Here is a 71,548-nt window from a genome sequence, read left to right as displayed (position 1 = left end):
TTAATCTTTGAGAGTCACCAACCCACCTGTGGACTTTAACCACATATAAAAGTCAATTTTCAACTTTCATCTGCCTTTGTGTAGGAGATTCAGAACCTCAACAGGTTCTGAACAGTGCAAACACAGACCCAAGCTCCCACGTGTGCGGTAGCCAAGCCCAGACTAGAGCCCAGGCCTTCCACCTCTGCAGTCAGGCCCTACCCCTGCCTAGCCTGCTCTGTGGCTAGATAAGACCAGATATTAAGCCTCTACCTCCCCACAACCAGCATGCCAGGCAAAGCTGACTGGCTGCAAGCTTTGCCTTCAGATCAGCCGTTTTCACTCCACATACACTCTTCTATGGTTTATTATCTCTCAGTGGCTTTTCATCCCCACAGGCATTCCTGAAACATCTGCAAATAGTAGCAACTTGGAAAACAAGTAGTGAGTCTATTGGTACTATCTTTTCTTCAATATTAACTGGTTTACAGGCAGCCTAAACTGATTGTGTTGCATTGGTCTTGAACACCAAGACAAGAGTATTTTAGTTGGCCCCAAGCTCTTTGAGGGCAAGAACTGTGTCTGATTTATTGGTGAGACCCTAGTGCCAAGGTTGACATCTGGCTTATAGTAGGATAACAAAACAAGAGGTTGTCCGAAACTCACACAAAATTTTGAAATTGAAGCTGGGGAGAACTGGGTGAGAATCCTTAAACAGAAGCTTACAAAGTTACCTAATCTCTATGGGCCTCAATTATTCTCATACAAAATAAAACAGGCAGCCAGGCGCGGTGGCTCACGCCTGTAATCACAGCACTTTGGGAGGCCGAGGCGGGCAGATCATGAGGTGAGGCGTTCGAGACCAGCCTAACCAACATGATGAAACCCCCATCTCTACTAAAAATGCAACAATTAGCCAGGCGTGGTGGCACACACCTGTAATCCCAGCTACTCAGGAGTCTGAGGCAGGAGAATCGCTTGAACCTGGGAGGCGGAGGTTGCAGTGAGCCAAGATCAGACCACTACACTCCAGCCTGGATGACAGAGTGAGACTCCGTTTCTAAATAAATAAATAAATAAAATAAAATAATACAGGCCAGGTGCAGTGGCTCACACCTATAATATCAGCACTTTAGGAGGCCTAGGCAGATGACTGCTTGAAGCCAGGAGTTTGAGACTAGCCTGGGAAACAAAGTGAGACTCTGTCTCTACTAAAAATTGAAAAATTAGCCAGGCCTGGTGACACGCACCTGTAGTCCCAGCTACTTGGAAGGCTGAGGTTGGGGGATCCCTTGAGTCCAAGAGTTCGAGGTTACAATGAGCTATGATTGTGCCCACTGTGCTCCAGCCTGGGCAACAGACCAAGACCCTGCCTCTTAAAAATAAAATAAATAGGCTGGGCGTGGTGGCTCATGCCTGTAATCCCAGCACTTCGGGAGGCTGAGGCGTTTGAGACCAGCCTGACCAACATGGTGAAACCCTGTCTCTACTAAATACAAAATTAGCCGGGCATGGTGGCGTGTGCCTGTAATCCCAGTTACTCAGGAGGCTGAGGCAGGAGAATCACTTGAACCCAGGAAGCGGAGGTTGCAGTGAGCCAAGATCACACCACTGCACTCCAGCCTGGGCAACAGAGCAAGACTCCATCTCAAAAAATAATAATAATAAAATAAAATAAACAGGCCAGGTGCGGTGGCTTACGCCTGTAATCCCAGCACTTTGGGAGGCAGATCGCCTGAGGTCAGGAGTTCAAGACCAGCCAAGACCAGTTCAAGCATAGCCAACGTGGTGAAAACCCGTCTCTACTAAAAAATATGAAAATTAGCTGGGTGGGGTGGCAGGCACTTATAGTCCCAGCTACCTGGGTGAGGCAGGGAGAACTGCTTGAACCCAGGAGGTGGAGGCTGCAGTGAGCCAAGATTGCACCACCACACTCCAGCCTGGGCAACAGAGTGAGACTCCATCTCAAAAATAAATAAATAAAAATAAAAAAATAAAAGTAAATAAAGGCCAGGCACAATGGCTCACGCCTGTCATCCCAGCACTTTGGGAGGTCGAGATGGGTGGATTGCCTGAGCTCAGGAGTTCGAGACCAGCCTGGGCAACACGGTAAAAGTCCATCTCTACTAAAATACAAAAACTTAGCCAGGTGTGGCAGCATGCGCCTGTAGTTCCAGCTACTCAGGAGGCTGAGGCAGGAGAATCGCTTGAACCCAGGAGGTGGTGGTTGCACAGTGAGCCGAGATTGCGCCACTGCACTCCAGCTTGCGAGACAGAGCAAGACTCCATCTCCAAAAAAAAAAAAAAAAAAGTACATAAAATAAAATAATACAAATACCACCTACCTTATAGAATTGCTATGAGAACAGAATGAGATAACAATGTATATGGAGCACCAGGCAAAGTCATAGCCCTGACAATAACCATGTCCCCCATCAATGTTAATGCAATGAGAGGATGAAGTCAAAGTCAGATTGGTTCTTTTCTAGGAGACGAGCAAGAAATAAAGAAAAAGAAGCAACGAATGCAATTACCCAGCCTGTGAGTGGTCAGTGTTTCTTTTGCTACTTGTTGTCTGAGCTTACAGTCTTGTTTTAAAGCTGGTCCTGCCTCATCTCCCAGCTTTTGCTTCATCTCTCAGTGAAGTCATAACTCTGGGCTGACTCTGTCTGTCTATTGACACAGGAGAGCCTGTGAGTCACAAATTCAACAGGATGACTTTGCTGCAGGGTGATTGACTGGAAAATGTTCCCTCATCTGAAAAAATCTTTTTTTCAAGCAAATGGACATGCTTATTTTTGCAGCATGGAGTGCAGGCTCTTTATTTATTTGATATTGGTTTCTTGACATTCAAGTTGACCAAGGGAGGGCTCACGATACTCACGTTTTGCCTTGTGAAGTGATATATACTTTCCCCCCTCCTTCCCCTTCTCCCTTCCTGCTGACTATTATATCTAAAACAAACAGTCCCAGCACAATAGTTAGATTGCACTTGAATTTGGTGTTTACTTGACATTTACACACTGGCCATGCTGGACAGCTCAGTCATTCCAGAACATGGCCCGGCCAGCAAGGATTGTGTTCTACTTGTGCTCAACCCTGAGCAGGACAAGATCCTGAGACAGCTAGACAGCGTCTTGAGAAAGTGTTTTTGCTGACTCTTATGCCTGAATTACTCTTACACCTGAGTAAGTGTATGTTAGGGGAGAAGAGGGTATCAGAATGTCTTCAGTCTTACCAAAAAATCTCTCCCTTACCCACGCGGGGCAGACTGGTGGTACTCATACCACTCTGCCTCTTCTTAAATCCAACTGGAACACTGCCCAGTGCTAAATCTCCTCGGGACTGGTTGGAGATTACTAATTTGATCAATTTCATCTCCAGTTCTTTCATTTCCTCCTCTGTGTAATAGAATTAATAATACTTTAGGCCAGGCACAGTGAATCACGCCTGTGATCTCAGCACTTTGGGAGGCTGAGGTAGAAGGATTGCTTGAGACCAGGAGTTTGAGACCAGCCTGGGCAACACTGTGAGACCCCATCTCTACAAAAAACTTTTTAAAAGTAGCCGGGCTTAATGGTGGCTTCCTGAAGCCCTAGTTGCTCAGGAAGCTGAAGGGGGAGGATCACTTGAGCCTAGGTATTTGACGTTGTGGTGAGCTATGATCATGCCACTGCACTCCAGCCTAGGCAATGGAGACCTTGACTCTAAAAATTAATAAAATAATAATAATAATACCACCTACTTTGCAGGATTATTTTGGGTATAACATATGCAAAGTATATGGGGAAGGTTCAGGCTTTTTTTTTTTTTTTTTTTTGGAGAAAGATTCTCCCTTTCTCCCCCGGGCTGGGGTGCGGGGGCTGGATTGCAGCCCCCTCCAACCTCCGCCCCCCGTGATCACGCCCTCCCCCTACCTCAGCCTCCTGAGTAGCTGGATTACAGGAAAGTACCACCCCATCTCTATTAAAAATACAAAAAATTAGCCGGGTGTGGTGGTGGGTACCTGTAATCCAGCTACTCAGGAGGCTGAGGTAGGAGAATGGCTTGAACCCAGCAGGCAGAGGTTGCAGTGAGACGAGATTGTGCCATTGCACTCCAGCCTGGGTGACAGAGCAAGACTCTGTTTTAAAAAAAAAAAAAATGTTGGTTGTCACCCTCTTCTGAGGTCCATGCTTCTGGTTTCGAAAGGTAGATGGGCTCATAAAAGTAAAGTGTCAGGGCAGGGAGCAGTGGCTCACGCCAGTAATCCCAGCACTTTGGGAAGCTGAAGCGGGTGGATCACCTGAGGTCAGGAGTTCGAGACTAGCCTGGACAACATGGCGAAACCCCGTCTCTACTAAAAACACAAAAATTAGCTGGGCATGGTAGTGGGCACCTGTAATCCTAACTACTTGGGAGGCTGAGGCAGAAGAATCGTTAGAACCCGGTGAGCTGAGATCATGCCATTGCACCCCAGCCTGGGCGATAAGAGCGAAACTCTGTCTAAAAAAAAAAAAAAGAAGTGATGTGTCAGGGGTTCCTGCGTCATTGCTGTCTGATGCAGAGAAGGAGGCTTGGACTTGGCTAGGAGTTAGGATATGTGTTTTCTCATCCCAGCTCTGCCAATGTGTGGCATGGGCAAGTTACCTCTGTTCCTTAGGCCCCTTTCATATGTGCAAAGTGGGGGCTTCCAATTATATTCTAATAATGTACAATTTCCATATCTTCAGAGTTCTGAGGAAGTGCAAACTAACTGCCATGAAAGTTTCACCAGCCAAAAGCTGATTATGTAGATGCCAACATTTGAAAGATTAAGATCATAATATTCAGTACTGGTTAGTATGTAAGGAAACCAACATGTTGATATCTTGCTGATGAGAATGTAAACTGATGTACATTTTTTGAGGAACAATCTGAAATGGTTGAAATTTATTGTAAATCAATTTCTATGAATTGAGCCTAAGGAAATAAGTGAATAAGAGTACACATGGAAATTCTGTAGTAATGAAAAGTTGGAAACAATCTAAATGTCCATCAAAAGGAGATTGGGCTGGGTGTGGTGGCACATTACTGTAATCCCAGCACTTTGAGAGGCCAAGGTGGGAGGATCCCTTGAGCTCAGGAGTTCCAGACCGGTGTGGGCAACATAGTGAGAACTCATCTCTACAAAAAGTAATGAGCCAGATGTGATGCAAGAACCTGTGGTCCCAGCTACTCAGGAGATTGAGGTGGGAGCATCACTTGAACCTGGGACGTCGAGGCAGCAGTGAGCCATGAGCATGCCACTATAGTCCAACCCAGGCAACGAGGCAAGTCCCTATGCAAATAAGTAAATAAATAAATTTTATTATTTTCACATATGTATAAAAAATATGAAGACTTATACAACAAATTGAATTGTGGTCATATCTGGGGAGCCAGTCTGTATATTTTATTTAAAATACATGTGTATTGATTTATTGATTTATTTTTTTGAGACAGAGTCTCACTCTATCACCAAGGCTGGAGTGCAGTGGCTTGGTCTCGGTTCACTGCAACCTCTGTTGCCCGGGTTCAAGCAATTCTCCTGCTTCAGCCTCCCAAATAGCTGAGATTACAGGAACCCACCACCACGCCCAGCTAATTTCTGCATTTTTAGTAGAGACGAGATTTCGCCCGCCATCTTGGCCAGGCTGGTCTCAAACCCCTGACCTCAGGATCCACCCGCCTCGGCCTCCTAAAGTGCTGGGATTACAGGTGTGAGCCACCACACCCGGCCATATTGATTTATTTTTAAAAAGTAAGCATGCATTTTTGAAACCAGAAAAAAAAATGTACCTTTAAAAAATGAAATAATAGGCCGGGCGCAGTGGCTCAAGCCTGTAATCCCAGCACTTTGGGAGGCCGAGGTTGACAGATCACTATAGCTCAGGAGCTCGAGACCAGCCTGGGCAGCATATAGTGAAACCCCATCTCTGCTAAAACAAAATGCAAAAATTAGCTGGGAGCAGTGGCACACGCCTGTAATCCCAGGTACTTGGGAAGCTGAGGCAGAAGAATTGCTTGAACCCCGGAGGCAGAGGTTGCAGTGAGCCAAGATCGCGCCACTGCACTCCAGCCTAGGCGACATAGTGAGACTCCGTCTCAAAGAAAAAAAAAAATTAGCCAGGCATGGTGGTGCGTGCCTGTAATTCCAGCTATGAGCGAAGCTGAGGCAGGAGAATTGCTTGAACCTGGAAGGTGGAGGTTGCAGTGAGCTGAGCTCATGCCACTGCACTCTAGCCTGGGCTACAGAGTGAGACTCCATCTCAAAAAAAAAAAAATATATATATATATATATAAATATATATAAATAAATATAAATATATATTAAAATAAATATATATATATATATACACACACACACACAAGCAGTCAGACAATCCATTCATCCACCCATACGTACAGACAGACCCAAGACTCCTCACTAGCCCTGTGCAGCTGGGTGACTGCTTTTCCCCAGTCTGGACAGAAGGTTAGAGGCTTACTCTCTGGGGAACTTGATCCAGGTGCTCTGAACTCAGAGAAGCCAGGCACAGCTGAGGATAGGCTACTTACAGAGCAGTCATACAGCAGGCCTCCTCCTCTGGGTGGCCTCCGAGACGCTGGCTGACTCCCTTGCTTAGCTGCACAATCCTGGGCTGGGTTTAACCACTCTATACTGCAGTTTATTTGGTTGTTTTGATTGTATTTTTGTTTCTATTTATTTATTTATTTTTTGAGATGGAGTCTCCCTCTGTCACCCAGGCTGAAGTGCAGAGGCAAGACCTTGGCTCAATGCAGCCTCCGCCTTCAGGTTCAAGCGATTCTCTGCCTCAATCCCAAGTAGCTGGGATTACAGGTGCACGCCATCATGCCCGGCTAATTTTGTTTCATTTTGTTTCAGAAAAAGTTTTGCTCTTGTTGCTCAGGCTGGAGTGCAGTGGCGCGATCTCGGCTCACTGCAACCTTGGCCTCCTGCGTTCAAGCGATTCTCCTACCTCAGCCTCCCGAGTTGCTGGGATTACAGGTGCCCGCCACCACGCCCGGCTAATTTTTTGTATTTTTAGTAGAGACAGGGTTTCATCATGTTGATCAGGCTGGTCGCAAACTCCTGACCTCAGGTGATCCGCCCACCTTGGCCTTCCAAAGTACTGGGATTACAGGCATGAGCTACCATGCCCAGCCAATACTGCAGTTTTTTAAAAACTGTAAAATGGTGTTTATGTATTAAACAAGCATGTATTGAGCACCTATTATGTGCCAGCAAACTGTATTAGTCAGTTACTTCCTGATGACAGGTCAAAAAAAAGAGTAAGTCAGCCAGGTGCAGTGGATCATGCCTATAACCCCAGCACTTTGGGAGGCTGAGGCAGGAGGATTGCTTGAGCCCAGGAGTTCAAGACCAACCTGGGCAACATAGTGAGACCCTGTCTCTACAAAAAAATTTAAAAATTAGCTGGGCATGATAGTACATGCCTGTGGTCCCAGCTACTACAGAAGGTGACATAGGCGGATTGTTTGAGCCAGGGAGTTCAAGGCTGCAGTGAGCCATCATTGCGCCACTGCACTCCAGCCTGGGTAACAGAGCAAGACCTTATCCCAAACAACAAAACAAAAACTTATGATTAAAAAGAAAGTAATGGCTGGGCACAGTGGCTAACACCTGTAATGCCAACACTTTGGGAGTCTGAGGCGGGGGGATCACCTGAGGTCAGGAGTTTGAGACCAGCCTGGCCAACATGGTGAAACACCATCTCTACTAAAAATACAAAAATTAGCCAGGCATGGTGGCATGTGCCTGTAATCTCAGCTACCCAGGAGGCTGAGGCAGGAGACTCACTGGAACCCGAGGGGCAGAGGCTGCAGTGAGCCGATATTGCGCCACTGTACTCCAGCCTGGGCGACAGAGCCAGACTCCGTCTCAAAAAAAAAAAAAAGTATTAGCCGGGCAGGGTGGTGCATCCTGTAGTCCCGGCTACTCAGGAGGCTGAGGCAGGAGAACCCCTTGAACCTGGGAGGCAGAGGTTGCAGTGAGCCGAGATCATGCCACTGCACTCCAGCCCGGGCGACGGAGTGAGACTCTGTCTCAAAATAATAATAAATAAAATGACATAAAAAATAAAAAGAAAGTCACACAACTGTGATGTATCAGTTTTTAAAAGAAACACACAAAAAGAGTAAGTCAGGCAGCGTCTCTGCCCCCCTGATGCCTGCATTCTAGCAACAATGGCAGCACCAACCTCAGAGAAGTAATGTGAAGACAAGTGACTTACTGCATGAAACTACTTATCACAGTTACCCGGTACAGAGCAATGATGTTAATGAATTTGAAGGTCCCTGCTCCCTCCTTTTCCTGGAGCGAGAACCCAGCAGACCCTTTCAGTACCCTTCTAGGAAAGACAAGGTTAGAACTTTGCTAACATTGTCAACGACTATAGAATTCTTCAGTGCTGAATTTGACTTTGAAATTACCTTTCGTCCAACCTAACTCTTGACTGGCTTATGAAGGGTCAAGGTCACTGTCTTTAGCGATTTGACAGAGCTACAAAAGGCCTTTGCAAGTCATGGAGTGACCCTAGGAAGTGAGATTCCCAAGTTAATGTATACCTTCCCTACTTAAAACAGTGTCTTTGTGAGATTTTAGGTGAGCCTGGTCTTTGGTTGTGCATCTGTAGTGACACTGAAATATTTGTGGAAAGAAAATACTGTGACAAAGCATTTCACTCTTCAAACCAAGATATTATATCATCTTCCAGTGCTGAATACTGCAGGACCAATTTGAAGTTATCAAAAGGGGATTAACTATGTAAGGTTTCACTGGTAGAGAGGACACACTAACATTAATGCCAGTATCTCACTTAATGTTCACACTAGCCTGGTGAGGCAGGTACCTTCGTAGACCCATTTTACAGACAAGAAAAGTACAGTGCAACTAGATAATGTAGCTTGTCCAAGGTCATCTGGCTAGTAAGATGCAACTCAGGCCTGGAGTCCAAACTCTCACGTGGCAGATCCCACCTAAGTCCCCAGAGTCTCTGCACTACTCATTCCCTGTCATTTCTTCTCCCACAGCCCAGTGAATTCTGCCAAGTTCTCCTCCTTAATTGAGTTATGGCAAAATGGCTCTAAGAATTAAAGCCAGACAATGACACTCTAATCTGCACTCAGATAGACCAAAGATATTGTCTTGTCTTTAAAGCAACCCAAATAAGCTTCTTTTCAAATGGAAAACTGAGTGTGCTGAATGAAACATCAGAACATTGAAATTCAACACTTTGCCCTGAGAACTTTGTTGGGTAAATGTAGCAACCAGAAAAATTCATCACTAACTGACACCATAGACCAAGTTCACTCTTTGACTAAATTACCTTTTTTATTATCAATGATAATGCTGGGAATTCTTCTAAGATTAGGCAACTATTCCAGGTGCTTCCCCCTTTAAGAAGCTTCTGGTCATCCTTGGATATAAGAGGAGTTTGTGTCTAGATGTTAGTTTGAAATAAGGCATCACACACTGTATGAGATATTTAGTTGCTGCCAGAACATTTGCTTGGCTTTTTTTTTTCCCCCACATTGGCACTTGCTAGCCCCCTTCCCACCAGCCAGGACATTGAAATTTATTAACGAACACAATGTTTGTGGAAAAAAAAAAAGTCAGCTACAGGGTAATCAAATGCATTGCTAATTTTTTAAAACATCATTTCCCTGGTTCAAAGTACATAATTTCAATTGGCAAAAATAAGCTCCCCTCTTGTCCAGCCCACAAACTAGAAGAAAATTAAACACAGAATTGTTTGTTTCTTATTTACAGTTCTCAGGGTGTGAAGCATTCATTTTTATACCTTCAACATTCCTACATTTTCCATAAAACAAAAAAGTTCCCTCCAATCCAATCTAAACCTAGGGACTTTGTTTTCCTCAGAAGAACTATATTGTCTTAGTCTAAGAATCTGAGGCACTGAGGCTTTTAAATAAAGGAAGTAGAATCTTGTTTCTCTTCAGAGATAATTCTTCCCTCAAGGGAAGCAGGCAGGAAGAAGTACTTTTATTTTTTCATTAAAATTAATACTTTTAAAATTTGCTAGTTCATTTACTTTTAAATGTGTTTCAAATGCATATAGTATTGGAGTTGCGCTGTATGAAGACGGTAAATGCTAGCCTGTAATTTCTTTTGTTAAGGGAAATATTACTGAGATGCTCCTCACTCTTACAAAATATTTCTTTTTTTTTTTTTTTTTTTTGAGGTGGAGTCTTGCTCTGTTACCCAGGCTGGAGTGCAGTGGTGCGATCTTGGCTCACTGCAACCTCTGCCTCCCCGGTTCAAGCAGTTCTCTTGACTCAGCTTCCCAAGTAGCTGGGACTACAGGCATGCGCCACCACGCCTAGCTAATTTTTGTATTTTTTAGTAGAGGCGGGGTTTCACTATATGTTGGCCAGGCTGGTCTCCAACTCCTGACCTTGTGATCCACCCACCTCAGCCTCCCAAAGTGTTGAGATTACAGGCGTGAGTCATTAAAAATATTTCTCTCTACTTAAACATTTAAAAATAAGCAACCTGGCTGGGCGTAGTGGCTCATGCCTGTAATCCCAGCACTTTGGGAGGCCGAGGCAGGTGGATCATGTGGAGATCGAGACCATCCTGGCTAACACGGTGAAACCCCATCTCTACTAGAAATACAAAAACAAAATTAGCTAGGCATGGTGGCGGGGGACTGTAGTCCCAGCTACTCGGGAGGCTGAGGCAGGAGAATGGCGTGAACCGGGGAGACACAGCTTGCAGTGAGCTGAGATTTCGCCACTGCACTCCAGACTGCGCGACAGAGTGAGACTCCATCTCAAAAAAAAAAAAAAAAGAGGGATTTTTTTTTGTGTGTGTGTGTGTCCTTTTTAATATCTCAGAACAAGCTGAGGACATTGAAGAGCTGAATTTAATATACTGCAGTCAGCATACTTCAAAAGTCTTGAAGATAATTTCATTAATTTTAGATTTTCTTTTTAAATAGCTTAAAGGATGTATTGGGCCTAAGTTTTTTGAGCTAAGAATGTAACTTCAGTGATCAAACCTAAGGGTTCACAAAAAAGATTCTAATGAAATTTCTGAGAATTGATTTTTAAATGTCTGTGATTCATTTTCTGCTCTAAAAATTTCAATGCTTAAGGTTTGGGTTTTGAAAGGCAATGAATTTGGCTGCAGAAAAGAGTGGACTCTTTCTCCATTTGGTTTTGGTTTGGATTTTGGTTATTTTTGTTTGTGTTTTCAAGTTTGTTTTATTATAATGCCTTGGCCAGCACTGTTCTATTACTTTGTCCAACTGTTTTTGAGAGTACAGAGTTACGAAGGATTTTATTTCCTTCATAACTGTCTTTGAAAAGTTTTCCTTCATAGAACTTTTCAAAGAAAGAGATGAAGTGGTGAAGAAAGAGAAGGGATGGAAAATGAAGTACCAAACCAGTGACCTCTCAGAGAGAAACGCTATTGACAAGGACCGGGTCCCCCCACTCCCTGCCTCCACCCCATTAATAGTTTGCCAAGTCAGTTTTGCTCTCTTCATTCATTCCACAATTAATGGTCATTGGGCATTTGTCCTGAAGATGCCACAGGGGAACAGGAGCTACAAACAACCAGATCATGCAAGTCCACTGGGTAAACATCATAGCAGTCATCACACAGCTTTGTTAGAGCTTGGAGAAAAAAGGACTGGCTTAAAAGGGAACTCGTAGACCAAGGAACAATTAACGGGGACTTTTTGGAGTTTGGGTATGATGAGGGCCCTGAGGGGAGAAAGGGCATTTCAGACAGGAAAAACAGCTGATGAAAATACACATCCTGTATTCAGGGATTTGAGAGAACATCCAGTTAAGAGTTTAGAGAGGGTGAGGTCAGTCTCTAGAGAAGATTCTGGAAAGTTTGTCTAGGGCCAGAGTAGTAAGTGTTGGGTACATCAAGCCAAACAGTTTGGTTTTATTCCTCTAGGCAAAGCAGAGCTGTTTAAAGATTGGCTGGTGAGGAGGTGAGTAGAGACAGAACTGTGGTGGTATGTGAACAAAATGGATTAGATCTAGCTGGAGAATGCCAGTGGGGCTCTGAAGGAGGAGACAAGAGGACTGTTTGGAGTGTACAGACATAATTAAAAGCTGTAAATGAGGCTGGGCACAGTGGCTTACATGTGTAATCCCAGCACTTTGAGAGGTCAAGGTGGGTGGATGGCTTGAACACAACAGTTTGAGACCAGCCCGGCCAACATGACGAAATCTCTATCAAAAAAAAAAAAAGGATCAGTGTTGCACGATACTCGCTACTCGGGAGGCTAAGGTGGGAGGATCGCTTGAGCCCAGGCGGTGGAGGTTGCAGTGAGCCAAGATAGTGCCATTGCACTCCAGCCTGGGCAGTAGAATGAGACCCTGTCTCAAAACAACAACAACAACAACAACAAAGCTGTAAATAAGGCGAGCTTAAAGCAAAGCAGCATGAGAGTAGTAAAAAGATAGTGGAGATATTGAGGAATGGAAATGGATGAGTTCTGCGGATGTCTGGATGCTCAGGTCAAAGACAATGAGGGAGGAGATGAAGAAAATCCAGGTTTCTATCTTAGAAACTGGGGAGAGAATGATGAAATTTTAAGTCTGTGTGTGTTGTGGTTCTTGATAAGAAAGGGGATTAATGAGTCTACAGTTGATTGCTGAAAGATGAGCTTCCTGCTAATAGATTATTCAAAAAGAAAAAGTACATTAAATCTGCATTATTCATTCATTCAGCAAACACTTACAAGGCATTAGCATGTGCTAGGTAGGCACTATAAGACCTGGGGATACAGCAGTGAACAAAACAATAGCCTCAGCCTCATCATGTTTATGATACCCTGGGGAATACTGGTGATAGTAATAGCTACTATGTATTGAGTGTTAAGTCTGTGCTAAATACTTTACTTTAGATTATCTGATTTGATCCTCGTCACTCTAAGAAGTAGGCATTATTAATAACCCCGTTTTACAGAAGAGGAAACAGGCAAAGTGCAAAGTGAGGTCAGTAACTTGCCCAGCTAGAAAGCAGGGGAGTCATGTTGGGAAACACAGGGTCAAAGCCCACTTTCCTGACCTCTAAAGTCTACACAAGACAGAGGGTAAAAAGAGGCTGGTGTTCACAAGGAGATGAGCATGGAGGCTGAGAAAAGCTTTGCCACCTTGTGAAAGTTGCAAACTCCTTTTAGTTATTTATTAGCAGGGATTTCATTTCAAAGCAATTCGGGTACTCAAAATCATCTCATTTTCACCTTTTTAAAAAGCAGTTTTTCAGGCCGGACGCAGTGGCTCATGCCTGTAATCCCAGCACTTTGGGAGGCGGAGGTGGGTGGATCACCTGAGCTCAGGAGTTCGAGACCACCCTGGCCAACATAGTGAAACCCCATCTCTACTAAAATACAAAAAATTAGCTGGGTATGGTGGCACGTGCCTATAGTCTCAGCTACTCTGGAGCTTGAGGCACGAGAATTGCTTAAGCCCTGGAGGTGGAGGTTGCAGTGAGCCAAGATCACGCCACCGCACTCCAGCTTGGGCTACAGAGTGAGATTCCGTCTCAAAAAAAGGAAAAAAAAAAGCAGTTTTTCTTGAGTCTTGCGGCAGTTATGCAGAGACACCCAGCCAGGGTGCAGCCAGGTCAAGGGGTGCTCTATGTGTCCAGACCCCATGCCCAGTTACGGGTCCTGAATCTTTCATCTGAAACATGGATGCAGCTTCTTCAGTCTATCGCACCCTTCCATGGCTCCACATTAATCCCCTAGTACTAATGGTGTTCATCACATCTTCTGCCAACTAATGCAGTTTGTGCTGGAAAAAAAATTATTTTATAACTCCAAGGATATTAATAATTAACTTCCAGTTCACAAAACTAGTAATATCAGTTTGCTGAAATAAAGTCACCAGTGAGTGTTTAATTCTTCTTTAAAGGGTGTCTTCTATTATTATTATTCTACAGTGCAATTTAGTCATCAAAGGTTTACTCAGCCTCATGTTTATAAATTATATAGGGCAAGGATTTAACTCTTCTGGCCCTACCTGTTCTGAAGACAGGGAGGGCCATAACCTTGTTGTCATACAGGGCACCTGCCTTGAAAGACTATTTGTGAACCTGAAGTTCCTTGCTTCTTTTAGAACTAACTCTGGGGTGAATATAGAGATTCCCCTTTATGACGCAATCAGAGGAATAACCAGAGTTGCCTGCCACCAAGAGAGACTGGCTTTTATCCTTCAGAAGGCCGGTTGGAAACAAGTTCATCTTTTTCAATGGAGTTTCAGAATCTTGTCTTGATTATATGACATAATAATAGTGGCTTTCCACTTCATCTGTGCAATATTGTTTTTTCATTGTGGTGGTTACGGATAGTTTTTTTGAGGGGGAAGGGCTACTGCCTTAGAGAAATGAAAGTAGAGCAGAAATAATCTAGTGTGCTCCCTACCTAAGTTGGAAATTCCAAGTCCTGACCCACATGTTTACATCCCAAGGGAGATGGCTGCCAATCAAGGGCTCATCCACTGATTATCCCGGGTAAGGGACTTTGGCTTTCCTGAAAAAGTGGTGAGTTTTCCATGCAGCCCTCAAATCACAGCGTCCCAAGATGTTGCCATCACAATTAAAGGAGTAGGGGAGGAGGTGGCAGTTGTCTTCCTTTTTTGGTTCTTCCGTTTGAAAAGGGCTTAAAGTAAAAATCAGAGTTAAAGTAACTGGCCTGATCCTATGGGGGTGGGGTTGAACCCCTCGAGGCCATGGGAAGGGGGACCTCAGTCTCCCTGCCAAAACACTCCCCTCCCCCAGCTGCAGCCCTGGCAGCCCTTGGCCAGAGCCAAACTAGAGGATGGAAGTCACACTCAAGGGTGTCCGACTCTGGATCTTAGAGGGATTCCTGGCGTTGGCAGGGAGGGCCTAGTCAATTCATTCTGGGCGAGATGCATTCCAAGAATGCTTCTGTGGTTGGCGAGGAGTGGAAAAATCAGGTATCACAAATATTCTGAGGAAACCTAATAGGTACCAGAATCGCAGGGTTCAAACAGGTGACAACGACAAAGGACGTTGGCAACTAGAACTCAAAAAGGGGTGAGCGCACTCTCTGCCCGGTGCCCGAGCTTCCATCCCTTTCCCCAGTCTCCCCTCCCTTTTCTTTCCTAGGTTAACACCAGGCTAAGCGCCAGCGTTCACCGGTGAGGGGGCTCCGTGGAGAGGGGGGCGGAGCCCCGCGCCGCGCGCCCGAATCCAAAGTAAACACCTCGCCAAGCCTACGTTTAGAAAGTGATACCGAACACCACATTCACGTTTAAAAAAAAAATACTGTTTGCTGAGAAGATGAGAGCAAAACATTTCCCAGCTGGAAAATTACTGATCACAAACCAAGGGGAATGGGGGTGGGGGGGGCAGCGTTATAAGACTGAAGATCGCCGTTTCCTATTCCCTTCCCGGTGGGCGAGGACGCCTGCGGCGGGCTCGGTGTGCACTTTTCGGGAGCTAGGATCCTGGCACATAGTCACTTCCCAGCGAAGTCGGGGGGCCTGACCTACCCGGAGCCTGAGCCGAAGGAACGAGTTGTCCTTTGACCTTTACTGGCCATTTCACCTCTTTATGACTCAGTTTCTCATCCATAAAGCGGAAAGGAGAGTGCGTGGCTTGAAAAGTGTTTCGAGGCCGGGCGCAGTGGCTCACGCCTGTAATCCCAGCACTTTGGGAGGCCGAGGCGGGCGGATCACTTGAGGTCAGGGGTTCGAGACCTGCCTGGCCCACATGGTGAAACTCCGTCTCTACGAAAAACAACAAAAATTAGCCGGGGTCGTAGCGCACGCCTGTAATCCCCGCTACTCGGGAGGCTGAGGCAGGAGAATCGCTTGAACCCAGGAGGAGGATGTTGCAGTGAGCTGAGATAGTGCCACTGCATTCCAGCCTGGGTGATAGAGCGAGAGTGTCCAAAAAGAAAAAGAAAGGAAAGAGAAAGAAGAAAGAAAGAGGGGGAGGAGGGGGGGGAGAGAGAGAGAGAGAGAGAGAGAGAGAGAGAGAGAGAGAGAGAGAAAGAAAGAGTGCTTCGAGACGGCTGGTTGAAAAGTGTCTCCGCGCCTCACAGTCCCTCTTCTCTCCCTCACTCCTTTGAGTAAATCTTGAGCCCTTTCATTCCCTTTCTCGCTTTTTAAAGTATCAAAACCATAACTCCCCACTCTTGCCTCTTTCTGCCTGTTCCCGGCGGAACACTCCTCTGGCCTTCTCCTGAGGCTCCCAGTTCACGCTGCACAGTGCTGGGCACCCGCTTCCTCTCCACACCCCTAGCGCCCCCCACCCCCCGGCAGAAGGGACCGCGAGGAACCGTGCGAGGTCAGGCCGAGCGCCGGCACGGGCACTGGCGCTGCGCGGCGAGAGCGGACTCCAGCAAGCGCAGGGAGGCAGGGGGAGACCGAGGGCTGGATGAGTCACGCGGATAATCGCGCTCTTCTCCAGCGCGCAGACAGCGCGGCAAGCGCGTATGCGAGCAGGGGTGGGGACGCGTGACCGTCCCGCCCGCTGACCCCACCAGTCTTCGCGGGCTTCGAACCCACGGAGCCGACAATGGCGGTGAGTACTGCCCTGGTCGCGCAGAGACCGAACCTGCGCCCGGTTCCTCGCGCCCAGCTCTGGGGCGGACGCCGCCGCCGCCGACACCACTGCCGCCGGCGTCAGCTCGGCTCCAGCCCGCCAGCTGCCCGGCTGGCGTCACGGCCCGGCCCGGCCCCGCCCGCGCCCCTCCTTCCCCTCCCCCGCCCCCACGTGCGCCGAGTTTGTTGATTTAGCTGCCATAGCAACCATGGAGGGGAGCCTCGGGGGGGCGGAGAGAAGAAAGGGAGGGGCGGGGCATGGGAGAAGGCGGAGGAAAAGGCTGTTAGCGAAGAAGTTATAAGTAAGGAGCGCGCGCCGGCGGCCGGCAGTTCCCCGACCAGAGAGAGCGAACGTGTCTGCGGGCGCGCGGGGAGCAGAGGCGGTGGCGGGCGGCGGCGGCGGCACCGGGAGCCGCCGAGTGACCCTCCCCGCCCCTCTGGCCCCCCACCCTCGCACCCGCCCGTGGCCCGCGCCCATGGCCGCGCGCGTTCCACACAACTCCCCGGACTCCGCGCCCTGCGCCGCCAACCAGTTCGCAGCTCCGCGCCACCGCAGCCAGTCTCACCTGGCGGCACCATCCGCCCACCGCCCCGGCCACAGCCCCTGCGCCCACGGCAGCACTCAAGGCGACCGCGACAGCGGTGGGGGACGCTGCTGAGTGGAAGAGAGCGCAGGCCGGCCACCGGACCTACTTACTCGCCTTGCTGATTGTCTGTTTTTGAGTTTACAACTTTTCCAAGAACTTTTGTATACAAAGGAACTTTTTAAAAAGGACGCTTCCAATTTATATTTAACCCAAAGAAGAAGGATCTCGGCCAATTTGGGGTTCTCGGTTTTGGCTTCGTTTCTTCTCTACGTTGACTTTGGGGTTCGGGTGCCCCAGCTGCTTCGGGCTCCCGAGGACCTTTCTGGGCCCCCGAATTAATGAGGTAGGTGAGGCGCGCGGCGCTGGGAGCAGGGAGGGGTGAGGACCGGTGGGACGCGCCGGAACGACGGCCGAAAGCCGCCCCTGACTCTGTCTCTGCGCCCTGCCCGGCTCGCAGGCAGCCACCTGGCGAGTCTGACATGGCTGTCAGCGACGCGCTGCTCCCATCTTTCTCCACATTCGCGTCTGGCCCGGCGGGAAGGGAGAAGACACTGCGTCAAGCAGGTGCCCCGAATAACGTGAGTATCGTATCACCCCGGGCCGCCGGGAACGCCCGGTGGGTTTCCGTGGGTGTGGTGGGGGCGGGCGGAGCTCCGGGGTCACTAAGCCACTGAACGAGGGTAAGGAGCGGCCCTCGCGCGGACTCCGCAGCCTTCCCGGGATAGCTTCCGTGCCCTTGGCTCAGCTGTACATGCCCGTGGTGCGAGCACTGCGGAGCCGCCTGGGGCGCAAGCCGGGTCTTCACCAGTCCCCGGGCGCCCTGTCGGTAGGGCGGGCGCGCGCAGGCCACCAGGCGGGAGGTGGCCGCATCCCCAGACACTGGCTGGGCCAGAGTGAGTTTAGCGCGTAGGCGGCCCCGTGGCTAGAGCGCACCGAGAGAGCCTCGGTGTGCCAATTCCGGGGACGTCCACGGGACTTGGCGGGGGAGGGACCAGCCGTGGCGCTCGCTCACACGCAATTGGGCAGACAGGACATAACGCCCGCGATACAGACGCATCACCTCTTCTCCGACCCGGGTGTGGGCCGAGATTGCAGCCCTGGCGCCCTGGGTTCCCGGGTGATTGCTGCCTGACCAGTCCCCATGTCTGGGCGGTGCAGTCGCGTGTGGCCCGCCAGCACGTCAGTATGTCGGGTGGCAACAGGGGACCACCACTGACGGGCCTCTCCCGCCCTGTCCCCTCAGCGCTGGCGGGAGGAGCTCTCCCACATGAAGCGACTTCCCCCGGTGCTTCCCGGCCGCCCGTATGACCTGGCGGCGGCGACCGTGGCCACAGACTTGGAGAGCGGCGTAGCCGGTGCGGCTTGCGGCGGTAGCAACCTGGCGCCCCTACCTCGGAGAGAGACCGAGGAGTTCAACGATCTCCTGGACCTGGACTTTATCCTCTCCAATTCGCTGACCCATCCTCCGGAGTCAGTGGCCGCCACCGTGTCCTCGTCAGCGTCAGCCTCTTCCTCTTCGTCCCCGTCGAGCAGCGGCCCTGCCAGCGCGCCCTCCACCTGCAGCTTCACCTATCCGATCCGGGCCGGGAGCGACCCGGGCGTGGCGCCGGGCGGCACGGGCGGAGGCCTCCTCTATGGGAGGGAGTCCGCTCCCCCTCCGACGGCTCCCTTCAACCTGGCGGACATCAACGACGTGAGCCCCTCGGGCGGCTTCGTGGCCGAGCTCCTGCGGCCAGAATTGGACCCGGTGTACATTCCGCCGCAGCAGCCGCCGCCGCCAGGTGGCGGGCTGATGGGCAAGTTCGTGCTGAAGGCGTCGCTGAGCGCCCCTGGCAGCGAGTACGGCAGCCCGTCGGTCATCAGCGTCAGCAAAGGCAGCCCTGACGGCAGCCACCCGGTGGTGGTGGCGCCCTACAACGGTGGGCCGCCGCGAACGTGCCCCAAGATTAAGCAGGAGGCGGTCTCCTCGTGCACCCACTTGGGCGCTGGACCCCCTCTCAGCAATGGCCACCGGCCGGCTGCACACGACTTCCCCCTGGGGCGGCAGCTCCCCAGCAGGACTACCCCGACCCTGGGTCTTGAGGAAGTGCTAAGCAGCAGGGACTGTCACCCGGCCCTGCCGCTTCCCCCCGGCTTCCATCCCCACCCGGGGCCCAATTACCCATCCTTCCTGCCCGACCAGATGCAGCCTCAAGTCCCGCCGCTCCATTACCAAGGTCAGTCCCGGGGATTTATAGCTCGGGCTGGGGAGCCCTGTGTGTGCTGGCCCCTTGGGGCACAGGGGATGATGCTCACCCCACCTTCTCCACCCCTAGAGCTCATGCCACCCGGTTCCTGCATGCCGGAGGAGCCCAAGCCAAAGAGGGGAAGACGATCGTGGCCCCGGAAAAGGACCGCCACCCACACTTGTGATTACGCGGGCTGCGGCAAAACCTACACAAAGAGTTCCCATCTCAAGGCACACCTGCGAACCCACACAGGTAGGGGGACAAACTGCGGAAGGAAGGGGTTAGCTTCCAGCCCTATGGGGCTACCAGTGGACACTCCTCAGTGCTTCCTTGGCTTCCCAGGGCAGTCTATCACCTTGATCTCTGGGATCACTGGGGAGGACAGCAAACCGGCGCCAACTTTTCTTCCCAGGAGCCTTTTGCTTGATGGATGGTATCTGTGCTTGAATGTGCAATTTTGTTTGGCCTTTAAAAGGCAGAGATTCCCCGCGGTCTGTGGGCCTCTCCTAGCTTGGGCATTGTAATCAAGAAATTATACTTTGCTATGCAAAAGCATGATGGCTTTTTTTTAAACTAGGTTTTTAATGTTACCTTCCCAGGTTCACCCTCCCTTTCTATTATTTTGAATTTTGGTCTTAACAATTCGGTCTTATTTATTTTTTGTTATTTGTTTTGATTTGCATTTTTATTTTTTTTCCCCAACAAGCAGAAGGTTTTATTTTAAATTCCAAGCATATGATGGTCAAAATTGCTGGGGAGATTCTGATTTAGGAGTGTCACTGCAGAGCATTTCCATGTCAATGTAAGTAGGTACTCAAAGTCACTTAGGCGCTTAGCATTCAGTAAGGTAAAGGTAAAGAAAATTGCCACCTGTGGCTTTTTATCCCCAATCGTAGTAGGAATAAGATTGCCTGGTTTGCACACACCACCAATCACAATTTCCAAATTTCATTTTCACCACTGAGATGTCTTGACTCAAAAGAAACATTAGTATAGGTTTAGGTGGCGTGTTTGTGTGTTTTTGGTGAAACATTAGTATAGGTGTAGGTGGTGGTTGTGTGCTTAACTGACCCCCTAAAAACAAGACCAAATACTTAAGACACGGAATGTATTCCTGTTTATGACATGGAATTCAATACAGCCCGTCAGTGATATAAAGACTTTTCCTGGATTCCTTTAGGATAGGGTCACAGTTGGTTTAGTATCTGGCCTTCAGTTTTTAAAAGGGCCCATTCTTTGATAAAGCAATGGCGTTAATTTTTTTTTTCTTTTGCCTTTACAGGTGAGAAACCTTACCACTGTGACTGGGACGGCTGTGGATGGAAATTCGCCCGCTCAGATGAACTGACCAGGCACTACCGGAAACACACTGGGCACCGCCCGTTCCAGTGCCAAAAATGCGACCGAGCATTTTCCAGATCGGACCACCTCGCCTTACACATGAAGAGGCATTTTTAAATCCCAGACAGTGGATATGACCCACACTGCCAGAAGAGAATTCAGTATTTTTTACCTTTCACACTGTCTTCCCGATGAGGGAAGGAGCCCAGCCAGAAAGCACTACAATCATGGTCAAGTTCCCAACTGAGTCATCTTGTGAGTGGATAATCAGGAAAAATGAGGAATCCAAAAGACAAAAATCAAAGAACAGATGGGGTCTGTGACTGGATCTTCTATCATTCCAATTCTAAATCCGACTTGAATATTCCTGGACTTACAAAATGCCAAGGGGGTGACTGGAAGTTGTGGATATCAGGGTATAAATTATATCCGTGAGTTGGGGGAGGGAAGACCAGAATTCCCTTGAATTGTGTATTGATGCAATATAAGCATAAAAGATCACCTTGTATTCTCTTTACCTTCTAAAAGCCATTATTATGATGTTAGAAGAAGAGGAAGAAATTCAGGTACAGAAAACATGTTTAAATAGCCTAAATGATGGTGCTTGGTGAGTCTTGGTTCTAAAGGTACCAAACAAGGAAGCCAAAGTTTTCAAACTGCTGCATACTTTGACAAGGAAAATCTATATTTGTCTTCCGATCTACATTTATGACCTAAGTCAGGTAATACACCTGGTTTACTTCTTTAGCATTTTTATGCAGACAGTCTGTTATGCACTGTGGTTTCAGATGTGCAATAATTTGTACAATGGTTTATTCCCAAGTATGCCTTAAGCAGAACAAATGTGTTTTTCTATATAGTTCCTTGCCTTAATAAATATGTAATATAAATTTAAGCAAACGTCTATTTTGTATATTTGTAAACTACAAAGTAAAATGAACATTTTGTGGAGTTTGTATTTTGCATACTCAAGGTGAGAATTAAGTTTTAAATAAACCTATAATATTTTATCTGAATAATGTTTTTTATTGTTTTGTTTTTCTCCTGGAAAAATATGAACAGTAGTTGGTTTAAACACACTGGGGTAATAGGGCATGTAAGAAGCACGCACAAAAAAGCCAACTTTATGTCAACAAATTAAAACACCTTTTTTAAACAAAACTATTTAGTTTTACAGTAAATACTATCAATATAGGGCTGAGAACTCTTGAATATTCTAAGTTTAAAAATTATAAGATTAAAAACCCAGTTCAGGTTTTCTCTTTCCAAATGTACATAAAGCTACATGAAAGCAGTTTCCTTACCTCTGATTTTCCCAGTAGAAACAGCTTAATCATTCTTAAAATTGCTCAGTTTAGTATGAAAATATTTATGAAATATATACATTTCAGTTTCATACTGAAAAAAAATCCTTATGGTTTGTCTTTTAAAGTAAATAAAAATATACAAGTTTTCTGTGCAGGCCTGTCCCAGCACCCCTCACATTTGAGTAACAAAAGAACCTTCCCACAGCAGACAACCCTAAGAACGTGGTTCCACAGTGCCCTCCTGAGGATTAAAGGATTCATTTATGCGTGGTGTGTGTTACAGATACATTATTTCTACTAGTTATAGCCCTAAAGAGGTCAGAACTGAAGTTTCTGGCAGATTGTTTTAAAACTAAGTCAGTTCCCCTGATTGAAGGTGGGCAAACAAACTGAAATCAAATAATTTTAAAATTATTCAAATTCACAAAACTAAGTGTAAAGTAAAGTTGGTGTTTTTGTAAGTTTGTAGCATTTATATTAGAAGTTTTAATATTAAAACTCAAAACTGCCCTGTTAGAATCTCAAGTTCTTGAGGTGGGTGGCTGAGGGATTGAAATTCATTTGGGGCTATCACAAAATGGAAAAAGCATTTGTGACACTTGTTGACACCTTATATACTTGTAATAGTGATGTGGGTGACTAATACTTAACATCATCAAGGGGACAGAGCTCACTGCTCACTGGCATTTTCTTTAGAGTGTTTATTAACTGTTGATTATATCTAGCGTCCAGAGGTGCGTTTGTACCATTGGTACATTTACTAAATGAAATAAAAAATGGACATTTATAAGAGGCTTATGGTAGATCAACACAAGGTATTTTCTTTGGCTTTTGAGAGTCCAGCATGACTGGAAAGCATGGCATGTGTCTCTGCTTAAAAGAAAACAGGTGCATCAATAGGATGGAATTTTATGTGGCCAAGAACATATTCAAAGCATATATAATGACATGGAAAAATGCTCATGGTATGTTAAGTGGAAAAAGCAGGATATAAGACTATAAACAGTATCAATTCAACTGTGTACATTTAAGTGTATGTGTGCTTTGAAGGAGAGAGAGAGAAACAAAAGGAAATTAAGAGAAAACACTAGAAGGAATTGCCAAAATATTCATACTGGTTTTCTCAGTTTTAATTTTCTTTTTCTTTTTCTTTTTTTTTCTTTTTTTTTGAGATGAATTCTTGCTTGTCACCAAGGCTGGAGTGCAGTGGTGTGATTTCGGCTCACTGCAACCTCCACTTCCTGGGTTCACGCCATTCTCCTGCCTCAGCCTCCCGAGTAGCTGGGATTATAGGCGCCCACCACCACACCCAACTAATTTTTGTATATTTAGTGGAGACAGGGTTGCACCACGTTGGCCAGGCTGGTTTCGAACTGCTGACCTCAAGTGATCCGTCCACCTAGGCTTCCCAAAGTGCTGGGATTACAGGCATAAGCCACCATGCCCAGCCTAAATTTTCTTTTTTGCAGTTTTCAAATATTCTAAAGCCGCTATAATAAGTTTGAAAAACTTTTTCATAAGAATGAAGATATAAATAAAGAACCATTAAAATTATTTAAACACAAAGCCTTCATTAGAACACATTATTCTGTAAATTATGTTTAGATTCCTTTAAGTTTAAATTTCTTAGATTTCTGTTAAATTGTGGTTGGTTGCTTTCATCATCCACCTCTGTTACACAGAATCGTCTGGCACACAGTTGCTGTATGAAAATGACTAGGATGCTGGTTGCTCATCCAGTATTTTGGGAGGTCGGATTATCAGGTCAGGAGATCGAGATTATCCTGAAAGCACACAGAAACTCCTGCTCTCTACTAAAAATAAAGAAGTCGAAGGAGAGGCTTCAGGTTCAGGCTACTTTGGGAGGCGAGGCGGGAGAATGGCGGAACTGGAAGTAGTGCTGCAGTGAGCTGACACTATCACTCCAGCCTGGATAGCGTAGAAGCTCGGCCTCAAAAAAAAAAGAAAATGACTATAAAATGCCATCTTTATATTTGCTAAGTGCATATTATCTCAAATAGAAGAAACATGCATAAATTATCAAGAATTTTAAATTTATTTGAAATTTTCTGATGTCATAGATTAACACCTCATGTTAACTTTTCATTTAAATTTTTTTTTTGAGGCGGAGTCTCGCTTCTGTCAGCCTGTACAGTGCAGTGGTCGATCTCAGCTCACTGCAAGCTCCTCACCCCAGGTATGGGGTTTACCATTCCTCCTGCCTCAGCCCCCCGAAAGTAGCTAACGTGCTCACCTCACTCGCTAGATATTTTTGTATTTTAGTAGAGACGTGCTCACCCGTTAGCCAGGGATGGTCTTGATCTCCTGATTCCTCAAGTGGATCCTCCGCCTCGCCTCCCAAAGTGCTGGGATTACAGGCTTGAGCCACCGCGCCCGGCCTCATTTTAAAATTTTTATGTAATTTTTTTTCTTCAGCTTCTAAATTCAGGGTACATGTGCAGGATGTGAAGGTTTGTTACATAGGTAAACATGTGCCATGGTAGTTTGCTGCACAGATCATCCCATCACCTAGATATTAAGCCCAGCATCCATTAGCTATTCTTCCTGATGCTCTCTCTCTTCCTACCCCTATTTTTTAAATTTTTAATTTTATTTTAAAAAGTTTTATAGAGACAGGGTCTGACTATGTTGCCCAGGTTGGTCTCGAACTCTTGAGCTCAAGCAATCCTCCTGCCTCAGCCTCCCAAAATGCTGGGATTACAGGCGTGAGTTGCGGCACCCAGCCTACTTTAACTTTTTCTAGCCTGAAAAAGAAAGCTTCACTATCTAAAATGAATGACGAAGATTTCCCAAAACGGTGACCAAACAAAATACTATTCAACGTACACCAATAGCTAAATTATTTACTCTGGGACCTATCAGCTGTGGGCTCCTAGGTGTACTGTCATTATGGTGTTACAGAGCCGTTTATACACTGTACAATAAGGAGTACCTAATAATTGTGATGCCTGCTTATTATATTTTCCTTATGACACTTAATTTTACCGCTTTTTATTTTAACTTGTGTGCCTACACACACAAAGGATTAATAATGATGTTTCCTACACACTTCAACAGACTCTTAGTCCACCTATTTTCCAGCAAAATGTCTCTTCTGATAAAATTCTTTCTGCCTCAAAACGTATTTGACTCTTGCTACCCTGTTTCAGTTTGTAAAACAAAACAGATGCCTTCACTATCTCATGTAGGATGGTCATGGGGAATATTTCTTTTTCATCCAAAAATTGTTCCAGGCCGGGTGTGGTGGCTCATGCCTGTAATCCCAACACTGTGGGAGGCTGAGGTGGGAGGATTGCTTGAGGCCAAGAGTTTGAGAGCAGCCTGGGAAACAGCAAGACCCCATCTCTACCAAAAAATAAAAAATAAAATAACTGAAAAAGTGTTAAAATTTTTAGAAACATGAAATACTCTTCACAGTTGGAGATTACTAATTTTTACATATAATTTATTTCCATATAAGGAAGCCCAGGTGAGGCCGTCTTTATGCTATAGAAGCAAGTCCACAGAGAAAATATTAAAACAAGCAGCGGAGGTACCTGTTGTACTTCAATAAATGGGAGTATCTAAATTTAGCAGCCTGTGTCAGCCACCTGTCCTATTAAATATTCTAGCTTCTGAAGCTCCATTCAACACAACATACATACATAGATGGATTTGTAGCCTAGATACTTACTCCCTCACCCACTCTTGTCCATTTCCGTCTCTCTCATACAGACATGAACGCCACCCAGTCCCACATATAAACCCTTTTACTTTATGTATTATTATTATCGTTTTATTCATGATTTTATTACATATTGCATTTTATCTATTTGTTTTACTTCTTTGTATTTGCTTAGCACCTTCTACAGGCTATTGTATAGTGACATGTTTTTATAGTGCTAAACCAAAGCTATGTCTGCCTCCTAAAGGATGTTTATGAAACTATCATTCATTGTTCACATGCAGAGTCATTCAATAATATTTCATATAAAACCTCCAAGACCAGTCTACATAATGAATGCTGTAAAAAATATCACGGAATGTTCTACCTGTGGGAAAAAAAAATACAAACCACAAACTACTGTTAAAGTCTGAATACTGCATGAAAATAAAAACTTTTTTTTCTACATTAAATGAAACTAAAATGAAAGTTGGAAAGTTTCCCTTTGGAAAACTTTAACTTAAACAAAAAGGTGAATCTTGAGCAAATTTCTCACCATCTCCTGAAAAACTAATAAATTCTTAAATCAGTTTGAAGAACCTGGTTCTTTAATCTCCTGGTCACAGTCAAAACAGAGGGAAAGCAACTGCTAAAATGTTAGCATACACAGAAAAATCTTTCAGGCTGAAATCAAGTCTACCACAGCCAGTTAACTTAGCTGGAGAGGAACGGGTGCATGGGGGTAGAAATATTAGTCAAATTGCTTCTCTGGAGTCATGTGCATCTGGAGCCCATCTTTTTAATTGTTTTCTGTGGTGCCCTTGATATAATATACTTTTTTGAATTGCTTCGGTCTTCTTGACACCCTAGATGAGTCAGCATGTTGCAATCGTTCGCCCAAATGTCTTTCTCCACTTGGTCTGTTTTTTTTTTTTTTTTGAGACGTTGTCTTGCTCTGTCGCCCAGGCTGAAGTGCAGTAGCACAATCTCGGCTCACTGCAACCTCCACCACCGGGGTTCAAGCCATTCTCCTGCCTCAGCCTCCAGAGTAGCTGGGACTATAGGCAAACACCAACACGCTCGGCTAATTTTGCATTTTTAGTACAGATGGGGCTTCGCCCTGTTGGTCAGCTCTCGAACTCCTGACCTCAAGTGATCCGCCTGCCTCAGTCCCCCAAAGTGCTGGGATTACAGGCGTGAGCCACCACCCGTGGCCTCCACTTGTTCTTAAAGGAAAGGAGGAAAAAAACAAATTCAATTTAATAACAGCAAAAAGTAAATTCACAGTTAGAAATCCCTTTGACATCTCATCTGAGGATACCTAACAGAACATTTTTCTTTTTTTTTTGTTTTGGTATTATTAGTAGAGATGGGGTTTCACCATGTTGGCCAGACTGTTCTCGAACTCCTGACCTAAAGTAACCCACCCGCCTCGGCCTTCTAAAGTGTTAAGATTACAGGCGTGAGCCACCGCACCCGGCCTGCTTTTGTTTTTTGTAAAGACAGGGTCTCCCTATGTTGCCCAGGCTGGTTATGTTTCTTTTCATGTCCATTTTACATGTTACAATAATATAATCTAAACAGAGCAAGAAACAAGAAAGTTAGCTCTTTAGAGGGACAGAGAGGACCAGAAGGTCAAGTGGGGCTATAATTCCTGTCTCACCTATAATATTTGAATCTGTACAAACTGGCACTGGATCAATATATTACTAAATAGTGGCCAAATCCCCATGATACAAAACCAATGCACTCAGGTGCTATATCTATATACCCAATTAAAAGCTGAAATGAGCAAATCACTTTACGGAGAAATTGGAGAAACCCTAAATACACTTGCTGAAAGACCAGGAGATAGTAATTGGTATAAACTATGAAAGAATAATCTCTTAGACATGACAAATGAAAGAGATTTTCTCTGTAGGGACGAGCATGCTTCTTGCCTGCTCCAGTTCACTTTTTGTTAGGGTATAATAATCCCTTCTGCACAGCTCTATGAGGCTTACAAAATACTGACACCCTATATTACCTCAATCTTACAAAGTAGGGATGGGATTTTCCTCTCCCATCTCCAGTATGCGGATGAAGAAACTCAGGTTCCCTTTACAGGTTAGCATTTTGCTGTCACTTCTCATTCTTGCTGACATACTCAAAGCACTTCTCTTCTAATACCTTTGTTTCAGTCTGCTGGGCAGGTAGGGCTACAGGTATAAAGGATCCACCCCAATTCAAAAGGATTTGCTAACTCCAGGTTCTTCCAGTAAACCTGTTGAAGAGTCAAAAGCCTCAGACTTTCTGTCTCCCAATCAATGTACTATTTCCTTTGTCAAAGTAGACATATGGGGAAGGCAGAGTTTCCTGCAGCCGTTTCTTCAGCTGGGGCCACTATGCCATGTACACAATTCATACTTCTCATTCTGAAGTTCTTGTTTCTGGCCTCATCTCTGGCCCAGCACACAGCTCTCCTGGTCAAATAGATCTGGTCAAGCCCATCCCCTATTCTGTAACTTCCCATGGTCCCCAGCACTTAGTGGATATAGATTTAACATGGTCATTTCCCTAGTTGTGGCTTCCAGCTGCTTGTTCAAGACCCTATCTAGGACCAGGTGTGGTGGCTCACACCTGTAATGCCAGCACTTTGGGAGGCCAAGGCGGGCAGATCACGAGTTCAGGAGTTCAAAACCAGCCTGGCTAACATGGCAAAACCCCAGCCCTACTAAAAATACAAAAACTAGCCAGTCATGGTGGCAGGCAACTGTAATCCCAGCTACTCAGGAGGCTGAGGCAGGAGAATCGATTGAACCCAGGAGGTGGAGGTTGCAGTGAGCTGACATTGTGCCATTGCACCCCAGCCTGGGTGACCAGAACAAGACTTTATCTCAAAAAAAAAAAAAAAAAAAAATTGGCTGGGTATGGTGGCAGTAGCCTGTTATCCCAACTTCTCGGGAGGCTGAGGCAGGAGTATTGCTTGAACCCAAGGTGGAGGTGACAGTGGACTGAGATCATGCCACTGCACTCCAGCCTGGGCGACAAGAGCGCAACTCTATCTCAACAACAACAATAACAAAAGACCCCATCTAGTTCCTCCTTAGGTAAACCTGCCATGCTCAACAACTTCCGGTCCCCCAGTGCACATGGCTACTTCATTTGAAACTTGCCTGCAATACTGGTCTCCACTGCTTCTGGAAAGACCCCTACTACCCTCACAAAAGCCTATATATCTCTTAAAGCCCAGCTCTTAAGAATACTCCTCCATTCTATTTAGATCTTGCATTAAACACTTATTCTTATGTATTACACGGTTATGTAGGGTTTTTCTCTGTGTTTTGTTTGTTTGTTTGAGATAAGGTCTTGCTCTGTTACCCAGGCTGAAGGGCAGTGGTGCAAACATGGCTCACAGCAACCTCAAACTCCTGAGCTCAAATGATCCTCCCATCTCAGCCTCCTGAGGAGCTGGAACCACAGGCACATGCCACTACTCCTGGTTAATTTCATTATTATTTTTCTGTAGAGATGGGGTCTCACTATATTGCCCAGGCTGGTCTCTAACTCCTGGCCTCAAGCGATCCTCCTGCCTTGGCCTCCCAAAGTACTGGGATTACAGGTGTGAGCCACTGCACCCAGTTTATTATAAGGTCTTATGGGTCTGGCTTCCCCTAAAGACATGAGCTTCTGGAGGGCACTAGGAGGTTTCTTGATTTGTCCTTGAATACCCTCAATTACTAAACTTAATTGAATAAAAGTAACGATTTATTGAATATTTAGCCAAAATCCTGGGTCATCCAAAGAAAGGATAAAATTTCTCCTTTCCCCAAATTTTGGCATCCTTGAGGACATGCCCAGTGGTCTGTCTCTAAATTGCTTCCTGTAGGTCACCTGACATCCACCTGCCTTCCTCAACACACAACAAACCCCTCAAATGAACAAAACTCTTTGCAGAGTCAATCCCAGCACTTTGGTAGGCTGAAGTAGACGGATCACTTGAGATCAGGAGTTCTAGACCAGCGTGGCCAACATGGTGAAACCCCAGCTCTATTGAAAATACAAAAATTAGCCAGGCATGGTCGCATGCACCTGTAATCCTAGCTACTTAGGGGGCTGAGACAAGAGAATTGCTTGAACCTGGGAGGCAGAGGTTGCAGTGAGCTGAGATCATGCCACTGCACTCCAGCATGAGCGACAGAGTGAGACTCTGTCTCAAAATCCTGGCATCTCCTTTTAGTGAACTCTTCCTTGCCAAGTGATTCTCTGCATTGACTCTGGGAAAAAAGTACCTGTAATCCCAGCACTTTGGGAGGCCAAGGCGGGCAGATTACTTGAGGTCAGGAGTTCGAGACCAGGCTGACCAACATGGTGAAACCTCATCTCTACAAAAAATACAAAAATTAGCCTGGCGTGGTGGTGGCCACCTGTAATCTCAGCTACTCAGGACGCTGAGTCAGGAGAATCGCTTGAAGCCGGGAGGCAGAGGTTGCAGTGAGCCGAGATCGTGCCACTGCACTCCAGCCTGGGTGACAGAGCGAGACTCAGTATCAAAAAATAATAATAAATGAAATAAAAGCTAAAAGAGGGTACTTTCCTGACCTCATGATCCACCCGCCCCAGCCTCCCAAAGTGCTGCGATTATAGGCGTGAGCTACCACACCAGCTAAAAGAGGGTACTTTCTACTCTAGGATATTGAATGGGCCAGTCTGCCCAAACAGGAAGGTTTAGCTTTGGGTGCTGTGAAACCCACCCATTTGGTTTGCTCCACTTCAAGCTTGAGACTCTTCTAGTTTGCCTGGATGACAGTAGTTTTCTGACCTCTGAATACATCTAAAGAAACGGACTCTGACAGTGCATGGAATTGACCATTGCCCTGCCTTTGAGGCACTGTTACCGCCTCACCTAGGAATGGGTAACACTGCAAGGACTGAAGCTGTAAAATTACGTAGGTAGCTCACACCTCTAATGCTAACACTTTGGGAGGCTGAGGTGGGAGGATCACTTGAAACCAGGGTCAACAGAGGGAGACTCTGTCTCTACAAAAAAAAATAATAATAATAACAAAATTAGCCAGGAGTGGTGGCATGTTCCTGTGGTCCCAGCTCCTCAAGAGGCTGAGGTGGAAGATTCCTTGAGCCCAGGAGGCTGAGGCTGCAGTGAGCTATGATTGTTCTACTGTACTCCAGCCTGGGTGACAGAGCAAGACCCTGTCTCAAAAATAAAATAAAATTACATAAGATGTTTGAAAAGGAAAGCATCTTCAAGTCCATTTAACTCAAGGAAAAGACCCAGATAAAGGACTTGTGACCTTGCCCAAGGTCCCATTGAATTGGCATCTGAGCAACCAGCACCTAGATCTGATTTACTTAACAGGCCAACCATAGATGGCTTCATCCTAACAGCCCAAGGGAAGCTTAGAGGAATCAAGACGATCAAAAACACCTTGCTGGCCGGGCGTGGTGGCTCACGCTTGTAATCTCAACACTTTGGTAGGCCGAGGTGGGTGGATCACTTGAGATCAGGAGTTCCAGACCAGCGTAGCCAACATGGCGAAACCCCATCTCTATTGAAAATACAAAAATTAGCCGGGTGTGGTGGTGTGCACTGGTAATCCCAGCTACTTAGGAGACCAAGGCAAGATAATTGCTTGAACCTGGGGGACAGAGGTTGCAGAGAGCTGAGATCACGCCACTGCACTCCAGCCTGGGCGACAGAGTGAGACTCTGTCTCAAAAACAAAATAAAACAAACAAACAAAAACACTGTGCTCACCTCGGCAGCACATAGCCTAAAACTGGAACGATACAGAAAAGATTAGCATGGCCCCTGCGCAAGGATGACATGCAAATTCGTGAAGTGTTCCATATTTTTCTGTTCTTGCATTGGCTCTTAAGCAACATGGAAATAAGGTTGATGGAAAATAAACATCAGTTTCTAAACAAACAAACAACAACAAAACAAACAAAAAAAATCAGGCAGAAAAGATGGCTTTCAGAAGAAGTTCTGTTTTTTGTTTTTTTTTCCTTTTTTTGAGATGGGGGATGAGGTCTCACTCTATCACCCAGGCTGAGTGGTGCAATCACAGCACACTGCAGCCTCGACCTCCTGGGCTCAAGAGACTCTCCCTCTCAGCCCCCTAAGTAGCTGAGACCACAGACATGCACCACCATACCTGGTTAATTTTTCCAAAAAATTATTTTGTAGAGACAAGGGTATCCCTATGTTGCCCAGGCTGGTCTCTAACTCCTGGGCTCAAGGGCCTCGACCTCCCAAAGTGCTAGGATTACAGGCATGAGCCACAGTGCCTGGCCCTGGAAAGTCCTAAATTCGATGTAATGTTGTGCTCTAACATCCAAAAAAGTATTTTACTGTGCTTTATCATCCTTCTATATAGTGCTCTGTTACTGGCCAACTAAGACAGGACTACTCACTAGTCACTGTGTTCCCTCTGGAGAGAACATAGGAAACCATTCCTTCAAAGTGTTATAGTATTATTCTGGCTTTGTTCTACTTTCTCTTTCCATGCAATTGATTCAAACATATGTAATCAATTCAAGGATCTACTTTACCAGCCACTGTGCAAAGGGCAGGAGAAACAAAGATGAGTAAGAATATGTAAATATGGCCGGGCACAGTGGCTCACACCTGTAATCCCAGCTCACTGGGAGTCTGAGGTAGGTGGATCACCTGAGGTCAGAGGTTCAAGACCAGCCTGGCCAACATGGTGAAACCCCATCTCTACTTGAAATATAAAAATGAGCTGGGTGTGGTAGTGGGCGCCTGTAATCCCAGCTATTTGGGAGGCTGAGGCAGGAGAATCACTTGAACGCAGAAAGTAGAGGTTGCAGTGAGCTGAGATCGTACCACTGCACTCCAGCCTGGGTGACAGAGTGAGACTCAGTCTCAAAAAAAAAAAAAAAAAAGAATATGTAAATATGCAGGTTTACAGATACTGTTTCTCCCTACAACTGCTCTGGAAAGGGCATAAAGTGTAAGTTAAATGAAAACCAGCATTCTAGCCCCAGTAAAAAAAATTGTTATCTTTCTTGAAAAAGTGATACATGATTCTTTGCAAGACTCAACCATGTTAACTACAACCACATATACCATTCTCCCCCCTACACTTTTCTTGATTGCTTATTATTATTATTACTATTATTTTTGAGACGTTGTCTTGCCCTGTTCCCCAGGCTGGAGTGTAGTGGCACGATCGCAGCTCACTGCAACCTCCACCTCCTGGGTTCAAGCATCTCTGCCTCTGCCTCCCGAGTAGCTGGGATTACAGGTGCCTACCATGCCAAGCTAATTTTTTTGCAATTTTTAGTGGAGACGGGGTTTCACCATCTTGGCCAGGCTGATCTTGAACTCCTGACCTCGTGATCCACCTGCCTCAGCCTCCCAAAGTGCTGGGATTACAGGTGTGAGCCACTGTGCCCAGCCGATTGCTTATTATTTTTTAGATACATTTAACTTGTTTATCGCATGCATGTTAAGGCATATTAATACATGTTTTTCAGATTCATCATGAAGGTTTTGGACTTCCTAAAAAATATCACAAAATTCTGTTGGAATTAGATTTGGTCAGAATGGATCTTAATTTTCAAACCAAGACACCTTGGGTTGCTATGGATTGGAAACTGCATAGCTAGACCACGAGAACACGTGATTTTGTTTTAAGCACAATTAACTCTACAGCGAGACAGCGTAACTGACATCATATAGCTCTCGCTGTGCCAAAGCCCGTAGAAACAGAAGAGGCCTTGCCTAGGGGATTCTTTGCATTAACGACTTTGTTAGACAAAGCCACTCTGGCATGGGAATTGGATTTGCAATTTGGGTCTTTGTAAAAGGATTAGATGATCTCTATTGTTTAATGTTTGGATCTCAATTTGCATTTGGAAACACGTGACCCCGCTGGAGGTTTAGTTCTCTTTTATTTTCATTTTCTTGTCCCGATACACAATTGATACTGTATGTTAAAAAATTGATAAAACTGCTTGGTCAAATGGTCGTACTGATTAGGAAGTGTGATATGTTGGTCTTCTCTGTGAATGGTGGAGTCTACCTGGGCTCCAGCAAAACTGAGCCAGTAATCTATTTGCCAACTGACAAATAACTCATAGGTAGAGATCTGCACGTTTCATTGATTTCCTTAATTAGAATGCATGGCTCTTTGTTAGAGAAAGAAAGCACACAGAGATATGGTCAGACAGTGGATCTGCAGAAGGAATGAAAGAGAAAAGCCTCCGACTGCCTCAGGACATAGTTGAACACTCCTGTTCAATGTCTTTCTTTGTAAATAAAGGTTTGAGAAAAATTATTTTAGGTTTCGGATAGCAACACTCTCAGCTGTACACGGTGTTTACCTGTCCTTTGGTAAACTTTTTTTTGTTGTTGTTGTTGTTGATACAGAGTGGGAGTCTCACTCTGTCACCCAGGCTGGAGTGCATTGGCGTGATCTCAGCTCACTGCAACTTCCGCCTCTCAGGTTCAAGCGATTCTCCTCCTCAGCCTCCCGAGTAGCTGGGATTACAGGCGCCCGCCACCACGCCCAGCTAATTTTTGTATTTTTAGTAGAGATGGGATTTTGTTATGTTGGTTAGGCTGGTCTCGAACTCCTGACCTCAGATAATCCGCCAGCCTCGGCCTCCCAAAGTGCTGGGATTACAAGGGTGAGCCACCACACCCAGCCCTGGTAAACTTTTTTTTTTTTTTTTTTTGAGACCGAGTTTCACTTTTGTTGCCCAGGCTAGAGTGCAATGGTGTAATCTCGACTCACCAAAACCTCTGCCTCCCGGATTCAAGCGATTCTCCTGCCTCAGCCTCCTGAGTATCTGGGAATATAGGCATCTGCCACCACACCCAGCTAATTTGTATTTTTAATAGAGACAGGGTTTCTCCATGTTGGTGAGGCTGGTCTCGAACTCCTGACCTCAGGTGATCCGCCCACCTCAGCCTCCCAAAGTGGTGAGATTACAGGCGTGAGCCACCAAGTCCAGCATGGTAAACATTTTTAACTAACATTTGCTTTGAGAACCTTCTCACATTGGCCACGTGAAGCCTGGAATAGAAACTGCTTGAGGAGGGACAATTTCTCAGATTGTGGGTTTAGGTCACGTGGTTTATTTGTTTGTTTTCTTTTTAACTCTTCAGATTCTTCCTCCTTTATCTTTGTCATTGACCACAGGAAAACATTTTTTGCATGTCAGGATGAATGTACTGGGAAACACACACTTGGAGTTGCTGGTTGACTGAGCTGGAGGTAGAATAGAAAAAGGCATTCACATTCATTGAACACCTATGGCATGCCAAGAACTCTACTAGATGTTTAGGAATTTGTTATTATATAACACTGAGGCCCAGAGGAGTCAAGTGACATATCCAAGGTCACAGAGCTGTGATTGGAACCCAGATGTGCCGGATTGGAAGTCCAGGCTCCTATTGCCATATCACACCCTTTCTCAGATAAAGTAAAGCGAACTTCTGCTTTATCTGCTCCTCACCTCCTTGGAATGTGTGTTTGATTTTTTATTCTAAACAAGGGTTATATTTGGTGCACATGAAGCTATACGGGCAAGATTGGCCAAACCCATCCCTTTTTGTAATAGAGGCAAGTAATTTTTTTTTTTTTTTTTTTTTCTGAGACAGTCTCGCTCTGTCGCCCAGGCTGGAGTGCAGTGGCACGATCTTGGCTCACTGCAAGCTCCGCCTGCTGGGTTCACGCCATTCTCCTGTCTCAGCCTCCTGAGCAGCCGGGACTACAGGTGCCCACCACCATGCCCGGCTAATTTTTTGTATTTTTAGTAGAGACAGGGTTTCACCGTGTTAGCTAGAATGGTCTTGATCTCCTGACCTCGTGATCTGCCTGTCTCGGCCTCCCAAAGTGCTGGGATTACAGGCGTGAGCCACCGAGCCGGCAAGGCAAGTAATCTTATCTGTCACTCGATTGAAAATACACCACATTCTTCTAGGTTCCAGTTTGGATAGTGACTTAAGAAAAGGCAATAGTTTTCTGCATCATAGCACCCCCTTAACCGCTGTAAAATCACCAAGAGTAAATAGGTCATTGCCTTTCTTCCTGGGTATTTCACTCACGGATTTCAAAGCATTTTACACATGTATTCAATCTATTGAAACAAAAGCTAGCAGCCCTTTTTATAGTTGGGCCAACTGGAAGTACTCTGAAGAAAGAATCTTTTCTGAAGGTCACACACTCTGAGGCCTTCCTAAATGGAGAATGCAGGAGAGGAAGTTCACCCCAGGAGTGGCACGTTTGAGGGTTGTGCTTAGAGCCCACATTCTCAGCCATGGCCCATGGGAAACACTCCTGCTTCTTTGCCCATCTTCCAAAATGCTTTGCCAACATTTTCCTAATGCTACCAATATTTAAAGATAATTTCTTTCCCCTAAACAGGATCTCAGCCTAAAATAGATCTGGGTCTGTGTCACTGGGCATGAACAAATGACTCAGAGAGCCATTTAAGATCTCAGAAGCAAGGAAGGCTCTTTGGAGCACCAGAGCAGAGTCTGGGAACAAATGAGTGACAGAGCTGGAAGGTGTTCCGAAGAACATTTTATTTCTTTTTTCTTTTTTTGAGATGGAATCTCACTGTGTCACTCAGGTTGGAGTACAGTGACACGATCTTGGCTCACTGCAACCTCTGCCTCTCAGGTTCAAGTGATTCTCCTGCCTTAGCCTCCCGAGTAGCTGGGATTACGGCACCCGTCAGCATGCCTGGCTAATTTTTTTTTTTTCTGAGACAGTGTCTCACTCTGTCACCCAGGTTGGAGTGCAGTGACGTGATCTCGGCTCACTGCAAGCTCCGCCTCCTGGGTTCACGCCATTCTTCTGCCTCAGCCTCCCTAGTAGCTGGAACTATAGGTGCCCGCCATGGCGTCCGGCTAATGTTTTGTATTTTTAGTAGAGACAGGGTTTCACCATGTTAGCCAGGATGGTCTCGATCTCCTGACCTCGTGATCCGCCTGCCTTGGCCTCCCAAAGTGCTGGGAGTACAGGCGTGAGCCACTGCGCCCAACCCCAAAGAACATTTTATTTCAAGCCTACTTTGCACAAATGAGGAAGATGAGACCTCACATCCCCCACAGCTAAGCCACTGCAGAACTTCATTCCAAACTAACACTTCCTGACCCTCATCCTCCGCCTGCACAGGAGGTCACAGAAGCAAGACCTAGGGGGTCTCCTAACCAAGACACAGGTGATAGGTAAGAAGGCAGGTTTTTATGAGTGGGTATGTTTAGCGTCAGGGATAGCAGAATAAAAATGAGTCTCTCCTAGAAAATGTGTTGATTTGGACATTTTCTACACGTGTTGGGTTTTGATTATTTTGTTTAGTTGTTTCACTTTTCTCCTTTAGCTTATTCGCGTCATCTGCTAGGTTTATATCCCATTCTCTCTGCCCAACAGTAGGGCATTGGTTATATAAGTTCTGACATCCCTAGAATGGACTCCTATGTGCCATTAAAATTATCTAGCAAACGATAATAAAGGCAGGGAGTGGTGGCTCATGCCTGTAATCCCAGCACTTGGGGAGGCCAAGTGGGGCAGATCACCTGAGGTCATGAGTTCGAGACCAGCCTGGGCAACATGGTGAAATCCTGTTTCTACTAAAAATACAAAAATTAGCCGGGGGCGGTGGCAGGGTGCCTGTAATCCCAGCTACTTGGGAGACTGAGGCACGAGAATCACTTGAACCCGGGAGGTGGAGGTTGCAGTGAGCCAAGATCGCGCCATTGCACTCCAACCTGGGCAACAAGAGCGAGACTCTGTCTCCAAAAACAAACATACAATATAATAAATAAGGGCCAACATTTAGAAGGGTTTACTCCATGACGTCTCTGTACTCAGCATTTCACAGGCATTTTTTTTCATTCAGTCCCCACGATAATCCTACAAGGTAGTCATGACTGTTCTCATTTCAGGGATGAGGCCTCTGAGGCAAAAAGAACTTAGGTAACCTGCCTTGAGTCACAAAACAAGCAGGTGATGGAGCTGGAATTTAAACCTGATTCTACTGAGACCCATACTCTTGAGCCACCTGCTCATTAGATGCAGAAGAATGCTCAGAAGTTAACAGCGGGGAGCGGGTGGCGGGTGGTGTGTGAAGGGGAGGAGCTTAGATAGTATTATCCAACTTGGTAAAATACATTTATGTTTATGTGTTGGAGGGTATATTTGCACTCAGAAAATTCTAGAAGGGCCACTCAAATACCAGTTCCTTGAAGCAGCCTTTTCTGACTATACTAAAAGAGCCCTCCCACCTTGCTCATGTTATTATCTCTTTAACCTGCTTGATGTTGTCTCATGACACTTACCATTACCTGAACTGTAACATATACTGGATCTATTTACTCTGTAGCTTCCCTCTAGAATGAGGAGGAGGACAATGCGTAGGAAACTACCTGGGATGTAGTAGGTGTTCAATAAATATTGTTGATTTGAAAGCCTGAACCAAACCCTTGATGTTGGTTGCTGTTGTCCTCCTCCACCCCACAACCACTGCCAAATGGGAACCACTTAGATTATTATCGTTGTTAGTATTTTTATAAGGCAGCTTCCTGAGCCAGAGTAGGCTCAGAGAGACTCTCAATTTAGATTCCTGATACTTAAATGGATTGAAAATTTTTCTTCATGTTTCATTTAAAATATTCCAAGTGAAAAAAAAAAAAAGACTGGGTGCAGTGGTTCATGCCTGTAATCACAGCACTTTGGGAGGCTGAGGCAGGCAGATTACCTGAGGTCAGGAATGTGAGACCAGCCTGGCCAACATGGTGAAACCCCATCTCTACTAAAAATACAAAAATAAGCTGGGCATGGTGGCAGGGACCTGTAATCCCAGCTACTCAGGAGGCTGAGTCAGGAGAATCTCTTCAACCTGGCATCGGAGTGGTGGGGTCAGGGCGGGTTGGGGGGGGGGGGGTAAAAAAAAGCCAAAAGAACACCCCACCCCCCCCCAACCTGGGTGACAGAGAGACTGTCCAAAAAAAAAAAAAAAAGAAAAGAAAAGCCAAGCATGATGGCTCACTCCTGTGATCCCAGGGAGGCCAAGGCAGGAGGATCACTTAAGGCTAGCATTCAAGGCCAGCCTGGGCAACTTAGTGAGATCCTGTCTCTACAACAACAAAAATCAAGAATCTAAAGTGGTCCACTTTAAAGTGCGAAAAGGTAATCTCCTCCTTCCTGGACAGAGGCTTCTCCAGAGCAGAAAGTTCTTTTGATTGCAAAAGAGAAGACCATTGGAAATCTGCTTAGATAAACTTGCTTTGAGTCAAAAGTGAATCATTAATGTTTCAACTGCTAATCCACTTAGTGTCCCATTCACCCAGATGGCTGTTTTGAGCACTCACGTCATGGTTTTTTAGAAAGATAAAGTTTCCAGTCACCAGATTCAGTTGAGCAAGGGTAAAAGACAATTGATGGTAGATGAAGAGATTGAAGTTTCTGAGATGAGTGAACAAACACTTATCTGGTCAATGTGAAAATGAATGAAACATTTGAAATCAACTGATATGAGTTGGTTGGGTTTTATCCCTACAATAAACTCTTTCCGTTGCCCTCCAAAAAGGATTAGGTCTTATGTGAATGGAGTTATAACTAACTCATCTCTGTCCTCAAGCCATATGGCCTTGACCTTTCTTAGTGACAGCATAGTCACTTTAAACCATGGGTGGCTGTTGGAGATTTTTCTTGTTTGCAGCCAAGTCCTTCTGAAGGGTGACTTTGGCCCCATCAGCAGCTTCAGGAGCCATCTAAAAGCCAGGAGCAATGCATCCCTGCATTCCCTGAAGCCAAGGGGCTGCTTTAGCTGCCTTCCTTCCCTCTTCCCCAAACAGAACCAAACTCCTATAGAAAATTCATAAATTCTTGGCAGGAAAGAAATCCTCCCATTGGAAGGAACAGATGTTGTACGAGGAACTTTTGCCGTTATACTGTTCCTAATATCATAGTTTTAAAGCGTGGGGGATGTTAACTTTTTTACAAATGTCAACATGTTCTGGGCAGTTTTTCCATCTCCATCTGTGGCATACACATCACCAATCCTTCTGCTGCCCCTTTTAAAAATTTTCCAGGGAGTAGTTGGAAATTGGAAATATATTAAAAAGTGAAAGCGGAAAATTCAATTCAACAAGTATGCTAATGTATACCCTAATGCAGAAAGTAATATGCTGTTACCCTCCCAGTTGTAAATCTCAGAAATATTCTTTCTCTTGTCGTCTTAGAACTTGGAATGGTGTACAGACTTCTAACAAAGTAATTATGACCAATTAACAATCAGAGACTATGGCTGTTACCAGAATTCCCTGAGTGAGTAATCTACTCATAAACCCCCCTTCTAAAGAAAGCCTCCGTCCTGCTTCAAATTCAAGGGGCTTCTAGGCCATTTGCACTTCGTTTACACCTCATTAAACTGCCCACATTATATGCCTGGGTCCAGGTGACTGTGGGAAAGGATCAAGGTCAGTGGATGCCATGTATCTAGCCTCCGAGTAAACTTAAAAAGGGTGACTGCACCTCTACTGGTGCTAGCTGGGGTCCCCTCCCCGGGGACAGCGATGCCCGCTTGAGGCGGCTTCTGCGAGGGCCAGAGCGCCCGCTGGCTGTGGCCGGGCCCAGAACACGCCTGACAGCTTTTGGGTTCAAAGTCTGAACTGGGTGAGCGGTCTGGGTGGGATGGGGTGGAGTGGGGTGTGGAATCGCAGCGCAGAGGCAGAGCAAGGTGGCAGCGGGGGCGGGGCGGGGAAGCATCGGAGCCAGATTTAAGTGCGCCTCCGGAACGTCTCGCAGTCTCCGTTCTCCAGCCAGGTTCCCCCCTTCCGCCAGGCCGGAGCCAAACGAGTCTCCAGATTGGTGTGGGGCCTAGTGTCGGAACCCGCACCCCAGAATAGCCTGTCCTTGAAGCTCCGTGCTCAAGTGAAGTGCAAGTGGTAGCGCTTGCCGGGCGGGGCGCGGCTCGGGGGGCACCCGCATCCAGAGCCAATCCCATCCCGCGCCCTTACCCGGTTCCCGTGGGCCCCGGTGCGGCTTCCCCCGCATCCTCGCTGGGAGGCCAGTCCGCTCTCCCCTGCGCGATCAGGGGCGCGAGCAACACAGGAGAGCGTGGCCACCACTCTGCGCTTGGAACTAGAGGCGCGCGCAGCGCCCGCGCGGTCTGCAGTGCCCCCCACCGGACGGCGCGGCACAGGACGGCTCCGGACAGGGCTACCCGCGCCGTGCCGCCTTTGCAGGCGGAAGCCGGCGCCCCTCCTCTTCCTCCCTATGGAAGCCACCAAAGTTGTGAAATTTAAAATCAAGTCAAGGAGGATACGCTGGCGCTGTCACTGCCTGGCTTCCAGCTCTCGGAGACTGTGGACTTCTAGGCCTCCCTTTGGCTAACGTGAAAATAGAACGGACAAGGTCATGTAACTATTAAGTGGGAGTGTGCAATAACGTGTCTGCTACGTGACAAATACTCGCTGAAAGACGGACATTGTTATGATTACTCGCTGGCTAGGCTTTGGCTTCTCTGGAGTCTGCTCCTCTGTGGCAGATAGGGATGGTTTCTACCATTCCTTTGAGGTGGAAAAGGAACCTGAGCACCCAACTGGGGTCCAGTCTTGCAGTGCCACTAACTCCATCTCTGGCTGTGGCTTCAGCTGTGTCCTTTTTGAATCTAAATATTCTCATCGCAAAATGGGAGTAATCATACTCCACCCATAGAGTTGCTACAAGATGAGAAATGCAGGGCTCTTAGTTTGGGGCAAACTCACTCCCATTGTCAGCCGGCGGGTCCCAGACCACCTGCATCTGTAGCACGTAGCAAGTGCAGTGCACAACATTTGACTCTACTCGTAGGCGGCGCCCTTTTCTTTTTAATTAAGTTTTGTAGAGAGAGGGTCTCACTTTATTGCCCAGGTCGGTCTCAAATTTCTGGCCTCCACCAATCCTCCCACTTCAGTTTCTGAAAGTGCTGGAATTACAGGAGTGAGCCACCACGCTCAGGGTCCTTTTTCCTGAAACACATAGCAGGCACTCAGTGCAAGCCTCGCCCACCCACAGCAGCTAGGCCATCCAGGATGCCTTTTGCAGCCCTGTCTGTGACTAGGAAGCCTGGGCAGAGGGAGGTTTTAACTGTTGGGATTCTTCTTCCTTCTCTCCCCTTGACACCCCTTCCACAAATGCCTGGGATCCTTTCTGGAAATAGGTGATGTTAGAAATAGAAACACACAGTCCTGAGACATAGTGTAATGGAATGCACAGTCAGAAGACTTGACTGTTAAGGGCAGCCCTGCTAGTTAGTTCCTGGCTAGCTTTCTCCTGCAATCTCTCTGAACTCCAGTAACCTTATCTTTCTTTCTTTCTTTCTTTTCTTTTCTTTTCTTTCTTTCTTTCTTTCTTTTTTTTTTTTTTTTGAGAGACAGAGTCTCACTCTGTCACCCAGTCTGGAGGGCAGTTGCACAATCCTGGCTCGCTGCAACCTCTGCCTCCTGGGTTCAAGTGATTCTCCTACCTCAGCCTTCTGCCTTCTGAGTAGCTGGGACTACAGGCACCCGCCACTATGCCTGGCTAATTTTTGTATTTCAGTTGAGACGAGGTTTCACCGTGTTGGCAGACTGGTCTCAAACTCCTGACCTCAGGTGGTCCACCTGCTTCAGCCTGCCAAAGTGCTGGGTTTACAGGCATGAGCCACTGTGCCCAGTCCGGTCACCTTATCTTTCTTTTTATTTTCTTTCTTTCTTTTTTTTTTTTTGGAGATGGATCTCACTCTGTCGTCCAGGCTGGAGTGCAGTGGTGCAATCTTGGCTCACTGCAACCTCCCGCTTCTGGGTTCAAGCAATTCTTATGCCTCAGCCCACCGAGTACCTGGGATTACAGGTGCCCACTACTATGCCCAGCTAATTTTTTTGAATTTCTAGTAGAGACGGGATTTCACCATGTTGGCCAGGTTGGTCTCGAACTCCTGACCTCAGGTGAGCCGCCCGCCTCGGCCTCCCAAAGTGCTGGGATTACAGGCGTGAGCCACTGCTCCCGGCTGTAATACAATACTTTATGCCAGCAATCCAAATTTTAGGACTGTGTGATAAGGCACCAGCAACTTTGAGGTCCCATCCCGGTAACTTCTCAAGCTGTCCAATATGATGAACTTTAAGTGAGAAAAAAAAATTACAGAAAACTAGTGTTCAATATTTACATGGCCTCACCAGTCACGGTGCACTTCTGCGTACATTATATCCATTTAATTGTCAGTTAGCCCATTTTCCAGATGAACCTCAAAGAGGGAGGGTGACTTTGGACACAGTGTTTATCTCCACAACACAGAGTCTCCTCTCAATTCAGCCTTATCTCTATGCTGTTAGACAAAGATGCTGGGTCGGGTGCAGTGGCTCATGCCTGTAATCCCAGCACTTTGAGAGGCTGAAGCATAAGGATCACTTGAGCCCAGGAGTTCATGACCAGTCTGGGCAACATAGCAAGACCCCATCGCTGTTTGTTTATTTTTAAATTTTAATTTTATTATTTATTTGTTTTGAGACAGAGTCTCACTCTGTCGCCCAGGCTGGAGTACAGTGGCTCGATCTCAGCTCACTGTCACCTCCGCCTCCCGGGTTCAGGTGATTCTCCTGCCTCTGCCTCCTGAGTAGCTGGGACTACAGGCACATGCCACCACGCCCAGCTAATTTTTGCATTTTTAGTAGAGACGGGGTTTCACCATGTTGGCCAGGATCGTCTCGATCTCCTGAACTCGTGATCTACCCACCTCGGCCTCCCAAAATGCTGGGATTACAGGCAAGAGCCACCAAGCTCGGCCTATTTATTTAAAAATAAAATAAAAAAAGATGCTGCTCTCCTAGGTATGACAAAGCGGGACTTTTCACCAGCCATCTGAGCAAGGGTTCTTTGAGACTCTTTGGAAATGATAGGACACAAACTTTATTAATACAGAACATTAAACAAATTAGAGAGTGTTTACATATTATGACAAGACATGCAGCAGGCTGTTACTTTACCAAAACTATTCATTATGGGGCTGTTTGTTTAAAGGTTGTCCTGGTGGCCTGGAGACAGTGCCTTTTGCTCTCTGACTCACAGGAAGCAAAAATAAGTCACTATCAGGTGGTGAGCATACTTAGAAGCCAAACTAAAAATGAGAGGGTTTATCATCCTTTGGTGTACAGCAGTCGGCTCCACTTTCAAAGTGGTAAATGCCAGGCAGTTGAAAATTTAAGATTTTATTTGTGTGACACATGTTGTGTGTGTGTGTGTGTGTCTATTTTTTGTTTGTTTGTTTGTGTGTTTTGAGACAGAATCTCGCTCTGTTGCCCAGGCTGGAGTGCAGTGGCATGATCTTGGCTCACTGCAACCTCTGCCTCCCGGGTTCAAACAATTCTCTGCCTCAGCCTCCTGAGTAGCTGGGATTATAGGTGTCCGCCACCACACCTGGCTAACTTTTGTTTTTTTTTAGTAGAGACCGGATTTCACCATCTTGGCCAGGCTGGTTTTGAACTCCTGACCTCATGATTCACCCGCCTCGGCCGCCCAAAGTGCTGGGATTACAGGCGTGAGCCACCGTGCCCGGCCTGTGTGTGTTTTTTAAAAAACTATTTACCAAGCATTTGCTAATTACAGTATGCTAATTTCTGTGCTTGGAAACACACAAAGGGATATGATAAAATCTCTGTCACCAAATGGTCCACAGTCTGATAGGAGAGAGACACCTATATAAAGGTGTCTAGTAGTTGCCTCATTTGTAAAGTGGGAACAACCATAGGACCCCTTTGTGGGGAGCTTCTGAGGACAAGCCATGAAAAACATGGGTGAGAAACAGTTGTTGGAAGCCTGAGCCAAAATAGGCTCTTACATAGATATGGCTTGCATTAGCCTCTTTTTCACATGAAGAAGCCGAGTCTCTGAGAGGGGAAGAGATTTGCTGATTCACTGCACAGCCAGCATTCAAATTTAGATCTGATCCTTCTCTTCCCACCGCATTACATTCAATGTTTATGTTGCCCAGGCTGGTCTTGAACTCCTGAGCTCAAGCGATCCTCCCACCTCCCAAAGTGCTGAGATTTATTTTTTGTTTTTTGCTTTATTAGCTTTATTGAGATATAATTGTATACATTTAGATTGTACATTTAATGTATACAACTTGATGAGTTTAGATATACCTGTGATTTCATTACCACAATCAAAGTCATAAACATATCCATCTCTCAAAAAGTTTTCTTGTATCTCTTTCTGTGTGTGTAGTTTGTGGATTTAACATGAAATCTTAACATGAGATCTTAACAAATTTGTAAGTGCACAATACCATATTGTTAACTGCAGGCGCTATGTCATAAAACAGTTCTCTAGAACTTACTCATCTTGCGTAACAAAAATTTTATACACATTAAGCAACAATTGTCCATTTCTTTCTTCCCCCAGCCCCTTACAACCACCATTTTACTCTAAGTTTTTATGAGTTTGATTATTTTAGATACCTCATATAATTGAGATCCTGTAAAATTTGTCTTTCTGTGGCTGGCTTATTTCACGTAGCAAAAGTGAAATTAGCTCTTTATCAGATAAATAGTTTTCTTTTTTTTTTTCTCGTGCCTCAGCATTTCTACTTTTTTATGGTTTCTATCTTTTGGTTGATTCTTTTCATTTAGTTATATATTGCTTTCATGGTATTATTTAGTGTTCTATCTATATTCTCTTGTAACTCACTGAGCTGCTTTAAGATGATTATTTTGGACTGGGCGTGGTGGCTCACGCCTGTAATCCCAGCACTTTCGGAGGCTGAGGCAGGTGGATCACTTGAGGTCAGGAGTTCGAGACCAGCCTGGCCAACATGGTGAAACCTTGTCTCTACTAAAAATACAAAAATTAGCTGGATGTGGTGGCGTGTACCTGTAATCCCAGCTACTTGGGAAGCTGAGGCAGGAGAATCGCTTGAATCCAGGAGGCAGAGGTTGCAATGAGCTGAGATCATGTCACTGCACTCCAGCCTGGGTGACAAAACCAGACTCCATCTCAAATAATAATTATTTTGAATATTTGTCAGACAATTCACAGATCTCTATTTCTTTAGGGTTGGTTACGGGAGATTTATATCATTCCTTTGGTGATGTGATATTTCCCTGATTCTTTGTGTTCCTTGTAGTTTTGCATTCCTGTTTGCACATCTGAAGAAGCAGCCACCTCTTTCAGTCTCTGTACATTAGGCAGGGAGAGACCTTTACCAATCAATCTAGTTAGAGATTCTGGGAATCTCTCAGATCTTTTCTGTGTGTGTGTGCCTACTTTACTCCTCTCTCTGTCTCCTGCTGGAGAAGTCTCAGGATTGTGTGCCTTCTCCTGATCCTGCAGTGCTCTGTCAGGTGCTGAGAGCTGTCCAATTTTTTTTCCTGGGGTTATGCACAGAGATGCTGGTTGTTGGGTGCAAGCTCTCCCTCCTGAAAGAGAAGTCTCAGGATTGTGTGCTTTCTCCCAGTTCCACAGAGCTGAGCTGGCTGCTGAGATCCGCACTGGCTATAGATATCTGTGCTGGCTGCTAATATTCATATCAGCTGCTGAGACCCACAGGCCAGTTGCTGAGATTTGTGAGCTGGTTGTTGAGATTTACATGTAGGCTTCTGAGAGTCCCACCCCTTTTCTTTGTTCTTAGCTGCCCAAGACATTCTATCTATTCAGACTCTGGGTGAGATAAGACAGAATTGGATCTTCAGCTCTATGGGGCATTGGCCCAGAGACTCTACTCTGCTAATTAGCAAGTAGTGCTTAAACCAGCAAGGTGGCTTTGAAGTTTATTTCGATAACAGAGCTATTATGACTTTATTTACAACATGCATCCTGAAATCTCTAAATATGTAATGTCATAACTTATCACATATCATCTGCTTGTTTTGGTGACAGAATAAGAAAATGGCAGACTTGGGTCAAATCTCTGCTCAGTCACAGATTAGCCATGGGACCTTGTGGAACTCACTGAACCTTCTTTTTTTTTTTTTTTTTTTTTTTTTTATGAAGTCTTGCTCTGTTGCCCAGATTGGAGCACAGTGGCGCAATCTCAGCTCCACCCCCCAGGTTCAAGCAATTCTCCCAACTCAGTCTGTAGAGTAGCTGGGATTACAGGTGCACGCCACCACGTCTGGCTATTTTTTTTTAGTAGAGACGGGGTTTCATCATGTTGGCCAGGCTGGTCTCAAACTCCTGACCTCAGGTGATTGCCCTCCTCAGCCTCCCAAAGTGCTGGGATTACAGGCACAAGCCACCATGCCCAGCTTAAACCACTTTGAACCTTATGTTTACCCTTTTTTAAATGGGCAGTTGGAAGGACACAAGGAAGCAACAAATGGGAAGTGTCTCTGCACACTTACATGTTATGAATAAGAGTTTTGATGTACATTTGAGAAGCCCTACTTGACCCTTTCCAGCTCCTTCCAAACACTGGCCTCCAAAGGTCCATGGTGCTTACTCCCACTCTTCATAGTGCTGTGGTTGAATAAATTTGAAACTGGAAGCCTAGACTCAAGTGGAGATAAAGCCAAGGTAAAGGGTGAGACTTTGGTTTAGGTTATTTAACCTAGCTAAGCCTCAGTTTCGTCATCTATAAAATGAAAACAATAGGGCTTGTTAAAGGTAAGATTGTTAATAAGAATTAAATGGGATATTGCTTATAAGTGTTTAAAACAGTGTCTGCCTCATAGCAAGCATTTCATAAACACTAGCTATTTTTATCATTATTATTAACTAGGTCTGCTTTCCAGGGTATTGGGAGAAGGAGTACAAGCCGAGGTACAGTTCCTAAGTAATGATGATAATGCCGTCTCTAAGAAGAGATTGTTGGAGTGAAGTTCCTAGGGCCTCTGATGCTTGATGATTTCCAGCTTTAGCTCATCTACTCACTGGCCCGTGATCTTAGAGTCTAAGGCAAGTCCCTTCCCCTGTTTATACCTTAGTTCCCCCATTCCTTCACCAGTCTTTTAAAAGACCTAGAAGTGATCTAGGTCTGTAAGAGCACTAAGCATGCTCTTTGCTATAACTCGGGAGACCTCAAAAAATTTGTCATTATTCTTCTGTTTCAACTCCTTGCCCTGAAAGTAGAGAAGAATCCACATTAATCTCACTCCCCGTGGCTGCAACTTGAAAGGTCCAAGGGGCCACATCTGGCACCTTGAGATGAGTTCCAGACAGTCAAAACCTAATATAAATTGACTGACAAATTTGGAATATGGATGGTACATAAGACAAAAGTCCCATATCAATTTAAATGTATGAAATGATAAGTGAAGCTGAATGAAGTTGGATATTCCTATCTTTTATAAATGCACACTGAAGTATTCAGGGGTGAAAGGCCATGATGCCTGTAACTTACCCTCAAACAGAGTACAATCTTAACAATAGGTGAATCTGGGTAAAAGATGTATGTTGTGACTTACACTATTTGTGCTTTTGCAAGTTAAAAATTACTTCCAAATAAAAATCTAAAAACAAAAACCTAAGAGCAGTGTGAAGAATAAGAGGCGAGAACAACCCCCGGACAGACCAAAGCCCTGCACCTTTGCATCCCGTGCCCAGCACCCACGTCCCGCCACCATCGTCATCACCATGCCCAAGAGAAAGAGCGGAGCGGATGCTAAAGGTGATCAAGCCAAGGTTAAGGACGAACCACAGAGAAAATCCACAAGGTTGTCTGCTAAACCTGCTCCTCCAAAGTCAGAGCCCACGCCTAAAAAGGCCCCTGCAAAGAAGGGAGAGAAGGTGCCCAAAGGATAAAGGGAAAAGCTGATGCTGGCAAGGAGGGGAATAACCCTGCAGAAAATAGAGATGCCAAATTAGACCAGGAACAGAAAACTGAAGGTGCTGGAGACGCCAAGTGTACTGTCTGCGTTTTTGATAACTTGTGTACTTGTACTGACTATACAGTTTGAAATCCCTTTTTTTTTTTTTTTTTTGATATGGAGTCTTGCTCTGTTGCCCAGGCTGGAGTGCAGTGGCGCGATCTTGACTCACTGCAACCTCCGCCTCCTGGGTTCAAGCCATTCTCCTTCCTCAGCCTCCCGAGTAGCTGGGACTACAGGCACCCACTACCACGCCTGGCTAATTTTTTTGTATTTTTAGTAGAGATGGGGTTTCACCATATTAGCCAGGATGGTCTTTGATTTCCTGACCTCATGATCCACCCACCTTGGCCTCCCAAAGTGCTGGGATTACAGGCATGAGCCACCATGTCCGGCCCTTTGAAATACTATTTTTAAATCAAGTTTTATAAAAATGCAGAATTTTGTTGTCCCTTTTTTTTTTTCTTTTCTTTTTTTGAGATGGAGTCTCACTCTGTCGTCTGGCTGGAGTGCAATGGCGCAATCCCAGCTCACTGCAACCTCCGCCTTGCCGGTTCAAGTGATTCTGCTGCCTCAGCCTCCCGAGTAGCTGGGATTACAGGCGCCCGCCACCACGCCCAGCTAAGTTTTTTTTGTGTTTTTAATAGAGACAGGGTTTCACCAGGTTACCCAGGCTGGTCTTGAACTCCTGACCTCAGGTGATCCACCTGCCTCGGCCTCCCAAAGTGCTGGGACTACAGGCGTGAGCCACCATACCCAGCCTCTTTTCTTTTTCTTTTCTTTTTTTTTTTTTTTTTAAAGCTATGTTGTGAGCACATGGAACACTTCATTGTTGTTTTGTGGGGACGGGGCATATGTCACTAATAGAATGTCTCTGAAGCTGGATTGATGTGGGGAAAACATGTTTCCTTTCTAGTTTTGAGAGACTTCCTCTTGGCTCCGAGGAGGGACTCCCTGACTTTGACACACTTGGCCACCTTGGCACAAAACCTTGTGGTATGAAAACACAAATTCGTTTTTATGTCCTCTTCTCCCTTTCCATCTTTCAGCATAGAGTTAACTCCCTTAAGCCCAGACATCCGTTGGGACCTGAGCCCCAGTCATTGGTTACTAGTGTGTCAGGCAATCTGGACTTTCCAGTGATGCCACTGAGATGGCATCCCTCAAAAGAGCCGTGGTTCCATCTCTAGATTGTGGATCTTCAGATAAATTCTGCCATTTTCATTTCGCTTCCTGAAAGTCAGGGTTGACTTGTGAAAAGTGATTAAATGACATGCTAAATGTGAAATGTCAACCCTCACCCTAAACCTTCCCTGTTCAGAGCATCAGATGAAGACTTCATTGGGCTTTATAGTGGCTTCCCGATTTTTGGTAGTCCGTTGAAAAAAGGAGTTTGAAGGTTGTTGTATACTGTTAATGATTGTCTACCCATGTCCTGTCTGAAATACCATGATTGTTTATAGAAAGTGTCTGTAATAAAGCCGCATACAGTCTGAAAACTTAACAAAACAGAACAAAAAACAAATAAAAACCTAGTAAGGGACGAGGAACTCATGACTTTCTTGTTAATCCTTCCTCAACTAACATGAGCACTATAAAGCAAATAGATGAGGTTCTGGAGCAAAAGTTCCCAAGCAAATACTTCACTATAAAACACTGAGTTGCTAGGTAGGAGTGCAGTGGCACAATCTTGGCTCACTTCAGGCCGCCAATCACTTGACAGGCTTTTATGCATATCTTTCATTTCAGCCACAAATGAGTTAGCTGAGACTACAAGTTTAATTAACCTCTAGGGGCTCACACATTAAATAGCCTGCTCAAGGTTGCCCAGCCACTCTATGTCAGAGCCAGGCTTTGAGTCTAGAGACACCTGTCTCCAAACCCTGTGCTCCTTTCTCCACCCCACCCCCAACCCTGTGCCAACGTGGGCCCTGCCCTGGGGGAATTTACAGTTTACAGGGGACAGTACATACCTATATGAAAAGAGAGGCCAGGACTTGCATGTAAATCATGTATGGGGTTGTAGAAGCAGCTGTAAAAATAATGGCATCATTACAGAAGATTAAAATGAAGTCAATTTCAGCCACAGAACAGGCTTTGTGTGCTTTCAGCATGGACTCCACAGACTGTATCTGCAGTTAAAAGGAAACCCCCAGGTGTTTTATTAACAATGTGTTTCAAAATCATATAAACATAAGGAAAGAAATATGCTGGCATTTATTACCACATTTACCTTATTATATTCTTTCTTTCCTTCCTTCCTTCCTTCCTTCTTTCTCTTTTTCTTTTTCTTTCTTTCTTTCTTTTCTTTTCTTTCTTTCTTTTCTTTCTTTCTCTGTTCACTGCCTTTCCTCCTTTCCTGCCAGATTCAAGCAATTCTCTTGCCTCAGCCTCCCAAGTAGCTGGGACTACAGGCATGTGCCACCATGCCCAGCTGATTTTTGTATTTTTAGTAGAGATGGGATTTCACCATGTTGACCAGGCTGCTCTCAAATTCCTGGCCTCAAGTGATCACTTGCCTCAGCCTGTCAAAGTGCTGGGATTTTAGGCGTGAGCCACCATGCCCAGCCACCAAAACTTTTATTTTTTATTTATGTATTTTTTTGAGATGGAATTTTGCTCTTGTTGCCAGGCTAGAGCGCAGTGGTGCGATCTTGACTTACCGCAACTTCCGTCTCCCAGATTCAATTGATTCTCCTGCCTCAGTCTCCCAAGTAGCTGGGATTACAGGCGTGCATCACCACGCCTGGCTAATCTTGTATTTTTTGTAGAGACGGGGTTTTACCATGTTGCCCAGGCTGGTCTCGAACTCCTGAGCTCAGGTATCTGCCTGCCTTGGCCTCCTCTCATTGTATTTTGTGTACACCATACTACCTACAAGGTCTAGAACTGCCCATGACCTCCTCAGATGAGCAGTCTGAACCAAGAACAATTGTCTTTCTGAAACAGCATTCATGTGGTGGTGACTGCAGCTCAGAGCAGCAATCTCCTTCCTATTCCTCGTTGCTTCCCAACCAGTGAAAACTGATAGCACAACTTTGCCCAGTTATATGCCCATAATGTGTTTCTATTGTGTGCTCATATGTGCACTTGTATAAAACCAGGTATTCATGGGGCCAGACATATATTATATGCCCATGTTGGTGTTTATATACACACAATTGTATAATAGGTAGATTTTAAGCATATAGATACTGTGAAAGAAATGGCACGAACACAAGTAGAAACTGAAGTTTAAATGCTTTTCTCCAGCCCCACAGTGAGTCAGGCAAACCTCTTGAGGGACCACTGCTCCAAACTAGTGATGTACAGTGTAGCAGGCGGGATCAGCAGCACTCAGATTGCCCGAAGGCAATATTAAAAATGCACATTCATCACTACCTCCCTTGCCCCATCAGAATCTCTGCAGAGAGCCAGAAATTAGTATTTAAAAGATGCCCCCAGGTGATTCATAAACTTAGACATTTTAGTAGGTTTTCAAGACCTTAGGTCTAAACCTGGCTTATATATCCCTGGCCACTTATCTTCTCTGAGCCTCAATGTGTGCATTTGTAAATGAAGATAACAAGACCCATTCTCAAGGGAGATGTATGTAAAAGTGTCTATCATGCACTATTTTTCAAACGTTAGAAAAATGTGGCCTATAGTAAGAAATGCATTTTATATCACCACTAGTATAAACATATATCTGTCCATGTATATATAACTGCAATAAATTCTATAAAACAATACTCTCAAGCTGTGGCTCATGCCTGTAATCCCAACACTTTGGGAGGCTGAGGCAGGTGGATCACGAGGTCAGGAGTTTGAGACCAGCCTGGTCAGCATGGTGAAACCCCGTCTCTACTAAACATACAAAAAATTACCTGGGTGTGGTGGCACATGCCTGTAATCCCAGCTACTTGGGAAACTGAGGCAGGAGAATTGCTTGAACCCAGGAGGCGGAGGTTGCAGTGAGCTGAGATCGCATCACTGCATTCCAGCCTGGGCGACAGAGTGAAACTCCATATTGGAAACAAACACAAACAAAAAAACCAGAAACAATACTCTAAGCCTTTCTATGGGCAGTGCCCCCTGAGAACTTCTGATTTATTCTGTTCTGATTCATTTAAGGAAAACACGCTGCTAGGGATCCTGGGTGGCTTTTCTGAGTAGCAGCTGGCCTTTATAAAGTTCTTGTGCATACGTGACTTCACTGTAGTTTGGATCTTCACAATACCCCAGTGAGGTGAGAGGTAAAAAGTGGAGGTGCAGTGGGGAAGGAGGGATCTATGGATCTGGGACTGGGATCTATTTTGCTTTTTTGAGACGTAGTTTCACTGTTGCCCAGGCTGGAGTGCAGTGGTGAGATCTTGACTCACTGCAACCTCTGCCTCCTGGGTTCAAGCAATTCTCCTGCCTCAGCCTCCTGAGTAGCTGTGATTACAGGCATGCACCATCATGCCCGGCTAATTTTTGTATTTTTAGTAGAGATGTGGTTTCATCATGTTGGCCATGCTGGTCTCGAACTCCTGACCTCTAGTGATCCGTCTGCCTTGACCTCCCAAAGTGCTGGTATGACAGGCATGAGCCGCCGTGCCCAGCCGGGACTGGGGTCTTAACCTTGGCCCATATTGCTCTATGCTGTCCCCCAGTGTCACCCCAGCCACGCCTCCCAAACAGGAACAGGTCACACCGGGCTTCTTGGAGACTGAGTGTGGTTGGGGCCATTTTCATTTTTGAGGACTCTGTTTTTTTTTTTTAATGGAAGGTAGTGCCAAAAGAGGGTGAGAACTATTATATTTCATAAATTAATGCCCTGAACATACAAATACATCAACTGCAATGACTACACATGTACTCTCATTTGGAGATGATGTCCGAAGCCTAGGTTTAAGACCGTTCATGACGTGGGACCCTGTCTCAATAACCCTCTTGTGTCCCTCTCCCTTGATTGGTGAGGGGTCCTCATGGCCAAACTTGTTTCACATAAATTTAGCTGAATGGAGGTTGCAGGTGAATATGCTGGAGTGGGTTGCCTGGAGGGTGAGGATGGAAGCCACCCATCTATGATCCAAGGTAGCAAAGATGATAAAGAAGGAGAATGAATGAGTATAAAAATGCTTTCCCGGCCGGGCGCGGTGGCTCACCTCTGTAATCCCAGCACTTTGGGAGGCCGAGGTGGGCGGATCAAGAGGTCAGGAGGTCAAGATCATCCAGGCTAACATGGTGAAACCCCAAACCCCATCTCTACTAAAAAAATTAGCCGGGTGTGGTGGCACGTGCCTGTAGTCCCAGCTACTCGGGAGGCTGAGGCAGGAGAATCACTTGAACCTGGGAGGTGGAGGTTGCAGTGAGCCGAGATCGCGCCACTGCACTCCAGTCTGGGTGGAAAAAAAAAAATGCTTTCCCAAAGCGTAGCTCTGAAAGGCAGTTGAGAACCAGGGTTAGTGATAGCATGGGTTGCTTTAAGGAGTACTGAGACAAGACGAGAGCGATTGAGCACGTAAAAAATGATAAGATGGTCTATCTAATAGACAAGGCTGAATTTAAAGACACAGAAGGAATTAAAGTGTGGAAAGATGGGAAAACATGAAGACACAGACTATGAGAAATTAGTGTCTTATATAGAAAGGCACTTTCTTTTTCTCCAGAATCAAATGTAATAGGTGAACTGCATCACTGAGCCACCAAATAATATGTTAGGCAAAATGTCTCCTTATAACATTTTCGCAAGCTCAATCTGCAGAGGACTTTAAGAAAAATAGAAAATGTATGGATCATGCCCTCCAGGTTTATCTATGTTGTTGCAAATGGCAGGCTCTCCTTTTAAAAGGTTGAATAATATTCCATTGTGTGTATATGTGTGTATATATGTGTGTGTATGTATATATATATAATATACTTATAAAAATATATAAATATACATATATATATATAATTTCTTTCTTTTTTTTTTTCTGAGGTGGAGTTTCATTCTCGTTGCCCAGGCTGGAGTGCAATGGCGTGATCTGGGCTCACTGCAACCTCCCCATCCGGGGTTCAAGCGATTCTACTGCCTCAGCCTCCCAAGTAACAGGGATTATCGGCATGTGCCACCACCCACCATGCTCCCCACACCCCAGGCTAATTTTTGTATTTTTAGTAGACACGGGATTTCACCATGTTGGTCAGGCTGGTCTCAAACTCCTGACCTCAAGTGATCTACCCACTTTGGCCTCTCAAAGTGCTGGGATTACAGGCGTGAGCCACCGCCACTGCACCCAGCGGATCACAATTTCTTTATTCATTCATCCATCACTGGACACATAGGTTGTTTCTATATCTTGGCTATTGTGAATAATGTTGCAATGAACATGGGAGTGCAGGTATCTCTATGAGGTGCTGATTTGATTCCCTTTGGTATATATCCAACAGAGGGATTGCTACACAGGTAAACCTGGAGGACATTATGCTAAGTGAAACAAGCCAGGCTACATAAAGAAAAAGACTGCGTGATCTCACGTATAAGTAAATCTTTTAAAAAGTCAAATACATGCCGGCCAGGCGTGGTGGCGCATGCTTGTAATCCCAGCTACTTGGGAGGCTGAGGCAGGAGAATCGCTTGAACCGGGGAGGCAGAGGTTGCAGTGAGCCGAGATCGCGCCATTGCACTCCAGCCTGGGTAATTTGATAGGTAATTTTTGATAGAGTTAAACTCTATCAAAAAAAAAAAAAGTCAAATACAGGCCGGGCTAGGTGGCTCACGCCCGTAATCCCAGCACTTTGGGAGGCCGAGGCGGGTGGATCACTTGAGGTCAGAAGTTCGAGACCAGCCTGGCCAACATGATGAAAACCCATCTCTACTAAAAATACAAACATTAACTAGGCATGATGGTGCGTGCCTTGACGGAGTGAGACTCCATCTCAAAAAAAAAAAGAAAAAAAAAGAAAAAAATCAAATACATAAAAATGGAGTAGAACATGGTGGTTACCAGGAGCAGGGAGGGGAAGAAAAGGGGAGAAGCGGGTCAAATGGTACAAACTTGCAGTTGTGTAGTAAGTCTAGAGCACTAATATGCCTCATGAGGACTATAGTTAATAATATTGTATTGTAGGCTGAGTGTGGTGGCTCATTCTTGTAATCTCAGTACTTTGGGAGGCTGAGGTGGGCGGATCACTTGAGGTAAGGAGTTTGAGACCAGCCTAGTCAACATGGCGAAACCCCATCTCTACTAAAAATACTAAAAATTAGCTGGGCGTGGTGGCATGTGCCTGTAATTCCAGCTACTCAGGAGGCTAAGATAGGAGAATTGCTTGAACCTGGGAGGTGGAGGTTGCAGTGAGCTGAGATTGCGCCACCGCGCTCCAGCCTGGGCAAAGGTGCGAGGTTCCATTTCAAAATAAATAAATAAACAAATAAAACTGTATTATATATTGAAAATTTGCTAAAAAGTAAATTTTAGGTGTTCCTACCACACGCACATGCACACAACACACACACACACTCACAAAGATAACTATGAAAGAGGATAGATAGGGCTGAGCATGGTGGCTCACGCCTGTAATCTCAGCACTTTGGGACACTGAGGTGGGCAGATCACGAGGTCAAGAGATCGAGACCTTCCTGGCCAACACGGTGAAACCCCGTTTCTACTAAAAATATAAAAATTAGCTGGGTGTGGTGGCACGCACCTGTAGTCCCATCTACTGGGAGGCTGAGGCAGGAGAATCGCTTGAACCCAGGAGGCATAGGTTGTGGTGAGCCAAGATCGCGCCACTGCACTCCAGACTGGTGACAGAGCAAGACTCCGTCTCAAAAAAAAAAAAAGAAAGAAAGATGATGGATAGGATATTTTCTTGACAGTAGTAATTAGTTCACTATTTATATGTATATCTTATATATGATATATCATATATATCATCATATTATATACTTTATATCTTTTTACATTTTTTTGAGACAGGGTCTCACTCTGTCACCCAGGCTGGAGTACAGTGGCGCAATCTCAGCTCACTGCAGCTTCTCCCTCTTGGGCTCAGGTGATTCTCATACCTCAGCCTCACGAGTAGCTGGCATTACAGGCGTCCACCACCATGCCTGGGCTAATTTTTGTATTTTTAGTAGGTACAGGGTTTTGCCATGTGGGCCAGGCTGGTCTCGAACTCCTGGCCTCAGGTGATCCACCCACCTGAGCCTCCCAAAGTGCTAGGATTACAGGCATGATCCACCATGCCCAGCCTATGTAATATACTTTAAATATATGTTTTAAAAATCAAATCAATAGATTAAGTAGATTTAAGAGACATATCAAATTTCTTTTAAAAAGAAAAATTATTATTATGTTTAGAGATGCCTAACTGGATGGTGGATGCAAGAAAGTGAGTGTTGTAGAAGTGAGAACCTAGTTGGGCATGGTGGCATGTGCCTGCGGTCCCAGCTGCATGGGAGGCTGAGGCAGGAGGATTGCTTGAGCCCAGGAGGTTGAGGCTACAGTGAGTCGTGATTGTACTACCACACTGCAGCGTAGGTTAGAGGGTGAGACCCTGTCTCAAAACATAAAATAAAATGACAAAATAAATAAAAGTGAGAACCATAGTTACTTTTGGAGTAGGATTGGAGCCATGATTGGGATGGGGTTGGTAGATGGTTATTGGGATGACTAGCAAATTCCTTCCCTCCCTCCTTCCCTCCCTCCCTTCCTTCTCTCCCTCCCTCCCTCCCTCCCTCCCTTTCTAAATTAGAGACGGGTCTAGCTAACTTGCCCTTGCTGGTCTCAAACATGAGGCCTCAGGCGATCCTTCTGCCTCAACCTTTCAAAGCACTGGGATTACAGGCATAAGCCACTGTGCCTGGCCAAAGTTCTATTTCCTGATTGGAGTGGTGGTTAAAAAGAGATGTGCCTCATAATAATTCACTAAGCTAGATTTGTGTGGTTTTGTTTCTCAGCTTTAGACAAGACTAAAAATATCAAAGGCAGCACCCTGCAATTTTATGTGCATTTGGCTTGGAGCTCTGACACCAACACAACAGCTAAGGAAGCAATGACTGTGGTACTTCAAACCCTAGCACATTGGCAGCTGTCTTCCCTCCTCACAATACCAGCAGGAAGGAGAATTTGTAGCCTGACATAAGAGAAATAACAAAGGACTTGGAATCAGGTAGTCCTGGGCTAAAGTCTGCTATCTACACTTTTGACTGGTTGCCTTCTATTTAGTGGCTGTGCGATGTTGTGCAAGTTGGCCAATCCCACAGAGCTTCAATTTCCTCATGTATCAAATAGGGATAATGAATTGCATGGATTAGATAAGTGTGTGCAATGTACACAGTAGATGCTCAAGTGATACCAATACCATAATTGTTTTTATGAGTCAAAGAACAGGTTGACCAGGTTCTAGGACCTAGAAACTGTGTGTGAATCTGCTGCCATGTGGGCTCATTGTCCTGATTATTCCCATAGTTGCTCTAAACTCCAAACAAGGGTCTGTTCTCCTTCTGCTGGCTGCCTTTCCACGAAAGACAGGCCCAAGCAGGGAAGCAATGGGTCATGCTTTTGAGTGCTGGAAGCATGTGACCCTCTTTGAGATGTCTTTCCTTGCACATCAAATGATAGAATCAATAGTCAATGAGTGTTAGGGAATCAATGAGTCACACTTTCAGTGACAAAGGCAATGATAAAAACTTCTTCGTTGACTATTCCTTTCCCATCTGGGGTTCTGAAATTGTGTGGCACTGGTTCATCTGCTGGAAGCCTTCTGCTCTCCTAGCTCCAGCTTCAGCCAACACTGCCGACACCACCAGCACTCACTCTCCCTCTCTAAAGACAAGTCTGGGTGTCATCCTCCTCCTCCTCCAGGGGCATTTGGCAATGTCTGGAGACATTTTTGGGTGTCATAGCTTGGAGGATGCTACTGGCATCTAATAGGTAGAGATTAGGGATGCTGCTAAACACGCCACATCACACAAGACAGCTCTCCACAGCAAGGAATTATCTGGCCTCAAATGTCAATAGGGCCAAGGTTGAGAAATCATGATCTAGAGGGAAGTGGACAAAGAGACTTGGAGCCCACAACCTCCAGGTCCTGCCCAGGTCCCTTGGTATGCGTCCAGTTGTCTTGGTATGGCCTTGTCTCAAGGCCACAGACAGCATACTTGAGGCCACGGGAGGTCATATGACTTGCCCAAAGTCATGTAGGTGTCAGGGTGATGGTTTTCTGACTCAAAGACTTGTTCTAGGTTAGAAATCTGCCTCATCAAGACTTCCTGATAATTGAGGTCTAGACCTTCAACCTACAGCCTGAGTCACAGGAAAGAGGTCCTGGCTTTCTCTGGCCTTGTGAGCTGCTCACAGCATAACCTTTCAGTGGCTGTCTCTCCACGACTCTGAGATGATCCAGCCTGAGTCAGGAAAACAAACCCTTCCAGGTTCAGGTCCTGTTCAGTCCCGTCCTCACATCCCAGTTCCCTCTTGCTCTTTTTCTTTTCTTTTTTTTTTTTTTTTGAGACGGAGTCTTGCTCTGTCGCCCAGGCAGGAGTGGTGCAGTGGTGCAATTTTGGCTCACTGCAACCTCCGCCTCCCGAGTTCAAGTGATCCTCCTGCCTCAGTCTTCCTAGTAGCTGGGATTACAGGCGCCTGCCACCACACCCAGCTAATTTTTTTTTTTCATATTTTTAGTAGAGGCGGGGTTTCGTCATCTTGGCCAAGCTGGTCTCAAACTCCTGACCTCAGGTGATCCGCCTGCCTCAGCCTCCCAAAGTGCTGGGATTACAGGCGTGAGCCACCACTCCTGGCCACCCTCCTGCCCTTTCTTGCTGCTTTTTCAGTGGCCCCATCACCCCCACACTCTTACTCATCGCTGTGCCTTTGTTTACAGATTCCCAAATGTGGTACCCATTCTACCTGGATATACCAGAGGATTTTGTGGGAATAAAAGGATGACTGTTTTTCACTTGAATAATTAGGTATGTAGGTATGTATGTATTTATTTATTTTTGAGACGGAGTTTCGCTGTTGTCGCCCAGGCTGGAGTGCAATGGTGCAATCTCGGCTCACTGCAACCTCTGCCTCCTGGGTTCAAGCGATTCTCCTGCCTCAGCCTCCTGAGTAGCTGGGATTTCAGGTGCCCACCACCACGCCTGGCTAATTTTGTATTTTTAGTAGAGATGGGGTTTCTCCATATGGGTCAGGCTGGTCTCAAACTCCTGACCTCAGGTCATCTGCCTGCCTCGGCCTCCCAAAGTGCTGGGATTACAAGAGTGAGCCACTGAGCCCAGCTAGGTGTTTATTTTAATGTATATTAGAAAAAAGCAGCAAGCAAACCCGTGATATACTATGTCTTTTTTTTTTTTGAGATGAAGTTTTGCTCTTGTCCTCCAGGCTGGAGTGCAATGACCTGATCTCGGCTCACAGCAACCTCCGCCTCCTGGGTTCAAGCGATTCTCCTGCCTCCGCCTCCTGAGTAGCTGGGATTACAGATGCCCACCACCACACCCGGCTTTAGTAGAGACAGGGTTTCACCATGTTGGTTAGGCTGGTCTTGAACTCCTGACCTCAGGTGATCCATCCACTTCGGCCTTCCAAAGTGTCGGGATTACAGGAGTGAGCCACCACGCCCAGCCTACTATGTCTTTTTTATATAATTATATTTAAATTTTAAATATAGTCCAATATGAATATTACATAAATATTGTACAGGTGGCAATCTTATGGAGTAAAAATCATGAAGGTGGATGCGTAGACATGAAGTTTATCTTCACTCAAGATCTCTGCCTAGGTTAATGTCCTTCTCCCTGCCTGACCTCTATGTGTCCTCACTCACTGTACCCCATGCCTGGCTAGTGGCCACTCATCCTTGAACACTCAGCTCAGGCTTTCATTCCTATAAAAGCTTCTCTCACCAATACCCAGCACTCCTACCCCAGGCTGAGTCAGGTGTCTCCTCTGCGAATCCTTGGAGGCAGGACACATAGCTAAGTTAATTCAGAAATAAGACTGCCTACCATAGGGCCATATTGAGTGGAGACTCTAAAGAGCTACAGTTGTTGAACTTGCAAGACATGGAGCACTGCTTTCTTTCTTTCTTTTTTTATTTTTTCCTTCCAGACGGAGTCTAGCTCTGTCGTCTGGGCTGGAGTGCAGTGGCGCGATCTCAGCTCACTGCAGCCTCCGCCTCCCGGGTTCAAGCGATTCTCCTGCCTCAGCCTCCTGAGCCGCTGGGATTACAGGCGCCCGCCACCATGCCCAGCTAATTTTTTGTGTCTTTAGTAGAGACAGGGTTTCACCACGTTAGTCAGGCTGGTCTTGAACTCCTGACCTCGTGATTCGCCCACCTCAGCCTCCCAAAGTGCTGGGATTACAGGCGTGAGCCACCACGCCCGGCCAGAGCACTGCTTTTCTAGCGTGAAGTTTTAGTTTCCCATTCAGCTCAGCCTGAGAAACAAGCTTCTGACCAGAACTGAGTCTTAATAACAAGCCAGGGCATGAGAGCAATGCAACTTCATCCCTGGACAGAAACCAAGCACCATGTACTGTACCCGGACAGAAACCAAGCCTCCTATACCAACCCGTCACTATGTGCCAGGAAGTCTCTGACTTTGGGACTGGAAGACCTGGATCTGTTTGACTTTGGCCGAAATAGTTTCCCTCTCTGAGCTTCGGTTTCCCTATTTGTAAAATGAAAGGAATGAACACTACTCACCTCCTAAGGTTGCCGTGAGTTTTGAGCTGAGTGAATGGACGTGGAAGCACTTTGGAAATCATGAAGCACTTCTGAGTGAATGGAAGGGGTTGTTGTTTTTAAGCACTTAAATGAGAACAGCCTAATACTGTGGGGTTTTCAGTGCGATGCTGTGTAACCAGAATAACCAGAGTGCGTGTTTGTGCATCTTTACCCACATGCATACACACACCCTGACTACAGAATGTGGCTTTAGGCCTCTTTGAGATGCTGCGAGGTAGAGCGCACACAGGCAGCTCATGGAGGATAGTAGGGCTCTGGGGTTTCGAAGTGCAAAGCCTGAGAGGAGAGATGTATGATCAAAATCGAGAAACAATTCCTTTCCTTCAGACGTTCAACAGCTCCTGCTTGAGCAGCACCTCTGTGCCAGACTCTGGCAACACTGGAGATAAAGGATGTGTCTCTGTCCTCAACAAGGATCGATTCCAGCAGGGAGAACCTACATGTGAATAAGCCACTCCATGCAAGGTGTAGCTGGGATTACAGGTGTGCGCTAGCACTCAGCAACACATGGTGCTGCAGAAACCCTAAGATTTAACCCCAAGTTCTGGAGAAGAGCTCACTGCAAGACAGATGAGAAAGAGGTTGTAAGATTAAAAAAAAAAATGAAGTACTACTTGATTCATCATCTTATACATGATTCACAAGAAAAATATAATGTCTTTATTTTTCAGAGGGTTTTTTAAAATTAAGAGATGGGATCTTGCTACATTGCCCAGGCTGTAGTGCTATGGCTATTCACAGGCATGGTCATAGCTCACTACAGCCTTGAACTCCTGGGTTCAAGCCATCCTCTTACCTCAGCCTCCCCTGTAGCAGGGACTACAGGTGCCTGTCACCACATCTAGTGTTCCAGTGGGTTTTCAAATGACCTAAGTGTTTGAGGAGAGGAACAGGCTGGCACTGAGAGGCATGACTAAATTGTGAGCCCTCCTTGAGGATTGGAGCTGTGTCTTGTATTCCCAGCATAAGGCCCAGTGTGAAGCAGCACACTCTGCATAGTGGTCAAAGCTGCTGATAAATATAAGGTCAATATCAGGACACTCTGACAGCCTCACACAGTCAACACACACTGACTTGCTAAGTCCTGTGCAGGGCACTGGGGATGGGAGGGGATGGGAGGATGCACACTAGCTAGAAGTCAAGAAGTCAGACTGCAAACAGTCGCTCCATAGCGGGTTGGCAGAGGGGTAACAGTGTGATGGTGCCTCCACCTGGGCAGAGAGCAACAGGGTGCACAGGAAGACAACATCTGCCAGTGATGAAACCAGCTCCACCCCTGCCAACCGTGGCCTCCTCTGCAGCATATCCCTGTGGCCACTGTCCGAGGCCCAGAGGAGCCAGGAGCTGATTCCATGGCTTTGCTCTATTTGGTATTTCTGGGTTCCTACATTTCACACCCTGTCAACACTTTGAGCTCTTCTAGAGCAAGGACCAATTCTTTATCTCCAAATCTCTGGAACAGAGTGGGAACTGAGAATGGGTGCCGAATGAATGAAAGATTGAAACAGTATTTCATATCCAATAGAATTGCTCCAGGGACCTTGTTGTATTCTCAAGAGTTACAAGGGGGCCGAGCACGGTGGTTCATGCCTGTAATCCCAGCACTTTGGGAGGCTGAGGAGGGCAGATCACTTGAGGTCAGGAGTTCAAGACCACCCTGACCAATATGGCGAAGGCTCATCTTTACTAAAAATACAAACATTAGCTGGGTGTGGTAGCGCACACCTGTAATCCCAGCTACTAGGGAGGCTGAGGCAGGAGAATTGCTTGAACCCAGGGAGTGGAGGTTGCAGTGAACCAAGATCGTGCCACTGTACTCCAGCCTGGGCAACAGAGTGAGACTCTGTCTCAAAAAAAAAAAAAAAAAAGAAGTTAGCCGAAGCGATTGGCTCAAGCCTGTAATCCCAGCACTTTTGGGAGGCGAGGATGGTGGATCAGGGTCAGGAGATGGAGACCATCCTGGCTAACACACAGTGAAAACCCCGTCTCTACTAAAAACACAAAATGAGCGGAAGTGAGTGGCGAGAGCCTGTAGTCCCAGCTACACAGGAGGCTGAGCAGAGAATAAGTGAACCTGGAAGTAGACTGCAGTGAGCTGAGATCCCGACCACTGCACTCCAGCCTGGGCGACAGGCGAACTCCGTCTGCAAAAAAGAAAAAAGATTACAGGGGCACATAATTTAAGATCTCACTCTGTTTTAGCATGTTTGAGCATTTCTACTAGACTCCTCTACATTAAAAAAAAAAAAAAAAAATTGTGGCTGGGCATGGTGTAATCCAATCTCTTTGGGAGGATGAGGTGGGAGGATCGCTTGAGGCTAGGAGTTGGAGACCAACCTAGGTAACATGGCAAGACACTGTCTCTATTTAAAATTTAAAAAAGTAAAAAATTAAATTAAAAAATTAGTATTAGGAGGCAATATATATAATTATATATAAAAGTTACATGTACTACATATGTACTGCATACAAAAGTTACATGTACTACATATGTAAGTTAAGTATATATGTTTTTAGATAAAAATTATATAAATTATATCACATATTTTTATATAATAAAAATGAATACATATAAACCACCACCCACATTAAGGATTAGAACATTTCTAGTGCTATTGCATCCACTGAGGTGAGTCCTTCCTAACTCATGCCCTAGAAGACCCCTCCAGACTACCCGCCATGGCCACTATCCCGTGTTTGCATTCCCTTTACTTTATAACGGGTTTACTCCCAATGTATTTGTAAGACAACAATCTATTATTGTATTTATTATTTTGCTTTTTTTTTTTTTTTTTGGAGACGGAGTCTCGCTCTGTCATCCAGGCTGGAATGCAGTGGTGTGGTCTCGGCTCACTGCAGTCTCCACGTCCCAGGTTCAAGGGATTCTCCTGCCTCAGCCTCTGGGGTAGTTGGGACTACAGGCGTGGGCCACCACGCCTGGATAATTTTTGTATTTTTAGTAGAGACGGGGTTTTGTCATGTTGGCCAGGCTGGTCTGGAATTCCCGACCTCAGGTGATCCACCCACCTTGGCCTCCCAAAGTGCTGGGATTACAGGCATGAGCCACTGCGCCCGGCCTTTTTTGCTTGTTTTGAGCTTTATAAAAAGGCATTATATTCTAATGTTTTAAAATTTTATTGAGGTATAATCGATATATCAAAAATTGCACATACTTAATGTGTCCGTGTGTGAGTTTGAACATATGCATACACTCGTGATACCATCACCATAACTAAGGTTCTGAACATACCCATCACTTCCAAATACTTCCTTGTATTCTTTGTTTTTCTTTTCTTTATGTAGTAAGAACACTTAAACGTGAAATCTCTCCTCCTCGCATAAAGCGCACAACACCACATTGTTAACTTTACGTGCTGTGTTGTACCACAGATCTCTAGAACTTATTCATCTGACCAAAACTTTACACCCAGTGAGCAAAAATTCTCTATTTCCCCTTCCCCCAGCCCCTGGCAACCACTGTTCTACTCTCTGCTGTTCTACTTTCTGCTAAAGTAGTTTGACTACTTTAGATGCCTCACGTAAGTAAGTGAGATCATGCAGTATTTTTTTCTCTCTTTCTCCCTTCCTCCTTCCCTCCCTCCCTCCCTCCCTCCCTTCTTTCGTTCCTTCCTTTCTTCCTTTCTTTTCTTTCTTGACAAGGTTTCACTCCCATCACCCAGGCTGGAATGCAATGGCGCAATCTTCACTCGCTGTAGCCTCCGCCTCCCAGACTCAAGCAATTTTCCTGCCTCAGCCTCCCGAGTGGCTGGGACAATGTTTGTCATTCTGTAGCTGGCTTACTTCACTTAGCATAAAGTCCTCCAGCATAATGTCATCTACGTTGTCACAAATGATAGAATTTCCTTCTCTTTAAGGCTGAATAATACTTCACTGTGTACAGCTTGCTTTCTTTACTTATTATTTCCATGTTACTGAATGTGGCTTTAATTCATTCTGTTCACTTTTGTATAGTATTCCATTGTGTGAATAGACAAACAAATCTTTTTTTTTTTTTTTTTTTTTTTTTGAGATGGATTCTCCCTCTCTATCACTCAGGCTGGTGCGCAATGGCGCAATCTTGGCTCACTGCAACTTCTGCCTCCCGGGTTCAAGTGATTCTCCTGCCTCAGCCTCCCAAGTAGCTGGGAATACAGGCACCCACTATCATGCTTGGCTAATTTTTTATTTTTAGTAGAGACGGGGTTTCTCCATGTTGGCCAGGCTGGTCTTGAACTCCTAACCTTGATCCACCTGCCTCAGCCTCCCAAAGTGTTGGGATTACAGGTGTGAGCCACCGCACCCAGCCAAAAAAAATCTTATTTATGTGTTGGTAGACATTATGCTTATTTGTAGTTTTTTTTTTTTTTTTTAAACCATTATTTACAATTCTGCTAAGAACATTCGTATGTATATCTCCTTGTGCACAGGAGCAAGGCTTTATCTGGGGTATAGATCTCAAGAAGTTTATTGCTGGGTGGTAAGATCTGTGAATGTTCAGATGGTGATGTATATTCTTGGCCTGGCATTCAGAGGTGTCTGGGACCTGGCCTAGGATACGCTCCCGCCTGGCTCCCACATCCCCAGCCAAGCCCACTCTCCTGAGTGCCATTTCTGGAACTCTGATTCACCCTGCACTTCCAAGTCTCTAGGACTTTAGCCACGCTCTAGTCTCCTGCCTGGAAGGCCTTCCTGCCCCTCTTCCCTCTCCTGTGCTCTTTTAAAATCTGGCTCAAAGCCCCTCCTCCTTGCCTGATAGTCTCTTCTGTGCCTTTGCACACTTTGTTTGTGTTTGGGGAGGAAAGATCCAATGCTAAGCCCCAGCTTCATTATCTCCTGGCATTGTGACCCTAGAGAGTTTTTTTCATCTCTCTGAACCTCAGAAGGCATAAAACAGAAGGGAAATGCTACAACTTATTGTACTGAGGCTGGGCTTACATTTTTTTTTTTTTTTTTTTTTTACAAGCATCCCTCGATTAATAAAATGAGGTGTCACATTGTGGTTAAGATCATATGCTTTGGGATTAGATCATCCTGGGCTTGAGGATTAAATGAGACAATGTATATAAATGATTTAGCACAATGCCTAGCCCACAGAAAATTTCCAGTAATTTCTGGCTGTTATTCGTACTCATATCCTTCTACAGGAGTCACTATTTCTTTTTTTCTTTCTTTTTTTTTTTTGAGATTGAGTCTTGCTCTGTTGCCCAGGCTAGAGTGCAGTCGTAAATCGGCTCACTACAAACTCCGCCTCCCGGGTTCAAGCGATTCTCCTGCCTCAGCCTCCCGAGTAGTTGGGAATACAGGCTCCAGCCACTGTACCCAGCCAGTTTTTGTATTTTTTTAGTAGAGACGGGGTTTCACCATCTTGGCCAGGCTGGTCTCAAACTCCTGACCTCATGATCCACCCACCTCGGCCTCCCAAAGTGCTGGGATTACAGGTGTGATCCACTGCGCCCAGCCAGGAGTCACTATTTTTATCCCAAATTTACAGACAAGAAAACTGAGGCACAGAGCAATTGTAAAGCCTTTCCACGGTATATAGTAAGCTAGGATTTGAATCTGGGTTCCTTGACAAGTCCAAGCCCCTAATTACTTCTTATAATCACAGTTTGAAGATAAAAGGCTAAAAGGAAAGTATGAAACGAAGTATCTTCTCCTCTTCTGTCTTCTGGATATGTGGCCAAACCACTGTGACCTGTGCCTCGGTCTATATTTTATCTTTTTGCAAATAAAAACTCAGAGATAGAAAAGCCTGGCCATGTATGCATGTGGCATCTAGTGCTTTCGTGGTATAGTGGGGGACAAAAGATGTATTTAAATGGCTCACTTAGGGGAAATCTTCTAAGAGCCATTGCCTTTCTCTGTCCCTCTCTCTCTCTCTGTTTTGTTTTGTTTTTTTTTTTTGGAGACAGAGTCTTGCTCTGTTGCCCAGGCTGGAGTGCAGTGGTGCAATCTCTGCTCAGTGCAACCTCTGTCTCCCAAGTTTAAGTGATTCTCCTGCCTCAGCCTCCCAAGTAGCTGGGATTATAGGCATGCACCACCACGCCTGGCTAATTTTTGTGTTTTTAGTAGAGACGGGGTTTTGCCATGTTGCCCAGGCTGGTCTGGAACTCCTGATCTCAGATGATCCGCCTGCCTCAGCCTCCCAAAGTGCTGGGATTACACAAAGTGCTGGGCCACTGTACCCGGCCTCTGACCCCTCTCTTGTCTAAAATATAAGCTTATAAAGTAGAAAACCAATACTAAACATGTTTTCTGATCACTATCAGCTGTGAATCATGCAGCTCCTTGAAATGAGGCATAAACACGGACTATCTTGACAGTGAAAAGATTAGGTTACTTTCGGTTTTCAAGTGGTAAACTGGCAAACACATGCCTTTGGACCACTTAGGTCTTTTGAAGAATAAACACCCTGCCCTATGCCTCTTTGGCCTTTTCATCCAGGTACCCCCAAGCACTTTTCAACAGGATTTGGCATTCATCCATGGGTGTTTCAACCCATGGACAGGTGCTGGGGAGAGGGGCGAAGGGGTGCTCGGAATCCTGCCTTGGGCTGTTTGTCTCTGGAGTAAACAGCATTCCTTTGGGAGGAGGGTAGAGTGAGGGAGCAATTGGCATGCAGATGGAGAAGGGCTGGGAAGGGAAAGAGTTGTCCTGAGTGTTCCCAAAGAGCAGAACAAACTTGGGTTCCATATCAAGAGGTCCTTTCTGCATAAGTACCATGCCCTAACCAAGAGCCACTAGAACTCCTCAACTTTCTAACAAGTCGGCACTGCTTGGTGACAGAGGGAGCTCCCTATTTCTAGAGAAATAAGAGCAGTCACTTGATGAGGGTGACACAGTGAGCTGTCCGGCAGCCTGGAGGCAACATCAGGGACTCCTTGGCCTACCCAGAGAGGCTCTGACCGTATCACTCCCTTAAACCAGTGTCCCTTGACCTAAAGCCCCGGGCTCTCCACCCCAAACCAAACTGCCTCGTGGTTCCCGACTTCCAAGTTTGTCGCTCTCCAAGAGTCAAGCATTTTATTGTTTTTAAAACATTTTTTAGTTTTAAAAATGTGGTAAAATATACGTAACATAAAAGTTTATCATTTAATCACTTTTATGTTTTAATTTCTTTTTCTTTTCTTTTCCTTTTTTTTTTTTTAGCCAGTGTCTCACTGTATCACCCAGGCTGGAGTGCAGTGGCACCATCACAGCTCACCTGCGCACTCTCGACCCCCTGGGCTCAAGTGATCCTCCTACCTCAGCCTCCCGAGTCACTTTAACCATTTTCTTTTTCTTTTTTTTGACAGAGTCTCACTCTGTCGCCCAGGCTGGAGTGCAGTGGTGCGATCTTGGCTCACCGCAACTTCTGCCTCCCGGGCTCAAGTGATTCTTGTGCCTCAGCCTTCTGAGTAGAAGGGACTACAGGTATGTGTCACCATGCCTGGCTAATTTTTTTGTATTTTTGGTAGAGACTGGGGTTTCATCATGTTGGCCAGGCTGGTCTTGAACTCCAGACCTCAGGTGATCTGCCCACCTTGGCCTCCCAAAGTGCTGGGATTGCAGGCGAGAGCCACTGCACCCAGCTGTTTTAGTCCTTTTTATTTTTATTTTTATTTTTCGAGACGGTCTCACTCTATAGCCCAGGTTGGAGTACAGTGGTGCAATCTTGGCTCACTGCAACCTCCGCCTCCCGGGTTCAAGTGATTTTCATACCTCAGCCTCCCAAGTAGCTGGGATTACAGGTGTGTGCCACCATACCCAGTTAATTTTTGTATTTTTAGTAGAAATAGGGTTTCGCCATGTTTGCTAGGCTGGGCTCAAACTCCTGACTGCAGGTAATCCACCAGCCTCAGCCTCCCAAAGTGCTCAGATTACAGGCATGAGGTACCACACTTGACCTTTTAGTCACTTTTAATGTACAGTTTAGTGACATTAAATATATTCACATCATTGTGCAACTGTCACCACCGTGAATCTCCACTTTTTCATCTTCTCCAACTGAAACTGTTCCTATTAAACAATATGTTCCCATTACCCTCTCCCACTAGCCCTTTGCAACTACAATTCTATTTTCTGTCTCTATAAACTTGACTCCTCATATATGTGGAATCACAAAATCTTTGTCTTTTGTGGCTGGCTTATTTTGCTTAGCATAATGTCTTCAAGGTTTATCAATGTTGTAGCGTGTATCAGAATTCCTTCCTTTTCGAAGTTGAATTATATTCCATTATGTATAGACCATACTTTCTTGCTCCATCCATGGACTGATGGACACGTGAGTTGCTTCCACCTTTTGGCTGCTGTGAATAATGCTGTACAAACACAGGTGTATAAATACCTGTTTGTGACTCTGCTTTCAATTCTTTTGTGTGTACACCCAGAAGTGGAATTGCTGGGTGATATGTTCATTTTATATTTTTTTAGATGGAGTATCGCTCTTGTTGCTCAGGCTGGAGTTCAAGGGCACGACTGCAGCTCACTGCAACCTCCACCTCCCGGATTCAAGCAGTTCTCCTGCCTCAGCCTCCTAAGTAGCTGGGATTACAGGTATGCACCACCACACTCTGCTAATTTTGTATTTTTAGTAGAGATGAGGTTTCACTATGTTGGTCAGGCTGGTCTCAAACTCCTGACCTCAGGTGATCTACCGGCCTCAGCCTCCCAACGTGTTAGGATTACAGGCATGAGCCACTGCGCCAGGCCCATGATCATTCTATTTTTAATTTTTTGAGGAACTTCCATACTATGTTCCATCATGGCTGCACCATTTTACATCCACCAACAGTACACAAGAGTTCCAAATTCCCCACATCCTCCTCAACAGTTAACCTTTCTTTTTTTTTTAAGATGGAGTCTCGCATTGTCGACTGAGCTAGGGTGCAGTGGCACCATCTAGGCTCACTACAACCTCCACCTCCCAGGTTCAAGGGATTCTCCTGCCTCAGCCTCCAAAGCAGCTGGGATTACAGGCACCCGCCACCACGCCTAGCTAATTTTTTGTGTTTTTAGTAGAGGCAGGGTTTCACTATATTGGCTAGACTGGTCTCGAACGCCTGACCTCGTGATCCACCTGCCTGGGCCTCCCAAAGTGCTGGGATTACAGGCGTGAGTCACTGTGCCTGGCCTAACAGTTGATCTTTTCTGTTGTTGTTTTTATTGATATCACTACCCTAAGGGATGCAAGGTGATATCTCTTTGTGGTTGTGAAGCCACTAAGTCTTAGTCACCTCTTGTTCAGGTCCTCCAAGAAGCAGATGCTAAGATGGGTTTAAACACGCAGGGATTTCATTAGGACAAATGTCTGTGAGAGAAAACCAGGAGGGAGTAGTGGGAGACTGAGGGAGCTCCAGGGGTGGGAAAGAGAAATAAGTTGTCTGTAGAGGCAGACAGCGGGTGGATGCAATTCTGACCCAAAGTGAAGGCGATAAGGAAGGAAATATAGGTAGAGGCATCTTAGATGGCCATTCAGTCTCTAGAAAGTTCAGCAGGTGTGATGGGGAGTCCCTGAACCAGTGGCGCCTATCACAGGAGTCCAGCATCTCCAGGAACAGGGCTGCTGTGGATTGCCTGCCACATTGAGTCAAACTAAGTCGCAGCCCGTGGAAAGTGTGACTGGTACAAAAACAGTGATAGATTTCAGGGCAGCCCCTGGGTCGGTTATGGTTAATTACTCTCCTTATAGTTGCACTTCTCATGGCTGCATACCTGTGTCACCTGGGGGGACTATTTAAGGTGTTGTGGGCTTATTTTCTTTTTTGGTAACCTGTATATATTCAAAGCTAGTTAGCAGGCATCTGAAACATACTAAGTGCTCAACAATTATTGGTAAACAAAAGATTGCACTTCTGGCTTCAATGTGTTTCCTAAATGTTTTCACCCACTTAGAGAGAGGTAACTTTTTTATCTCTAAAACCACATACATGATACTGTGTTTGTTTTCTGAGGCAGAGTCTTGCTTTGTCACTTAGGCTGGAGGGCAGTGCATGGCTCACTGCGGCCTCAACATTCCAGGCTCAAGCAATCCTCCTACTTCAGCCTCCTGAGTAGCTGAGACTACAGGCGTGCACAACCACACCTGGTTAATTTTTTTTATTTTTTGTAGGGACAAGATCTCACGACGTTGCCCAGACTAGTTTTGAACTCCTGGGCTCAAGCGATCCTCCCGCATGAGCCTCCTAAAGTGCCGGTGAACCACTGGGCCTGGCCATATACTTTTGTTTTCACCCCAAAGCATATGCTGCAAATTCTCTAAGGTGTTTTCATTTCTGTGTGATTGCTGAAGAAGACAGCTGTTTAACAATGGAACACTTTCTATCTAACTAGCTGTCCCCCTTACTCACAAATGTGGGGGATTTTAGTTTTCCTTCT

The 71,548-nt window shown here is 45.7% G+C and overlaps 1 protein-coding gene, 1 long non-coding RNA gene and 1 other non-coding gene across 4 annotated transcripts; all 3 read left to right on the top strand.

The window, feature by feature from the left end:
- Nucleotides 1-16,812: 16,812 nt before the first annotated feature.
- Nucleotides 16,813-21,735, top strand: KLF4 (Kruppel like factor 4). Of its 2 annotated transcripts, XM_003911399.3 has the most exons (5): nt 16,813-17,493; nt 17,608-17,728; nt 18,394-19,366; nt 19,466-19,630; nt 20,661-21,735. In XM_003911399.3, exons 1-5 carry the CDS (start codon nt 17,489-17,491, stop codon nt 20,834-20,836), a joined length of 1,440 nt encoding a protein of 479 aa, XP_003911448.1. In that variant the 5' UTR covers nt 16,813-17,488; the 3' UTR covers nt 20,837-21,735. The 2 variants fall into 2 exon arrangements, with proteins under 2 accessions (XP_003911448.1, XP_009186619.1); XM_009188355.2 differs by having other exon boundaries at nt 18,394-19,630.
- Nucleotides 21,736-31,436: 9,701 nt separating this feature from the next.
- LOC116270202 lies at nt 31,437-31,543 on the top strand. The gene has a single exon (XR_004178117.1). It is a non-coding gene; the product is annotated as a U6 spliceosomal RNA (small nuclear RNA).
- Nucleotides 31,544-40,052: 8,509 nt separating this feature from the next.
- LOC103878164 lies at nt 40,053-49,933 on the top strand. The gene is made up of 3 exons (XR_004177963.1): nt 40,053-40,147; nt 47,407-48,512; nt 49,410-49,933. It is a non-coding gene; the product is annotated as an uncharacterized LOC103878164 (long non-coding RNA).
- The last annotated feature ends 21,615 nt before the right edge of the window (nt 49,934-71,548 follow it).

The sequence above is a fragment of the Papio anubis genome, chromosome 13 (assembly GCF_008728515.1).
Source record: "Papio anubis isolate 15944 chromosome 13, Panubis1.0, whole genome shotgun sequence".
Lineage (NCBI taxonomy): Eukaryota > Metazoa > Chordata > Mammalia > Primates > Cercopithecidae > Papio > Papio anubis.
The sequence above is the reverse complement of the archived record's forward strand: the minus strand, read 5'-3'. Positions and strand labels throughout refer to the sequence as shown.

Coding starts and splice junctions, on each gene's coding strand:
- KLF4 (XM_009188355.2), top strand. Junction 17,729..18,393: donor AAGCAGGTGCCCCGAATAAC/GTGAGTATCGTA, acceptor CTGTCCCCTCAG/CGCTGGCGGGAGGAGCTCTC. Junction 19,631..20,660: donor ACACCTGCGAACCCACACAG/GTAGGGGGACAA, acceptor TTGCCTTTACAG/GTGAGAAACCTTACCACTGT.